The sequence below is a fragment of the Papaver somniferum genome, chromosome 2 (assembly GCF_003573695.1).
Source record: "Papaver somniferum cultivar HN1 chromosome 2, ASM357369v1, whole genome shotgun sequence".
Taxonomy (NCBI): Eukaryota; Viridiplantae; Streptophyta; class Magnoliopsida; order Ranunculales; family Papaveraceae; genus Papaver; species Papaver somniferum.
Window position 1 is genome coordinate 14,076,318 of NC_039359.1, and position 72,089 is coordinate 14,148,406.

The 72,089-nt window shown below is 35.7% G+C and overlaps 5 protein-coding genes and 1 long non-coding RNA gene across 7 annotated transcripts; 3 read left to right on the plus strand and 3 right to left on the minus strand.

Moving 5' to 3' along the window:
• The first annotated feature begins 26,671 nt into the window (after positions 1–26,671).
• LOC113352979 (gibberellin 2-beta-dioxygenase 2-like) lies at positions 26,672–29,912 on the plus strand. Its single transcript, XM_026596715.1, has 3 exons — positions 26,672–27,202; positions 28,064–28,409; positions 29,260–29,912. Exons 1-3 carry the CDS (start codon positions 26,814–26,816, stop codon positions 29,515–29,517), a joined length of 993 nt encoding a protein of 330 aa, XP_026452500.1. The 5' UTR covers positions 26,672–26,813; the 3' UTR covers positions 29,518–29,912.
• A 2,397-nt stretch (positions 29,913–32,309) lies between these two features.
• On the minus strand, positions 32,310–34,710 carry LOC113346959 (pentatricopeptide repeat-containing protein At1g71460, chloroplastic-like). Its single transcript, XM_026590520.1, has one exon. The coding sequence runs from the start codon at positions 34,691–34,693 to the stop codon at positions 32,564–32,566; it is 2,130 nt and encodes a 709-aa protein (XP_026446305.1). The 5' UTR covers positions 34,694–34,710; the 3' UTR covers positions 32,310–32,563.
• A 6,500-nt stretch (positions 34,711–41,210) lies between these two features.
• LOC113346960 (alkaline/neutral invertase A, mitochondrial-like) lies at positions 41,211–44,598 on the minus strand. The gene is made up of 6 exons (XM_026590521.1): positions 43,834–44,598; positions 43,548–43,713; positions 43,033–43,244; positions 42,059–42,552; positions 41,907–41,955; positions 41,211–41,806 (listed from the first exon to the last, which is right to left on the minus strand). Exons 1-6 carry the CDS (start codon positions 44,596–44,598, stop codon positions 41,480–41,482), a joined length of 2,013 nt encoding a protein of 670 aa, XP_026446306.1. The 3' UTR covers positions 41,211–41,479.
• Positions 44,599–47,990: 3,392 nt separating this feature from the next.
• On the minus strand, positions 47,991–55,262 carry LOC113346961 (probable pectinesterase 53). Of its 2 annotated transcripts, XM_026590523.1 has the most exons (6): positions 54,669–55,262; positions 54,363–54,552; positions 53,870–54,073; positions 53,544–53,779; positions 51,967–52,024; positions 48,006–48,323 (listed from the first exon to the last, which is right to left on the minus strand). In XM_026590523.1, exons 1-6 carry the CDS (start codon positions 55,064–55,066, stop codon positions 48,234–48,236), a joined length of 1,176 nt encoding a protein of 391 aa, XP_026446308.1. In that variant the 5' UTR covers positions 55,067–55,262; the 3' UTR covers positions 48,006–48,233. The 2 variants fall into 2 exon arrangements, with proteins under 2 accessions (XP_026446307.1, XP_026446308.1); XM_026590522.1 differs by lacking the exon at positions 51,967–52,024 and having other exon boundaries at positions 47,991–48,323; positions 54,669–55,252.
• Positions 55,263–61,365: 6,103 nt separating this feature from the next.
• On the plus strand, positions 61,366–63,005 carry LOC113350668 (zinc finger BED domain-containing protein RICESLEEPER 2-like). The gene is made up of 2 exons (XM_026594801.1): positions 61,366–61,735; positions 62,254–63,005. The coding sequence occupies exons 1-2, from the start codon at positions 61,366–61,368 to the stop codon at positions 63,003–63,005; spliced, it is 1,122 nt and encodes a 373-aa protein (XP_026450586.1).
• Positions 63,006–63,291: 286 nt separating this feature from the next.
• On the plus strand, positions 63,292–63,736 carry LOC113352980. Its single transcript, XR_003361010.1, has 3 exons — positions 63,292–63,385; positions 63,485–63,573; positions 63,698–63,736. It is a non-coding gene; the product is annotated as an uncharacterized LOC113352980 (long non-coding RNA).
• The last annotated feature ends 8,353 nt before the right edge of the window (positions 63,737–72,089 follow it).

Sequence of the window (72,089 nt, forward strand, 5' to 3'; positions counted from 1 at the left end):
ACTTCTATAAACAATTGGGTCTGTAATACGATAGAGGAAGCAGGTTTAATGGATTTGGGGTACATAGGAGGTAACTGAAAAGACGAGGGTACTCAAATACACCACAATATTTTATTTTGATCACAACCTATATAAGACCCACTGTGTATAAACCTCTTGGAGCAACAATCACTCAAGGAAAATTTCAACACAATGTCCACTTGAAATAGGGTTAGTCCGAACTGGTCTAACACATGAATAATTATATCAGACAAGTGGAGAAATACAATGCACTTTGTGTGATCGTCTATGGATATGAAATCGAGACAATACAACGACAAAGTGTTCACTTGATACCGAAACCTTATAAGATAAATATCAAGTGCCTAGTTAACGTACAAGTGTAATTACTTTAATTATAATATAAAAACAATTATAATGCGGAAATAAAGTAAAGCACACACCATAATTTTGTTAATGAGGAAAACTACAATCTTGTAGAAAAACCCCAGGACCTAATCCAGATTTGAATACCCAATGAATTAAGATGCTACAAAAAGTAAACCTGCAACTTCGTGTAGACACTAATAAGTAAACTTAAATCCTAGTTACTCAGCTTCAACAGTATTCTTGTTTTGACAATATCTAGCAGGATCGAAGTTCTCTATATATATTTGTTTTGATAATATCTAGCACAATCGAAGTTCTCAATAGATATTTGATACTAGATATCCTAGCAGAACAAGCGTTCTCTTTAGGACTTAAATCTAATCTATCTTCTTAATGGTTCAATCTTTCAAGACAGGATTCCTTTGGATCGTATTCCAAACAGTGAAGGATAAACTGTTTGGTAATAAAACTCACTTTATAATCACAATACCGAAATATATGATATAAGCACAGTTAAGGATCTTCAATTTTTAAGACCTGTTTCCAGATCCGAAGTTCCTCGGTTACAAGATCAAACAAGACAATGATTACCGAAATAATCAGTCTTGATTACAAGGTTTATGATAGAATCACAAACTACTTGTTGATCTTAAAAAGGATTATGTTTATTGAAAATACATAACCTCTTTAATGTGGCAAATCAATGAATCTATCTTACGGATCTAGAAAGACTTATATCCGTAGAAACGTTGATCTTTGATCTAGTTTGAGTGAGGCTTATATCAGAAGAGAAGGTTCTCAAGAATAAACAAACTAGGTGCAATCAAAGATTCAAAAACCGTTAGTCAAACAAATCAATAATCGAAAACTAAAATGACAATGCAATCTTCTAGTTTCCCACCAACGGTACTAATAGAGCTTCTCAATCCCAAAGAAGACTATAAATTGAGCGGTCATAAGAGATTTCGCCTAATTAGGTTACTCTCCTCTCAGAATAGGCGGCTTCACCAGTAGCAGCACAATAGAGGTAGTTTGTTGTTACGAAGGATTAGTTTGCTAGATATGCAAACTTAGGTATTTATAGATCAAAGAAGTTTGGACACCAAGGAATTTCCAAAACCGAAAATATTCTCAAGATACGCAATAAATAGCAAGATTCGGTTTTCATAATTTCTGTAAATAAGATGCTCAAATCTTAATGTTGACATTATTCACGTGTGCACATTAACCAAATATATTTTCGGTATCTCTAATATTTCTAGAATAATAGAAAACTCGAAAATCTATTTTTGGATAAATTTTTGTGTTAAAAACACAAAACGTGCTTAGATTGGGTTGAGATTTCTTGAGGCCGATTGCACATGTTCATAGGATCGGTTCCCCCTTGTTGCACACGTTCATAGGATTGATTCCCCCTTAATTATGGTATAAACTTGTATTCGGTTGCACATGTTCATAGGATCGGTTCCCCCAATACTAAAAACTTGTTGTACATGTTCATACCATCTCAGGTGATTACTTAAGATCGTTTTCACTAATAAAAGTCATACCAATACAAAAGTTAGGCATTAAGATTAGTTTTACCAAGATACATAAACACGTTTATGAACGGTTATACTTAATCATACATATTGGTAATCCAAAAGATTTGCTATTAATAATAATAATCAAGCAACTCTTTAAAACAATACCAATAAGCCTAGCGATTTCCTTTTCAATTCATAAAACAAGTTTATGAACATACTTCCTTTAAACAAATATAAACACTGTTTCTTAGGATGAAATCTTCACCTTTACCCATATACATAGTCATAATAGCATCCAAAAGATTATGTCGATGTCATATCTACGAAGTTCTAAAGATAAACATTATACTTCGTGATTCAATAAATTCCTTAGCACTTTGATCATAATAGTATAACTTTGCATGTTATATTTTCAATCTAAAAGATTTGTAAGACACAAGATAGATATGGAACAATTCAAGTCATAGTTACTAAACTCAAGTTGAAGGATGATGTCTTTGTTGTCTTTAATCCATCTTCAGATCTTTGTGAGTAATTGGAGCACAATACTTCTATCATTTCTAGTCTAACCTATCGAAGTTGACTGTAGTTTACATAATAGGGACTCGAGTTTTGGAACTAAATAAGACAACCAATCTTGACATACCAACGCTTGGTGGGTTCAACCGAGCAGTGCTCTAACAATCTCCCCCTTTGTCAGTTTAGTGACAAAACTCTATTACATATGGAGATAAACGAATTACAAAAATAACTCATACTAATTTGCATGTATTCAAAAATAAATGTCACTGTTGACATTATGATAACAAAGCTATACTACTCCCTCTAAAGGTAAGATAGGTAGATTTTCAATCCGCACGTCTTTGTTACCCACTTGGTAATGATATGTTACTCCCCCTTAGTCTATGCTTACTCTTTTGTTAGATAAGCGTTTAAGAACAATTGTCCTTTTCCTTAGTGATACAAATCAATATAAATCAATGCCTATATCACTTGTTTACTCCATATATTTCTCCCCCTTTTTGTCACAAAATGACAAAGAAACGAAAAAAATAAAGGACAAACCGAAAAGAATCTTACAATTCTCAAAAGACTTGCAACCTATAGAGTTAAGCACGATGGTTCCACACACCATTTTTGATAACCAATATCAAAACCGAAACTAAAAGTAGTTTTATCTTGATATGTTATCAAGGAGATAATTGTCCGAAACAATTTTCCCTACTAGTTTAGCAAACCAAAAATCAACTAAGCACCTTAGTTCCTTTGCTAAATCGATTGTACAAATACAGTCGCTTAATTTGATAAGACCAAAGTAAATATAACTCTATTTTTCTCATCAGGTTCTAATTACTCGAAACAATAACTTAGACCTTTCACTTTAAACAAGATAAGTACTAGGTTAGTTAACTAGTATTTTTTGTTAAGGAATTCGATTAGACTTGAATAACCGAATCCTACACTTTGATAAGTCTAACTAAGATCATAATTAACTTAGTTTCTCTTATCCGGAATCGAATTGGACTAAACAATTTATCCCGTAAATATGTTGTTAAGCCATAAACAATTCATACAAACCAAATAAATCAACTTGCATAATCATTTATCTTAACCGGAAGCAATTGAAACAAACATAGACAATAAAGCACCTCAATTGCACTCAAGTTTCGTAAGCCTAAAAAATTGATATCAAACCATAAAGAAAGATAACCATAGTTTTTCTTAACCGGAAACAATTGAATCACACACAAATAATGGAATAAACATCAATTGTACCGAAAATTTGTTAAGCAAAAGCAAAATATATGCAACAAAATCATGCTTTTCTTAAACAGGAAAGTGATTGACTAACAAATTTTTTACCTCAAATTTCGCATCCTCTTTTCCTCATTGTTTTTCTCATCCTTTCGCAAAGACATAAGAACATCAAAAGCAACTTTTACCAGAGAAAGGTTGAAATGGTTTTAACTATTACGTGCCAATAGTAATAAGCTAATACCAAAGACTCATATGTATACTATATACACAACTTATGAGAAATAAATTGATAATAGTATAATTGTGACTCACATATGGGAATAATTGTCACCATCTCTAGATACCGTCGAAATCGGTTAGGATCTCTAAATATCCAAAATGAGAATCACGTGGAAATTATTATTATTGAGGGAATTATTATTATCGAAGCCACCACCCAACTTAGGGAGTTGGGACCTAAAAGGTAACACTGGTCCAATTTTCAGAAATTCAGTCCGGAAATCAAGATACGTGCTAGGAAGGTGTGAGGCACCTAGCCCGTCCAACCCGAAACTTGTCCTTATATTTGGGATTCAAGGTTCTAACTTTTAATGAACTAAGCAATAAACAAACAAAATACATAAAATTACAAATATTTTCACTAATTAAATGGACACGAACTAACACCTTTTTTCTCTACTCAAAGATTTTGATGTTGCTTAGATATGGATGATTCAACATAGGGTATACTCTTCCCCGAACTTGATCGTCCTCCAGCACAACTTAAAGCAATCGCCGACCAAATGCCCACTAATCTCTCATATTCTCCTTCTTACTAGATATGGTTTAGCTCTGTTTCTTTCTCTCCGTTCCTCCCTAAAAAAATTCCGCCCCTTAACAACAAGAAATTGCTCCCTATTTATGGTCTCTCCCTCTCGACTAGAACCTTAGGATTAAATGAGCTAAATCCAATGGCACCAATTAAAAACCTAAATTTCATTTCCATATTTTCACAAAATATTATCCTCCTTTCTCAAATTATTTCGATATTATTTCCGAAACCAAAATATATTTCACTTAATTCTAAGATTTTAGTTGGATAGAAAGTCTTGGGAGCAAAGCAAACGATGTCGACATTTTCACTCATATCAAATGGGTGGACGTCTAAACTAATGGACAGTCTTGACGGTATCTGGGTGAGTACTTAATAAACCATCTTGAACATTTTGAGCTATTGGACGTTAACCAGCAGGCTAAAAATGAGTCCTAATTTGGACTGTTTGAGCTTTAAAAATTCGGACTTAATGGACACTTTCTAGTAACTGGTCGTGGTGTTATCCGGACCTCACTCTGGCCATTCAATCGGCTCACTGCCTATACCATCTTAAATACGATCAGTGCGGTCAAAATTTACGTACGAAATTAGGGTGTCTACAGTTGCCCCTCTTTGACAGAGGTTGTATACAACTGAATGGCTAAGCCGAACACCCAAATTTCGTATATAAAAGGCTCCCCCAAAATCTGTTGAATTCACCTCGAGCCACCCGAGATAACACTATGGAGCCATCCAGATCGTCTCTAAGCATTTTAATTTCACGTACATATACATCGTCATGGCTAGTCGAGTGAAGACGTTCGTATTGCTGCGTTGCGAAAACAAATAAGTACTTACCAACCGATTACAATGATTCTTTCTTGAATATACTTTCTTCATTATGTCTTTGAAACTCTCTTTTTGGTGCAGTTATCGACCTTCCTTATTTTCGCCACCTTCCAAAATTCAAATTGCTTTGATTTCATTTGCCAACGACGTCACTCATTTACTCAATCCTTTACTTCCTTCGAGCGAGAGACTATTCCTCTTTTGGGAAGACGCAAAATTTTCCGCCAAGACTTACATATTGAAATTGTAGACCTACAAATTGAGTAACTATGCTTCACACAAGAGAGAGTGATTAGTAGTACATGCTTTTAATGAAAGTAAAATCTATAAAATATAATCCTAGAAAAGAAGAAGAAAAAAATACAACTAATTGTGTGGAATTATTACCTCAGTCAAACTAGACGAAGTAATTTATTATTATCTGAATTTTATTTTTACCTAGATTTTTCATCATTGGCTTCCATCCAACTAGAGTTTTTTTTTCTTTTTTGGAAAACACAATAATACCTAAAAAAAATTATCTTTTATTTTGATTTTTTTTATTTTTTAAAAAAACATTATAAAATTGAAAACAATAATACCTGATTATGGTACAAAGGAGCCCAACTTCCTGATTTACCGTGTAGGGAGGGAGAACACTGGTATTACGCTAGATCCGCCGAATTTTCAAGAGTCAATCTGACCACTTCCAACCATCCCCAACTGCTTGATGTTTTGCCCAAAAATTCCCGAGTGTACTTATGCAGGCTTTCTTCTATTTCTATCCTTGTTCATCACGCGACTTACCACTTTTTTCTAACTCCTTCAATTATTGACCATTTCTCTTCGATGCTTCTTATTCTTCATTGATTTCTTCAAACACCAACCAATTTTCTCAAGTGGATGTTTATTAACTACATTTTTTTTTGCTACTCAAACCTATCTGTTTGGACGTCCGTTGCTCATATAACTTTAGGAGATTACATACAAGACTAATGATGACATACAAATGGACTGACATATCTCTCTCTAAGACGAAAAGACTTTCAACACACAAAACAAAGTAATAAAAAACTGAAATGCTCTAATGACGTGGGCCCAGTATGATGGCGGTGCCCCTTTTAACTGAAAAATAAATTTTTTTTTTGACTGACTGATTGACTCTGTAAGACTGAATATAATAACTTTTGATTTGTTTTTTTTTGTTTTTTTTTACTGACTCTATAAGACTGAGAATAATAATTCTTGATTTTTTTTTCGACTGACTGATTGACTGAAAGGGACAAATATAATGACGACTCTGCCCCTACTTATTTTCTACCTGACACAATGAGAGAGAGATATTGGACTCCTAAAAAAAATCTCCTTAAATTGTATGAACGTTCGCCGCCCTTAGATAGGTTTGAGCACTTAGGTGTAGTATTTCTTCAGTTGGTCGACATTTGTGAGCTTCGGCTCTTCTTCAAAAATTTTCCGAAGATCCGAAGGTAATGGAAACATATAAAGATTGGAGCGACAAGAAGAGCCGAAGCTCACAAATGTCGACCAATCTTTATATGTTTCCGTTAAGGTAACGGAAACATATAAAGATTGAAAGCTGCTTCTGTGCCATAAGGTAACTTATCGCTCCAATCTTTATATGTTTCCGTTATCTTCTTCAAAATTTTGCCTAATGTCTTATTCGCAGCTTCCACGACACCATTGTTTTGCGGCCTATAAACGGTTGAATTCCTTAGCTGGATTTTTTACTTTGCACACTTCTTTTTTACCTCGTTGTTAATAAAATTGGACCCATTATCCGATATAATCTCATTTGGCAATGTGTAACGACATATAATGTTGTTTGTAAGGAATTTAACAGTCTGGTTCCCCCTAGGATTCTTAAAGGATATTGCCTCTGCCCACTTTGTAAAATAATCAATTGCCACTATGATGTACTCATGCCCATTTGATGCGGAAGGATTTAACTTCCCAATCACGTTAATGCCCCAAACAGAAAAATGCCATGGGGATGTAAGAGGGTGCAACTCGGTCGGTGGAAAATGCAGTAAATTGGCATGTATTTGGCATTTATGGCATCTTTTCACGTACTTGAAACAATAAGACTCCATTGTTGTACACTAATATCCCATTCGAAGAATTTTCCTTGATAACATGTGTCCATTCATATGTGGACCGCAAATTCCTTCATGTATCTCACTAAGAAGGCGTCGAGCTTCATCTCCATCCACACACCTCAATAAAATCCCATGGTAAGATTTCTTATAAAGTACTCCTCCTAGGATCATGTACTGAAAGAATATGTGTTGTATGTAACGACGCTCTTTTTTGCTAAATCCGTCTGTAATAGTTCGGTCCTCTAAATATTTTTTGATATCTAGATACCATGGTTCTCCGTCTGGAAATTCTGCTTCAATCTCAACCGCATAACGGTAAGCTGGGTGCTCTCTTAATGCCACCTCGATGGGTTTGACCGTGGAATCTCATGGGGTCGGGATTAGTGATGCTAAAGCAGCTAATGCATTTGCAAACTGATTCTTGTCTCTATAAAGATGATGAAAAGTAATGCAATCAAACTTATACACCAGCTTCATGAGGCATTCATGTTATGGAACTAGCTTTTCTTCCTTGATCTTCCAGAGTTTCTGTGTTTGGTTGACAATCAGCAAAGAATCTCCATATACCTCCAACTTCTTGAATGATAACTCTAAGGCAGCTCTCAAGCCAGCAATGCACGCTTCATATTCAGCCATGTTGTTAGTATGGTTGAAATTCAATCGAATAGAAATCGGAATGTGTACCTCATCAGGAGTTATCAAAATCCCCCCTGCTCCTTTACCAACTGGGTTCATTGCTCCATCAAAATACATCCTTCATAATTCACCTTCATCATCTTGTTCAGCAACAAGAATATGTTCGTCAAGAAATTCTGTTATGAGTGTCTCACAATTTGGAATAGGTTGTGCTGCTAAGTGATCCGCTATTGCTCTTCCTTTTATTGACTTTTGTGTCACAAAAGTGATGTCAAATTCTTCTAGCAACAACTGTCACCTGGACGTTATCCCTGAGATCATTGGCTTTTCAAAAAGCTATTTAAGTGGGTCCATCCTTGATAAAAACTGCACTAAATGAGATAACATATAATGTCTAAGCCTTGAGTATCCCAGACAAGGGCAAGGCATGTTTTCTCTAATGTTGAGTATTTGATTCATATCCAGATAATGTCTTGCTGATATAGTAAATTGCCCGATCTTTCTTACCATCTTCATCATATTGTCCTAAAACTGCCCCCATTGATGAGTAAGTTACTGATAAATACAACAACAAAGGTTTCTCAGGGACCGGAGGGACCAACACAGGTGGATTGGACAAGTACTTATTTATCTGATCAAACGCCTCTTGGAACTCTTCATTCCACTCCTTTGGCGAGTTCTTTCTTAAAAATTTAAATATTGGTGCGCAAAGTTGCGCGATGAATCGACTGATATATTGAATTCTTCCTTGGAAAACCTCGCACTTCCTTCTCGTTCTTGGGGGGAGGCATATTGATGATTGCATTCTCTTTCTTTGGATCAACTTCTACTCCTCTGTTGCTGATAATGAACCCTAGTAGCTTTCCTGATTTACCCCAAATGTACATTTATTGGGATTAAGCCTCAACTTGTACTTCCTGAGCCGGTCAAACAGCTTCTGTCGGTCTGATGGATGATCTTCTCTTCTTTCGGACTTGGAAATAATATCGTCTACATACACCTCCAACTCCTTGTGCATCACGTCATGAAAAAGAGTAGTCATCGCGCGTTGATAAGTAGCTCCAGCATTTTTGAGACCGAAAGGCATTACCACATTGCAAAATGTCCCCTAAGGTGTAATAAAAGATGTCTTCTCCCTATATTCTTCTGCCATTTTTATCTGATTATATCCTGAGAACCCGTCCATTAATGATAGTAATCCATGCCCTGCAGCATTGTTAACAAGGATGTCAATATGGGGAAGGGTAAAGTCGTATTTTTGGCTTGCCTTGTTAAGATTTTTGTAGTCGATGCACATTTGGACTTTTCCATCATTCTTAGGGACCGGTACTATGTTAGCCAACCATTCTGGATAATTTGTAACCATCAAAAACCCAGCTTCATATTGTTTGATTACTTCGTCATGTACCTTCAAAGACCACTCTGGTCGAAGCTTACGCAATTTCTGTTTGATTGGCTTCATTCCAGGGATGATAGGTAAGTGATGTACTACCATGTCTGTGTCTAACCCTGGAATATCTTCATACAACCATGCAAATATATCTTTGTACTAAGTTAGTAACTCGATCATCATCTTCCTTTCTTCTGAAGACAAAGTACTACCGATCTTGACCATTTGGAGTTGATCTTCCGTGTTCAGATTGACCGACTCTACTTCTTCGACTGGTTCCAGCTTTTCTTCCAAGTGATCTAATGACTTGAGGATCTCACGAGGTACGTCCTCTTCGATCATTTCCTCGTCATTGAGAGTCGGTTGATCAGTATCATCGTGCTCCTTGTCCAAGTCAAATATTTTGTTTCCAAAATTATTTTGATTTCCTGAAATATTTTTAGAAAGAACACAATTCTCTGATTTACCAACTAGGTAAGTTTTTTCAACATGAATAGTCGAAGGGAATTTTGACCCTCCATTATTCGAATTGAATTGACTGGATTAAAACAGGGTATTTCAGTGAAAGTCTTACCTGAGTCCGCTTTTATAGTGCTTACCTCATGTTCTTCTACAAAGAGATCAGCTAACCCGTCTATTGTATCCCCAATATCAACTTCAAGTTTTCTTAGAGACCTAGTAATGGCCGCGAGAGTCAACTTCTTTGTCTCGGCTTTCATCGTGGCTTCATATTCTAAGAACTTGGTATCCAACATCTGTTGGAATTGTTCGGCAACCAAGACAATGCCCCAGTATCGATATTCATTTCAGATTATATGCTCGTGTTCCTGTTTTTAAGGAAACAAAAGAATATGTGGTAACACAAGGGTGCTTATGCCTCGGATTTTGTGTAAAATGAATGCAGATTACAATCAATGCACGTGCATGCAGGTTTTACTAACTCTTGGGTAGGCTTGGGCTACCTTAGCAGAATATACCTCAGAAGTAGCCGAAACTAGTTTTCTTTGGTACCAGGCTAAGGCTTGTGGTGTTCGACTGATAACGCCCAAAGGGTTCAGCTTTACTAACCACGGATTTTCCTAAGATTCAGACTCGGACGATGCAAAATGAAAATGCAAGGTGAATGGGTGCGTGCAGTGTGTGTGTGTGCAACACCGAGAAGTGTCAAATTAAAACCCTAATTCCCAAATATGTTTCAAGTTAGATTCCAATCGGTTAGGATCTCTAAATATCCAAAATGTGAATCACGTGGAAATTATTATTATTGAGGGAATTATTATTATCGAAGCCTCCACCCAACTTAGGGAGTTGGGACCCAAAAGATAACACTGATCCAATTTTCAGAGATTCGGTCCGGAAATCAAGATACGTACTAAGAAGGTGTGATGCACCTAGCCCGTCCAAGCCGAAACTTAGCCTCTACTTTATATTTGGGATTCAAGGGTTCTAACTTTTAATGAACTAAGCAATAAACAAACGAATACATAAAATTACAAATATTTTCACTAATTAAATGGACACGAACACCTGTTTTCTCTACTCAAAGATTATGGTGTTGCTTAGATATGGATGATTCAAAAGAGGGTATACTCTTCCCCGAACTTGATTGTCCTCCAGCACAACATAAAACAATCGCCGACCAAATGCCCACTAATCTCTCCTATTCTCCATCTTACTAGATATGGTTTAGCTCTGTTTCTTTCTCTCCGTTCCTTCCTAAAAAAAATTCCGCCCCTTAACAACAAGAAATTGCTCCCTATTTATGGTCTTTCCCTCTCGACTAAAACCTTAGCATTAAACGACCTAAATCCAATGGCACCAATTAAAAACCTAAATTTCATTTCCATATTTTCACAAAATATTATCCTTCTTTCTCAAAAATTTTCGATATTATTTTCAAAACCAAAATATATTTCACTTAATTCTAAGATTTTAGTTGGATAGAAAGTTTTGGGAGCAAAGCAAATGATGTCGACATTTTCCCTCATATCAAATGGGTGGACGTCTAAACTAATGGACAGTCTTGACGGTATCTGGGTGAGTACTTAATAAACCATCTTGAATATTTTGAGCTATTGGACGTTAACCAGCAGGATAAAAATGGGACCTAATTTGGATTGTTTGAGCTTTAAAAAATCGGACTCAATGGACACATTTCTTGTAACTGGTCGTGGTATATTATCCGGACCTCACTCTGGGCATTCAATCGGCTCACTGCCTATATCATCTTAAATACGATCAGTGCGGTTAAAATTTACGTACGAAATTAGAGTGTCCACATCATTCTTTTATGATTATTTGATTAAGCAATCCAAGAAGTTAGATATGAATCCATTACATCAAAAGTCACAAAATCATAAAAAGGTAATCGATTATGAGACTTAATTATCTCATATAACGATGACAAGACGGAGATACATTCATTTGATCAAGAATATTTAGCACAATATTCTGAATGTCATGGGTATTGAAATTTATCATTCGAGTGTCATTATTGTGACTATCTTTTGATACCTTCTTGGTTGTCTTTAGAGAAGACTTTGGACTCCATTTAGAAATGGGTTTTACAGAAGCAGCTTTGTTCTTCCAATTATTTCCTCCTGAAATCCAAGATGAATCTCTTGAGGAAACATTAGGGTAACTGAAATTTTGAAAACTCTGAGAGTTAGCCTTTCTCCAACTTGGAACGTCAGATCTGGTCTTTACAAAGTTATCTCTCATTTTATTGTTTGAGCGGTTCTGAGAAAACTTTGTAGAAGCCTGATAATTATACTTTGAACTATTATTATAATAATTCTTTTGCTCATTTCTACGACAATGATGACCTAATTTAGCACGAGAAGCATTATTAAATTCAGCCAATTTTTTGGAAACGCGTGCATATGTGGCTTTCTCATTCCTTTTACGGAATATCCACCCCCTTTCCAAGTGTCCTTTATTTCCACAATAAGAGCAATGCTTAGTAACATACGAAACATGGGGTTTATTGTTACCTTGTTGTGGATTCTCTTTCATTGGAGTTTGACTGATTTTACTTTTTTCGTCTTTTGCTGAAGATGAAGGTGCTACCGATTTTTCTTTTATGGAAGAGAAATATTTTGTGGCAACTTCTGAAGCAATTTCTTCAGCAAAGTCTTTAGGAATTACAAACTTTTTTTCCTATTTAGTATTCAAAGTTTGTTTACCTTTGTAGACCAATCCTCGCGTGTCACGAGGAACTCTAGTTGACTTCAACATAGAGTCAAGTTGTTTTGTGCTACTATCGAACTTTTTCAAGTCCGTTTTTAGACTCATATTCTCTTTCTCCAACATTTTTATTTTTTCGAGAGCATTATCAAGATCAACCTTAAATTTATCAATTTGAACTTTATAATCTAAAGAAATTTCAGATTCGGTAGAATCACTTACCTTACTGCTCTTTAGGCTATCAAACTCTGTATATAGTTTACTTTCTCGATCATGCCTTTCTTCGATTTGCTCTCTGTAACTTCTCATGGCTCCAAGATAATCTTGCTCATTGCTGATAATTTCTATATCCTCATACAGATTATCAAGTTCCTTTTTCAAATTTTCATTCTCTTCACGAAGATCACAGTTGAGTGTCTTTGGCTCTGGAGCTGCTCGATCATCACCTTTTTCAATTTGTTTTCTGTATTCTTCCAAGACTTCAAGATAAGTTTGACCATTGCTTACACGTTCTATATCCTTATATAGAATATCAAATTCCTTTTTAAGACTTTCATTCTCTTTACAAAGTCTATCATATTCAAGTGCCTTTGACTCTAATGTTACTTCAGTATCCTTTTCAGGTGTGCATTCAACAGTTGCATGAAAAGCTTTGTTTTCTTGATCCTTAGAAAAATTAGAGCCATGAAAATTATTTTGTTCTCTATTCTCTACACATTCTGTGATTTTTGAGAAGGAGAAGAACTCCTTTTCTTTTGTCTTAATAACTTTCTAAATTGTCGTGCAGTCGTATCAACATTACTATTCTCAGTTTTTGTATCCGAAGAACAAGTCTTAGTTACATATTTAAAGGTAATACCCTCTTGGAAAAGATTTACATTTGGTTCTATGATGGCATGCTTTTTAGATTCGTATCTTGGTGGTAAAGACCTTAGAGTTTTACACACAATATCTTTATCTGGAATAGTTTTTCCTAAAGCGTGAGAGGCATTCACTATTTCATAAAGTTTTTGATCAAACTCATCAAAGGTATCGTCTTCATCCATACGAAGGTTTTCCCAATTAGAAAATAGGGTTTGAAGCCTAGCTTCTTTTTCAGAAGCATTCCCTTCAAATACGATATTAAGAATATCCCAAGCCTCCTTTGATGTTTTACACTTGGTTACATGATGATGGAGGTCTCGAGTTAAAGCATGAATAATGGCATTCAATACATCGGAATTTTGTTTCGCAAGCAATTTTTCTTCTTTACTGAACTCCTTTAATTCCTTTAGTCTAAACTCAGTGGTTGAGTCGTTGACCAGTACATTTGGGCGTTCATATCCATCAATAACTAAAACCCAAGTGTTAAAGTCACGAGATTGAAGAAAAGATTCCATTGCCATTTTCCACCATAGATAGTTTGAGCCATCAAACCCTGACGGTACGTTAACTGAATCAACCATTTGATTCAAAACTTATAGGTTGGATCACGCCAAACACAGATTGTTAGATATTTTCGTGTTTCCGGCTCTGATACCAATTGAAAAGATGAGGGTACCCAAATACACCACAATCTTTTATTTTGATCACAACCTATACAAGACCCACTGTGTATAAACCTCTTGGAGCAACAATCACTCAAGGAATATTTCAACACAGTGTCCACTTGAAATAGGGTTAGTCCGAACTGGTCTAACACGTAAATAATTATATCAGACAAGTGGAGAAATCCAATACACTTTGTGTGATCGTCTATGGATATGAAATCGAGAAAATACAACGAAAAAGTATTCACTTGATAACTGAAACCTTATAAGATAAATATCAAGTGCCTAGTTAATGTACAAGTGTAATACTCAATGAAAAACTCCGGGACTTAGTCCAGATTTGAATACTCAATGAATTAAGACGCTACAAAAAGTAAACTTGCAACTTCGTGTATACACTAATAAGTAAACTTAAATCCTAGTTACTCAGCTTCAGCAGTATTCTTGTTTTGACAGTATCTAGCAGAACCGAAGTTCTCTATAGGATAAACTGTTTGGTAACAAAACTCACTTTATAATCACAATACCGAAATATATGATATAAGCACATTTAAGGATCTTCAATTTTTAAGACTTATTACCACATCCGAAGTTCCTCGATTATAAGATCAAACAAGACAATGATTATCGAAATAATCAGTCTTGATTACAAGGTTTATGATAGAATCACAAACTACTTGTTGATCTTAAAAAGGGTTATGTTTATTGAAAATAAACAACCTCTTTAATCCCCGAAAATCAAGTCACAGAAAGTTACACCAAGATCAAAACACAAGAACAAAAGTCTTCAAATCTTCAAAGTCTTCAATCTTCGATTTAATCTTCAAAGTAACAACCTGCATCAACAAACTTGATTCCTTATTGATTTGTCGCACAGAACGGAGTCTGTTAACAATGACAAATCAATGAATCTATCTTACGGATCTAGAAAGACTTACATCCGTAGAAACGTTGATCTTTGATCTAGTTTGAGTGAGCCTTACATCAGAAAAGAAGGTTCTCAAGAATAAACAAACTAGGTGCAATCAAGATTCAACAATTGTTAGTCAAAAAATTCAATAATCGAAAACGAAAATAACAATGCACCCTTCTAGTTTCCCACCAATGGTACTAATATATCTTCTCAATCCCAAATAAGACTTTAAACTGAGCGGCCGTAAGAGATTTCTCCTAATTAGGTTACTCTCCTCTCTGAATTCACCAGTATCAGCACAACAGAGGTAGTTTGCTATTACGAAGGATTAGTTTGCTAGGGATGCAAACTTAGGTATTTATAGATCAAGGAATTTTGGACACCAAGGAATTTCCAAAACCCATTATATTCTCAAGATGTGCAATAAATAGCAAGATTCGGTTTTCATAATTTCTGTAAATAGGATGCTCAAATCTTAATGTTGACATTATTCACGTATCCACATTAACCAAATATATTTTCGGTATCTCTAATATTTCTAGAATAATAGAAAATTCGAAAATATATTTTTGGATAAATTTTTGTGTTAAAAACACAAAACGTGCTTAGATTGGGTTGAGATTTCTTGAGGCCGATTCCACATGTTCATAGGATCGGTTCCCCCTTGTTAAACATGTTCATAGGATCGGTTCCCCCTTATTTATGGTATAAACTTGTATTCGGTTGCACATGTTCATAGGATCGGTTCCACAATACTAAAAACTTGTTGTACATGTTCATACCATCTCAGGTGATTACTTAAGATCGATTTCACTAATAAAAGTCATACTAATACAAAAGTTAGCCATTATGATTAGTTTTTCCAAGATACATAAACACGTTTATGAACGGTTATACTCAATCATACATATTGGTAATTCAAAAGATTTTATTTAAATAATAATAATCAGGAAACTCTTTAAAACAATACCAATAAGCCTAGCGATTTCCTTTTCAATTCATAAAACAAGTTTATGACCATACTTCCTTTAAACAAATGTAAACATTGTTTCTTAGGATGAAATCTTCACCTTTACCCATATACATAGTCATAATAGCATCCAAAAGATTATGTCGATGTCATATCTACGAAGTCTTAAAGATAAACATTATATTTCGTGATTCAATAAATTCCTTAGTACATTGATCATAATAGTATAAATTTGCATGTTATGTTTTCAATCTAAAAGATTTGAAAGACACAAGATAGATATGGAACAAGTCAAGTCATAATTACTAACCTCAAGTTGAAGGATGGTGTCTTTGTTGTCTTCAATCCATCTTCAGATCTTTATGAGTAACTTGAGCACAATACTTCTATCATTTCTAGTCTAACCTATCGAATTTGACTGTAGTTTACATAATAGCGACTCGAGTTTTGGAACTAAATATGACAACCAATCTTGACATACCAACGCTTGGTGGGTTCAACCGAGCAGTGCTATAACAGTAACCATACTTGGAAAAACAGTTCAAATGGAAAGGGATATAAAAGAGTAAGGATTGACATGGAACTGCACAATGCTAAGTGGCTAACTCAATTTCCTGAATCAAAAATATACAATCTTCCTTTTCTTGGTTCAGATCATTGTCCAATTTTACTTCAAACAGAAGCTAAAATGTCTACTGTTTGGAATGCTTGGAAGTTTTACAGATGTTGGCTTTCTGATCCTTCATGTTCTAAAACCATTTCTCATTCCTGGAGACACTCATATTCAAATATCTGCAACAACATCTCTTTAACAAGAAGAAATATAGCTAAACGGAAGAGGCAAAACTTTGGACACATAACTAGCAAAGTAAAAATTCTTAAAAATCAGTTAGAACACCTTCAGTCCCTGCCAGTTACTGATTATAACATCTCTCAAATTCAAACTACTATAAAACTTCTGCATCATTGGAAGAAGACAGAAGCAAAATATTGGCAGCAGAAATCAGGAGATAAATGGGTAAAAGAAGCTGATAACAACACAACTGATTTTCATACTATGGCAAACAGAAGAAGGGCTAAGAATAATATAGTTTCCTTGAGAGATCCAAATGGAATCTGGTTTCATAATAGGGAGGACTTGGCCAAATTTCTCACCAATCATTTTTCTTGTATTGCTACGACTACTTCTCCACAAATAGAAGATCACTCATTTACTCATATTCATAGCAGTGTTACAAATAATGATACTGTTGGACTTATGAATATGCCAAATGAAGAGGAAATATATAATGTGGTTAACATTATAGCTAACTGGAATTCTCCGGGTCCTGATGGATTCCCAGCAGGATTATACCAAACAAATTGGGAAATAGTTGGACAAGACATCATAAATCTTGTTCAAGATTTTTTTATTCATGATAAACTGCCAGTTCAAATTAATGAAATTGTTATCTGCCTGATACCCAAAACCAAGAATCCTTGTACTCCAAGTAATTTTAGGCCCATTTGTCTATGTAATAACAACTACAAAATAACTTTTGGTAAAAAGAATGCAACCCCTGGTGGAGAAAATCATATCTCCAACTTAAGCTGCATATGTCCCCAAAAGATATATAAATGACAATATCATTATAGCACATGAATTGATTCACACAATGAAAAGATCTAGCAGTAAGATAGGTATGATAGCTCTTAAGCTTGATATGTCGAAAGCCTTCGACAGAATAGAGTGGTCATTTTTAGACAAAATGCTTGATTCAATGGGTTTCTGTCCAGATTGGAGATTGCTCATTCATCAGTGTATTTCAACCAGTTCAGTATTCATCAGGCTTAATGGTAATTCCTGTGATAGTTATTCTCCTTCCAGAGGCTTGCGATAGGGAGATCCACTATCTCCCTATCTCTTCATCTGTGCAATGGAATACTTGATTAGATCTTTAAATCAAGATTAACAAGGATATATCAGCATCACATATCCTACTAGAAACATACTGTTTAAATGTAGTGAATTCTATTAATGATGTTGTCCATCATGTATATTGGTTAAACCAGGGAATTGTAAATGAAATAATGCATCTATTAGCTACTACTAGGAAAACTTCGGTTAGTTATGTCAGTAAAACAACTAATAATGTTGCTCATAAAATAGTCAATATGGCAAGAAAAATAAGAGCTTCATTTGATATTTTGTTTGACATTCCAGCAGATATCTAAGCAGCCTTCAGGGATGCTGCTGTTAAATACTTAGTTCTTTAATAAAGTTCTGCTTTTAAAAAAAAGTTTTATTTAAATCTTTTTTTAAAGAAAAATTTGAAAACTAAATGTAGTAGTTAATTTTAATTTTAATGTAATAGATTATCTTTAATTTATACCTCCTCGGTTCCGATTTACTTGACATTGTAAAATTTTTCACGGATATTAAGAAATATCAGAGAGAGTAAAATCTTTTCAATAAAACTCATATTAATTCCTACTTGAAGATTTGAATAACCTAGTTTTGTGTTTCTAGAATATAGAGAAAGTTATCAATCCCATAATAATGTACCTGGGATGTACAAGATTGAGTATATATCCTTCATGGGGTGTATTTAAAAATTATAGAGTAAATATTTTTGTGTTGATTACCATGAGAATTAATTCTCTAGTGTGATTCCAAAGCAGAGGTAGATTAGTGAAAATTGGGAAAAAAACTAAAACTATCATCTAATTTGGAACACAAAAAAACCCTAAAAAAGAAAGTAAAATGGAACGGAAGGAGTATATAACAGATGGTTTTAATATAATAGTTATGCAGAATTAAATGCATTAACTTACCACTTAATTCAAATTGTCTTGTTACATTAAATCCCTTTTTTCAAAGCACACAAACTATTGAAAACATAATTAAAAGAAAATAATATTTAATTAATAAAAGTTCAATTGGCTCGGTTTTGACCAGCTTACATAACTCCTCTTCTAGCACAAAGGTGCGTAGTCAGATTTTCCCTTAATTGTGCTTAAAGTCCCTAGTTTTGAATTATGTCAGTGGAAAGTCTATTTTCTCTTGCAGGACGATCATGGTGTACTATAAGATTACGGTTCAAATCTTTGTATTCGTAACTAGTCCACGGAGGATCACGTCGGTTTCTTCAATGACCATGTTATGGAGAATTATGTAAGTTAGGATAATTTTGTTTATTTCTTGAAGATCAAAAAAATGATATGGACCGCAAAGGATGGTGAACTTCCTTTTCAAAATTCCAAACACGCGTTCGACATCGTTTCTCGGAGACATTTGTTGGGTGTTAAAATAATTCATCTCCTCCGAAGTCGTTGCTCCAAAGCCTGTTTGACTATAAGATTGAACTAGAGTTGACCATTGTGGATAGATCGCGTATCCCGGATAATATCCCTGAGTGTAGTCATGACCGTCAATGGTGAATTACAGTATGGCGCGATCCCATGCTTAAAATCTTTAAATAATGGTGACTTATGCAAAACATTGATATCATTTTGTGAACGCGAGAGTCGAAAAACATGCCAAATCTAACAATCGTGACTAGTCGAACCTTCTAATACTACAGTTGGTTTTGGATAATGACACTTATATTAACCTGCCCGTTCAAACTGGACATGCTTGCCACCTCTGTGCATGCAATCAAGACTACCTAGCATTCCTTGAAGACCCCTAGTTGTGTTTTCGGCAGTGATTCGATCAATGTCTATCCGAGCAGGTTTTCATATGAAAGTTGGACTAAATGCTCGATTACTGTTCGCAAAACATTTTGAGATACCTAAATGTAATTGTTTTTCCCATATAGATGTACTCATCTATGGAATTTGTTTGTACCCCATAGTATAATATTCGTAAGGATGTAGTTATCTTTTGTTAAAGACTAAATCCCCGTACATGACGTGCATCATTCTGATAATTAAGTAAAGATTTTACTTGACAAGTAATCCTTTGAGTTAAGTTGCGGTCATGCGTAATCGGCGCTGAAAATCTGCATCGGAATACACAATCCAAGTTTTAAATAATCATGTATCATTTTGTCGTGGTAAAAATGTCGATCTCGCCATGTTCATCTTCTAGTGAAAGTTGTTTGTGGATCTAATGACTTTGGTATCATCCCTGAATGTAATTGCAACATAAAGTTTCCCCGCCTTCTAGCCTCAGTTGCCTCTTCATCCAATTGACGCAATATCTCTACATACATTTCTTGTTCTTCTTCATACAAGGTTTCTTCCATTTCCATATCTTCCTTAGAAGAACCAAAATTCATAGTTAAAGAATTAAATACTGAGAGAGAATTGATAATAAATTGAGAGAAAATTGAAAGAATAGAAGATTGTGTGATTTCAGATGATGAAATTGAGTAATATATACTGAGGGGAAACACAACCGTTGGGGTTACCGTTATAAAACTAACCGCTCGTGGCTGGGAGAAAAACACCAGCGCTAACTTTCAACCGCCAGCGTCATTCCGACAACTGCATGTATCAACCTTTGCCGCACAAATCATCATCCATCCCCAAGTGTATATTGTTGTAGTGGAAAATCCATTTTACCCATCCATATGGTTTAACAAAGTTTTACGTTTGATTATTTCGATAGAAATTGCATTTATAAAGCAAACCCTAGTTTTATGTTTCTGCGACAAGAATACTTCTAGGTATAACTATCCATTATTACTGAGAATTGGCTATTCATATTTATCGTTGGTTTGACTCTGCCATTTTTTTATTTTTCGGAATACCTCAATATAAAATACCCAACTATGTGTTCTTTTTTTTTAGGGACCGGATCACAAATATATTTTACCAATCCATATTAGAGTAGTATACCTCTCAAAACCTTAAAAAGCACCTCTTCATCTTTTTCCTTCTTTGCTTAGATCTGGTCCTTTAGGGACCGGATCTGAGCAAAGATCTTTTGCTTTTGTAGTTATTGGCGATTTAGAAGTTGATTATAATAAATTTCTTCGTTATTAGAACGATTTTCTCTTCGCTATTAGAACGATTTTATTTTCGCCATTTGGGCGATTTTATCTGCACTTTCATAGTGTTTCTTTCTTTATATTTGTCTGTGATTCGTTATCGAGATACAATTACATCGGCGATTCAACGCGGTCAAGATCAAGTTCTTTATCAGAAAAATAGATCTAGGTTTTTCGGGGTATTCTCTACACATGAAGAATTTTTGAGCAAATTACTCCTCTCTCATAGGAGCACCTCTTTACAAAGAAGAAAACAAATCAAAATGGTCGAATTGTAATTTCGAATACCATTCCTTCTCTAATCTCTATGTACAAGATTCGGGTGTTGTCGTTATTGTAGATCGCTCTTTCTCTTCGCGATTTATTTGTAAGTTACATCTTACTTGTATTTGTTTCATTGTTTTTGATGTACTTGTTTTTCTTGAAAACTATCATGTAAACGTTTCTTTTATGGAATGAAATAGTTATGGTTTGATGATCAAGAAAAAAAAAAACCTATGCGTTTTTTGATGTTGTTTTGAACTAGTGTGATTTGCTAAAGAATCGAATACATCCCTGTATTCCACAAGTGGTACTTACGTGAGGTCGAGGGCAACACACACACCTATCGTGTTAAAACATCTCTCAACAACATAAATAGATGTATAGATGGATGGATCCATCGAATGACAATCTATAACCACCACACTTGTTATTGGCAATGTAAGCTCGAGGGTCACGCATCTGTTTTCCATTTTAAAGAAATTTTATAAACAAAATGACTTAATAATTGGACTAGCTAGTTGGATTAATTTAGTAATCTATGGTTATTTCATCTCAATCCTGATCTTATCCACACAAAAGTGAATCCCATTTTTCAAAATCTCTTCCGGAAGGAGAAGAAATCCGAGACTCACCATCCCCACAGGTTTTAGATTTTTTTATTTTGGAAGAAATCCAATTTTTATTATTTTTCTTTCTTATTTTTTCCAGGAAAATAATTCTATTCTCCGAGAAAAATAATGATACGCCCCGCAATAATTTTTCGTATGTTTAAAAAGAACCCACAATTGAGGAATACCACCACAAATTGGGACATACTAAAAAAAATAAAAATAAAACATTATAAAGTAATTTGGGAAACCCCATATCCATTATTTTGGTAATGTCTAAAATAACCTTGAGTATCCCCTTGGGTATTGGTGCAAAATGAATCGGCAATGGTTCTCATGCAGTCGGTATTGCTTTTAATTGAGTCGACTACGCCGACCCTATGCATACAAAATTTCAATAAAAACCAAATCTCCATCGGTATTGCTTTCAACCCATAAACAATAGCGATTGTTCCAGTCGGTACCACATTCAAACGGAAACCTAAACCGAAAGTCGCCGTCCGTATTGCCTTCAAACTTATACCAATACCGGCAATGATGCTGTAATTGCTGCAATATTTGAATGCAAAATGAAGACACAATTTTTTGTGATGCTTCAAAATCATCGTCGGTATTGTCACTGCCGAAAGTCGAGATCAAGTCCAAAATAACACGATTTATAATGAGGGATACCAGTCCTACTAAGTGCTGATACCATTTCATCGATCCAACGGCCAGGAACGGTGGAATCTTTTTATCCTATATGAAACGGTATCAAAACTTAATAGAACTGGTATCCCTTTTATAAATTATGCAAAATGAGTACAAATCTGAAATAAAATCCATTAATAAGATAAAGAAACTGGTAATAACGAACATATAAAGACAAAATCGAGAAAAATGAAACGATCAAAGAACAAAGATTAGATGGAGATTTTCGATTCGAATCCATCCGGAATTCAGAGGCAAATAATCAAGTGGTATTGAAATGTGAAGATTAAAAGAAAAAGGAATGAGGGATACCTAGTTAAATGGATTTATGTTTTTCTAAGGCAACGGGTAGTATTGATATTTCATCACCCAAAAAAATACCCCTTAGCAATAATTCAGCCACACATAATCGAAAGTATACCCCAATTTGTGTGACTATTCCCAATCGTGGGTCTTTTAAAAGGAAAGAAAAAAAATTACTTTTTGTGACGAGGAAAAGGAAAAGAAGAAAAAGTTATTTTTTGTAATTAGGAACAAGGATTATATTGTATTTTCCTATTGAATGATTCTGATAAAGGATAGTGGGAATTTTTCAATCTGTTCCATATGTATAATATAGCAATGCAGGCTAGGACTATATCTTTCTATTAAAAATTAAATTTGAGTGGGTTCAACAACTGAATCTCACGCATAGAAATAATTCTGAAAAATAAAGTAGTTACAACAAACAAAGTTTTGAGTCTCACCCCATAAAAATGGTTGGTTTCATCTTTGCAATGAACGCATTTTATCTTATGGCATTGTCTAACTTACAATATTTCATTAGATCGCCCAACAACAGAAGATTGAAAACCAAGTTACCACGATCAACTATAGACTCGAGATGGTTTGTCATGAGGCATATTTTACTTCTTTACTTAGAGTTGACATTGTTGTTTCACTTGGTACTTCCATCTTTTAAAAGTAAGCAAGTAAACTAGTCCCAACCTATCAGGGGCTAGTTCTTTCGTTCTTCTTCGTCTTACATTTGCAGTTTGCAGAGTCGTGTGCAGTCCGGCAAACAAATGGCTTTCATGACTATCTATAATTGAGATGGTGAGATTTCCTTCACAAAATAAGAAAAGAGTAGAGGTTCAAGTAGAAACCATTTTGGTCAATGCGGAATAAAGATTCAATGTATACACTATTACCTTCTGGGCGGTTTTTAATTCTTGGAGTCGTATATTTAAGACTTTGATGTAGATATGTTTGTTGAGATAGTTGGTAAGACACGTAGAATCGATGAAATCTACCATCGTTCGAAGCAAATAAAATAGCATCACACTTGCATACTTTTTCAACCTAGGCTGCCTTTTTCCCTAGGAACCTCAACTAGTCCATGAGACCAAATCAAAGCAAATATTTTTAAAATGTAGCTTCTTAAAACATAAGGTTCGTATCGAAAAGTAAATTAGTCTGCAGCTTCATGGAAAGGAGGTATTGGGTATGAAACTCTCCTGTAATTCAAAGCTTTATGATGTGAAAACTGTCGTCAATACCAAATTCTAGAGACCAGAATCTCCTAGCCGTATGGAGATAATTATTGGTTTTACACATTTAGTAATACAAGTGGGTGCATCAAAAATAGCGCCATGTGAAGAAATATGTACACTATGTGAAAAGGTGGTCAAGACGTAGAAAGCAAAGAAGTAACTAGTAGTCTTATACTTAATGCGGTATATTATTTGAGGTCGGCTCTGTCTTTTGTACATGGCATCTTTACATTTTGGTAACCCAAATCAAATTCCATTAGGGGTCCTATCATCGGTTTTCATCAATTATTAAAAATTCACGTGTATAAATATATAAATGTGGAGGCGACGTAATTTCTACATGACTAGATCAAGAGTTATACATGTTTCTTTACAAGCCTTTTGATGCTTAAGTGATGGGACCAAATTCTTTGGTGGTTGCCACAGTATTACAGAGTAATCCACCGGTACAGTAAAAATACAGATTCAGTAGTTGTTTTATGTGATCCCTCTGGCTATTGGCAATTCAAAAAGGTGGATCAGAGGTATATGCCATTGTGTATATGCTGGACCAGCCCATTAGTTCTTGCAATCTAAAGAAAATGAGGCACTAAAATTTGGTAAGATAGATGCACTGAAAAATTTCAGAATAAGAATCCCAACAGGGATATTTCAATTGCAGGGATTAATAATCTCACTGTTTTGAATACTCATAGTTCAAACAGTCACAGTATTCACTCACAGGTTCAAAGATGGAGGCCCACTGATCCTGGGTTTTTTAAAATCAATTTAGATGCTTCATTTATGCATTTTAATTCTCAAGGAGGCATTGGACTAATTGTTAGGAATTTTGCAGGTACCTCCATTGGAGCCCAAAGGAAGTACTTTGATGGAGGAATGAAGAAAGGAATAGAAGTTGAGGAACTAGAGTGCAGAGCATGCTACCAGTTGTTATTTTTGCAAGCAATGGAAACTATAATAAAGCAGTTTTTGAGAGTGATAGTGAGGTAGTAGTTAAGTCAATCAATGAGCAAACATCTTACGTTCATTGGATGAATAATCATTTTATCTTAGACATTAAATACTCTTTCCGTTCTTTTTTAATAGGCCAGTTTCTATTAGTAAAAGTTTCAAAAAAATAGGCAAGTTTCCTAATTGGGAAAGTCAAATGTTACTTTAATTTTTTGGGACCACTTTTCTCTTAACTTCTTTTGATGACAAGTGTCATGTGAACCACTTCACTTTACTTCTTTTCCTAACAAGTGTCGGAGGGAGTATCTGTTAGGAAAATTAGGAGTGGAAATGTATCTCTGTTAAAAAAGATGCAAGTGGTGTTGCTGATAAGCTAGCTAAGAAAGCTAGAACATCTAAATCTTCTTTTACATATCAATCTGTTCTTCCTCATGATGTAAAAGAGTGGATTGATATGGCCTACAATGTAAACTCTTAACTCTATTAATAAACTACTTTTTACATAAAAAAAAAATCTAAAGAAAGTGAGGCATACTCACGGCGTCTTACACGTTTGGATTGCTTTAGGCAATTTTTAAATTTGGAATAGCGAAATTAGAGGAGAATTAGAATTATAAACGATAGACTGCTTGAGAAACAAAAATTTGACATAAAGTGAGGAGTAAAATATTTCCAGCCTCTTTGATTAGATATATTCTAAATTGATAATTTTGTTTCCGAAAATTAAAAAGTTAGTGACGCTCGACTGCTTCAGAAACAAACCAATTGGACAAAAAAATTAGTACTGACGAATTTTGAATTCAGATCATTAATATCATCACTTAATAATTTTACTACAATGACACCGGCTATTAACATTTATAAAACATCACGAATCAACTATTATTAGAAAAATATAATAAAATTAGACCCTCGATAATTTTGGGCTCTAGACGCCCGCCTAGACGTCATTGTCTATAAGACGGCCGAGAATGTGGTAATGGAAATAAGGTTACATGCATATGCACATACTTAAATTACGCCATAGTACTATGGAACATATGGAATGGGCGAGACAATAGAGTGTTTGGGCATAGATGGAGGTCAGCGGAGGAGATTGTTATTTTGGTAAAACAAATTCTAATACTTTGGAACTGCGATTCAAATGTATTTAAATTTGTGGATGCAAAGTTGCAAACTTAGTGCTTCATCACTGGTTTTGCACTTCTAGTCTAGCCTCCATGGCTTTGAATCTGTAATTCTTGACCCAACAGGCTTCGCCTGTCTTTTCTTAACATAACCTTTTCATTTGTAAAAAATAAAAATGCCCGTGAAATGTCAAAAAAATGCAGAAACAAAGCCTATAACGTGTCGGATACGTGTTAGAACGGTGCCCGTGTCGGACACAATTAGAACACCTCTTTCGGCGCATGCGTGCAACAGAAAGATTGAAAACTATCGGTGAAGGAAGAAAAGAAGGGATACCTAAAAGAAGAAGCAAGAGTAGAAAATAGTCAAAAAAAAAAGAAAAAGAAAGGTGAAGTCAACCATATACATTTTCTCTCCAAAACATAAGCTTAGTTGTACTTTGGATGATCAAACACAAAGTCTAATATTCCTCAAATCCTCAACATTTTCATAGTTTTTATAATTTCTCCTCCCCTCTCTCTCTCTCTCTTCCTTTCCTTGTTCTTTAAATATCCACCCCACCACTCCCTCTCCCTCCATCTCAAAACCACCTTTCTCTCAAACTCTTCTCCAAAAACCTGTCTTGTTTTCTACTACAACTACAAGAACAATGGTAGTGCCATCACCAAATCATCCAATTCACAACCAAAAGGAGAGGATCAAAAGTATTGGTGTACCTGTCATTGATTTATCAAACAAAAGATCAATTGTGTCTGATTCAATAGTAAAAGCCTGTGAAGAATATGGCTTTTTCAAAGTTATAAACCATGGTGTATCAAAAGATATAATCTCAAAGATGGAGAATGAAGGTCATGATTTCTTTGCTAAACCATCTCTAGAAAAACTAAAGGCCGGTCCTGCTACTCCACTTGGTTATGGTATCAAAAACATTGGTTTTAATGGTGATTTTGGTGAGGTTGAATATTTACTCCTCCATACAAATCCTCTTTCTATTTCTCAAAGATCTAAATCTATTTCTAATGATCCAATCAAATTCAGGTAAACCCCTACTCCTTCATTTCCTCTTCTTCCACCGATGGTTTTTTTCTTTACAGTTATACACAATTCTTTCATTTTCAGAATAATGTTAGAAAAACAGTGTTATGCATTGTGTCAAAATTAAGATCACCGGAATGCATATATAACATTATAGTATGTATACCGAGTCACATCATTATATTTTATTTTTGAAGCATATCACATCATTAATTAAGTATTATATTTTTTATGACCCTTAACTACAAAACATATGGTCAGGATTCTTAAAGTCATCCTTAAATTAATAAATTTCCAATCAACCACTACTTAGGTAAAGGAGAGCTTGATTTTTCAGTTGGAATTCAAGCTAACCTATGAGAAAATCTTAAAACCAGATACCCACTTTGAATATTATTTTCCGATTTACCTTAACCTGAGAAGCTCATCTTTGAATATTTTTCTTCATCATAAGCTAGCTAGCCAATCATATTTTTTACTCATTGCATTGGTTTATTTATTGGGTAAACTGGCTTAATAATCATAATTGTTTTTTTTTTTTTTTTTTGAAAAGGTAGCTGTTTTGAGAATAATAATAATAGTCTGGTATAAAAGCTGTGTAAGGTACGGATTTATGAATGACAAATGAGAAGAATTAGATCAGAGACATCAATCCAATCAAAAATAAAAAAATTAATTATAAAAAGTAAACAAAATCTAAGTAAAAATAATGATGGATTTTTTTTATTACTAAATAAGGCAAAATATAAATAAACATTTGTAAGAGTCCTTATTTCTAATTTAAGTAAATTCTCTGATAATGAGTTAAGGTCTTGTTTGGTAAACCATTACTTTTCTAACTTCTCTGATAATGTGTCAATGCAGTAATGTGGTAAATGATTACATAGAAGCAGTTAGAGATTTAACATGTGAGATACTTGAATTAATAGCTGAAGGATTGTGGGTCCCAGATAAATCAATATTCAGTAAGTTAATCAGAGACGTTGATAGTGATTCAATCATCAGGATCAATCACTATCCATCATCACTACAACACATGAGCGACAACAACAACCGGATTGGTTTTGGTGCACACACTGACCCTCAGATTCTAAACCTGTTAAGATCTAACGACGTAGATGGTTTTCAAATCTCTGTTGAAGATGGTGTGTGGGTCCCTGTCCCTTCTGATCCGGCCGCTTTCTACGTTAACGTAGGGGATGCTTTACAGGTTAACATTTTTACTCTCTGCTCCTCCGATATTATTTGGGTCCCAATTTATGTTACTTTCGTACTTGGGCCCGCTTTAGATGTTGTGGACGTTTTGTGGGTCCTGATTGGTCATGAAACTGACACAAATTTTGTGGGCCCCTCTTGGTAAAATTGGATCCACAATAGGCAACTCATCTGAGATTCCATGGTGAAAGTGATCTTTTTGAGCTTTAAGAATTTTGTACACACTTCAGAGCATCCACATTGGGCGAGTATAACCAAAAATTTGGGATGAGATCGTAACATAGTGGGACGGAGTAAAGATCAAATCCCAACCAAAGATCAAATTCCAGACCAAATATGGTCGCGACCAAATCCCAAATTCTAATATAGTCGGGCGTAAATTTAAAGTACGCTTGTTGCTGGGCGTAAATTTAAAGTACGCTTGTTAACGGGCGGAGATTTAAATTACGCCCGATGAAAATTCAAATTAAATAAAAAAGAAAAAGAATGAAAGTTACAAAAAATGGGGCGGACTTTTAAAGTCCGCCTGATGAAATTTTACGAAAAAAAAATGGGGCGGACTTTTAAAGTCCCCCTGATGAAAGTTACAAAAAATGAGGCGGACTTTTAAAGTCCGCCTGATGAAATTTTACGAAAAAAAAATGGGGCGGACTTTTAAAGTCCGCCTGACGAAATTTTAATCATGTACCGTTGCGTCACAACACGGACTAAACCCAAAATTTGGTCTTTTTTTGATCTTTGATCTTTGGTTTTGATCGCACCACTGCAGTTGCTCTCGGTCTACTTTCTTGATCCACATCTTAATCAGCATTATTGACGTTGCAAATGTTGTTTGTGGTTTGCAGGCCTTAACAAATGGAAGGTTTTCAAGTGTGAAACACAGGGTACTAACAAATTCAAACAAGAGTGCTAGGATGTCAATGATATATTTTGGTACACCACCGTTGCATGCATGTATATCTCCTATACCAGAGCTAGTTACACCCCAAAAACCATCTCAATATAGACCTTTCACTTGGGATGAATACAAGAAGGCTACTTATGCTCTACGTCTAAGCGATCACCGGCTTAATCTTTTCAGTGTGCAACAACAGAGCGAATAATGTGCGATAGAGAAGGCAAGTATCTTAATCAATGGACCCAAAACAACAACTAGCTAGGTATTGAAATGCTGTAAATAAGTACTGAAAGAAGAAGATGTTTACTATATGATTAGGTATTTGTTAGGTTGGTAACTAGCAAGAGATCCTTAGTAGGATGGGGTATGATTCATCATTTGATCATTTTATTAGTACACTACCCAATTTTTTCTTCTAAGGATGTTCGAACATTTAATGATATTTAGTATCAAGAAAATTATTTCCTAAAGAAGTTTAGCCAAAGTTTATCAAGGTACATATGAAATCTTGTATTACCAGAATCAATGTATGTTAAATGTTCAAAGGGCTGTATTTGGTTTTAAAAGTACCACAATGTAAGCTTAATATCACGTTTTCAATTCCTTGATATCTCTTCAAAGTTAGACAATACATATTCATCAGTGCAGTTTCGTATTTATAGTTTATGTTTACATCTATAACGAAAATATTAAAAGAAACACCCTCTGGATCGTGGGTATTACGATCCCAGTAATCCAGAACTGTAGATTGGTGCCGTGCTATGATTAACATCAGCAAATGAGCAAGTTGCGTAGAAATGACATAGTGCTAACCACAGTTGTACGTATAAACACGAGCATATCTGCATATGCTAGTCTAATAGTCATTGGCGCTGATTGCGAACGGTCATCTCATATACACCTCACACCGACATAGAAAGAAAAAGAAGGTATAAACCATGCGGGACGTACCAATATGATGATGTGAAGTTATGAACGGATTTTGGTCTCAGATGAAGCAAAGGTCCTACCCACATTTATATATAATGATAATTATTTTTGTGTTTGGAAAGAAAGCAACATTTTTAAGTTTCTTAGGCAATATACAGGCAGAATCCAATGGAACACATGCACAGATGATCGATAATAATTGTGATTAGAAATGATAGGTTAATTAGTGTTCTATCTATACCCTATCTATCTAGGCGCGTAAAAATTTAGAATTATTATTATGATTGCTAATAATGTAACAGGATCAAGGACAGAAAAAAACGTTCACATTGATTAGGTAAAAGGTGCATGCTCAAGAAATCAAGCATGATGACTTCGCTGCTAGCTCATTTCATTTGCTGTAAAGTTGGGGAAGATTCGGTTCTGGTACAATGTCTTAATCAGCCAGGCAAATTAGCCAAGTTTTGAAACCATATATGCTACCAACATTGAGAAAGATATTATTGATAAGCTTAGCTAATTCCCTCACAGCAATTTTTTTTACTAGTAGTACCGAAAATAATACAAGAATGATGATAATAATAACAAAAAAAGTCATATGAAAATATATTTGGCTGGCAGTTTGGCCTTCCCCTAATCCAAAAAGTACACCAACCAACAAAGCATGCAAATATAAGGTAAACATGAATATGACGTTAAGTGACACAATACAGATATGGTTTTTTCTTGTTTTAGATGAATAATGTGTCGAGTATGTGTGGTTGTTGTGAACCCTAAATTATTAAGAATCATCATCACTTGTAGAAGTAGTAGTAGTAGTAAATTTCTTTGATTAGGATCTTTAAAGTTTTAAGACTTCAAGTCCCTACTCCCCTTGCAGAAATATCTAAAACCTGCCCATATAAAGAAACTGATGATAAGATGATCTAGACAGAAAAGGGAATCAAGATTAAACATGTTAGCAGCAGGGCTTGTTGATGTGTGGGGATAATGGGGTTAATTAAGGGTAAAGTGGATACATGCTTTTGGATGTAGAACCGAAAGTAATGTGAAAGAAATGAGTTGAAAGAAGAAAAAAAAAAACAGTTGTACTTTGAGACAGTCTATATAGATAGAAATTAGTCAGAAAATCAGTCATAGTCATATCAGTGATTCATCAAAACCATGACAATTCAATGTACTACGCTGCTACTACTACTACTCTCTCTCAAAATCATATCAAATCTGTGAAGAAAGGGTAAGGTTACAACCTAAGAACCGGAAGATAATACGGTGTGGTAGACCAAAAACAGATCCGTTTACCATTTCCATTCATTCCATTTATCTGTCACTCTACCCATAAGTCAGGAATGCTGTGATTCAGCTGGCAGAGTATAGGAGCTAGCTAGTACTGTAAGTCGAGTCCAATCCCCATCCTTCTACAGCTACAACTACTACTACTTTACACCCCGGCCACTCACAGTTCTAGACTTACTATTCCAATCAGTCTTCATATAAAAAGCTGCCAATTTCAATCAACAATTTGAGCCGATCTTGTTGTTTAACTGTCAACAGGATAAGAACCACCTAAACCCGATTGGTACTATGACTACTATCAGAAAAGTGCTTCAAATTTATTTAGCATGTGGAGGGGATTGTGCTGAGAATGCTACAGTAAGGAAACCAAAAAGGGCCAATCGAAAAATGTCCAACATGCAATTTCAAATCACATTTTACTACAATGATGATCCATAATACTGTAGAGGAACATAGAAACCCAATCCACTGTGCACTCCACAGAGAATAGCATAGTAACTAACATCCAAAATATGCAGACCTTTGGGCCCAAGAATATGGATGAGATCTTTGCCATATCAACTGAAACTCTGTTTTGTTGCAGCGTTCTTTTTTGACTTGGATGCCCAGACACTTCCATATGAATGAGGTGGAGTTGGCTCAATATTCATCCATGGTATTTATCTAAGGATTAACATAAATAAATAATGCTAAACTAAACAAATATCATGCAGACGAACCTAATTTATAATCATCTTGGTTAACAGTTCACAACTGTGTCATTTCTGTTTCTTCAATAAAAGATTCTGGAACATTTCATTCAAGTCCAATTCTAGTGACAGAATCCTTCATGCCGATTAATATTATGCTTTTACAAGACAAAATGTACAGATTCCTTCACGATAGGTTTGGAAGTCAGAAGACACAAAACAACTTGGGCCTACTTGATTCTGACATTTATTCCGGGATGTTATTGTAAGAAAATTGTGTGCCTTGGCAGTGCTAACAAAACAAGGTTCCATTTCTCGGAACACCACGCATTTCTCTTATCGCGAAGTAGCTAATGAACTCAGATGTGTAAATCTTTCAGCATCTTCGGAATGCCCTAGACGATTTAAAAGTCCTATAAGGATAGAATAATGTTCTTCTGATGCATCAATTTTGTATCTTCTAGTCATGGAGTTGAATATCTTCTTAGCCTCATCAGCAAACCCAGCTCGATTGCAAATAGATAGAAGTACCGTTAAAGTAAAATGGTTTGGATTAAATCCACTACTTCCAACATTGTCATCATAAGTACGGAGAGCTTCTCGGTACATTTCGTTATCTCCATAAGCCTCTAAAAGTGCAGTCCATATCATAGGTCCCTTGTAAGGGTTCATATCGAAGACCCACTTTGCTTTCTCAATGTCTCCACATTTCCCATACATTTTCACAATGTTTGTGGCAACGAAAGGATTCGACTCAAATTCCCTCCTCAAGACATGTGCATGTATTTCCCTTCCAAGCTTTGCCGCACCCAACTCTCCACAAACACTTAAAACCCTCGAAACTGCAATAGGATCTGGTCTGTGCTTGGATAGCTGCATCGCTCTAAACACTGCAACTGCCTCATCTGGACACCTGTTTTTCAAGTAAGAATCTATCATAGCCGTCCAAGAAATTACGTTCTTCCTCTCCATTCCATCGAATAACTTGCAAGAGTACCCTATATGGCCACATCTTGAGTACATAACCATTAAAGAGGTAACAATGGAAACATTTGGCACCAATCTATTTTTCACAGCATATCCATGAATCTCTTTTCCCTGTTTTAAGGCTTTCAATTCTGCACAAACTGGAAGAACAGTTGCAATTGTTACAACATCAGGCTTCACACCTTCTTGTTGCATCCAAATTATCGATCTTAGTGCTTGATCAAGCCTCCCATTCGATACATAACCAGACATAAGAGCAGTCCAAGAAACAGCATTTCTCTCTGCTGAACCATAAAACACTTTCCTTCCATAACCCATATCTTTACACTTACAATACATATCTATTAAACCGGATTGTATAAAGATTTGCTTCGAGTAACTCTTGGTTTTTATCACATAGCCATGCATCTCCTTACCCAATTTCAATCCCCCCAACTCCCCAATAACAGGAAGGATTGTCGTCAGTATAATCGAATTTGGCAAAACCCCTTCACTTATCATCCATCTTAAATACTCCACTGCTTCTCTCTTCAACCTATTATGCGAAAAACCAGCAATCATAGTACCCCAAACAACATCATCAACTTCTTGTTCAGGAATTTCTTCGAACACTTGGCGAGCAAGCTTGATCTTATTACACTTAAAATACATATCAATCAAACTAGACTGCAGCAAAACGGAACCACTAACAAATCCATTCTTTATCATAAGTGCATGACATTTCATTCCTTGAGTGAGTGCAGAAGACCCAGCAAAACTCTTGATTAAACAAGAAAATGTATACACGTTTAATTCGATACCCGATTCGCGCATTTGCGCATACGTATCAAGCACACCTCGATATCGTTTCCCGCCGTAAACAACATTTCCTCTGAGTAAAGCATTCCAGGGATAAACACTGTTTGATTGAGAAGGAATATTTGACAAAATTCTCTCAGCATCTTCAATTGCTCCACATGAAGTGTACATATAAACAAGCTTAGTACACAAAAACTCATTGTCTTCAAATCCATTAATGTTCATGAAAGTATGAATTTGACGACCATGATGGAGTGATTTTAATCTAATACAAGCTTCAATGAGTGATGAAAAAGTAGTAGTATTAACAGGAATACCCTTTTTATCACAATAATCTAAAACTGTCAATGCTTCTTTAATTTTACCGTTTCTTGCAAGATTTTGAATGTCTTCGTAAATTGATGATGGGTTTTTGCTATGGAGTGGTATGGAAAGTGGGTTTGATGATTTGTGCGTTCTGGTGGTGTAGATGTATGATTTTTTCTTGATATTTTTGTTCTTCTGTTCTGTTTTCTTAATAGGAAGTATCGGAGGTTTTGATTTTTGTCTGTGGGTCTTTTGGATTCGAGGAGTTTGTAGATTCTTAGTGCTATTAATGATTTGAGATCGATACTCTAGTGGAGATTTTGTTGGGGTTGTGAGAAGGAGAGATGAAGGAGAACTTCTACATTCAACAATCATGGTGGAAACACAAATGAAAGTTTATTCACTAGCAAAGTTCTGTTTCCTGGGGTAGATTTTATACACAAAGTGATTTTGGCGGGCTTTATCAAGGCCCCTTAAAACTTCATCATTGAGCCGTAACGGCAATTCCTATGGGAACGAAGAAACCCATTTTATTTTTGAGCCAGGTGATAGCCAAAGAGGTTTCTCCATTATGGAACAACAATGAGTGGTTGGACATCAAGTGCCCGGGCTAGGGACACATGCCATCGTGTGAATGTCAAATGACGACGATGAAAGCACAAGCGCCAAACATAAACGCCGCATTCAATCTTCGAGCGCTGGCGTTTGTAGCAAAAACGCCAATAGGTAGTTTTTTTGAAATTTAAAATTCACTTTTTATCTCTATATATTAGCATCATCTTCAAACAATTCACTCACACCAAAATTCACTTCTCTTGAATTTTCTCTTCTAAAATTTGTTTCAATTTTTTAGTTTATTGTTGTTGTAATGGCTGAAAAGGTGATCACACTTTTTTGCGATGCAAAACTTGAAGCTGTTGAGTTTAAAAGAATTGTTTGTAATATCAATGAATGAAAACATTTAGATTTTAAAATGGATTTCCACTTCAGATTAAGCGAAATTTATTACAAATTAAACTTGCAAATAACATCAAACTACATTTTAATAAACCACAACAAAAACATCAAACTACATCAAATCCAGTGACATTCTCTCTGTAGAGTTCATAGCATGCAAAATGCTTAAACTCTCTTCCGTTTTCTTCAGTAAACTTGGTCTGAGCGATGGTTTTCTGTAAAACAGATAAAAAACAAGTTCAGATATTTATGATGCAGTTGAGTCCATGAGGAAAAAGTAAGATACTCACCAGTTTTTCGTTGGATAATCCAGAATTGCTACGGTGAACCATCCACAAAAATTTTGTATAATGTTTGACTTCCTTAGTGATGAATGCAATTCTTAGTTATAGGCTCTTACTGTTTCTTATGGTTTCGTTCCGTGATGCTACAAAATGTCTGAATACTCTTTCCCAGAAATAGTCAATGTTCAACCAACATCGAACAAGAGTAACATCTTCTTACATTGTAAAGACCGGGAGCGACATTCTAGTGCAGTACAGATGTGCTTGAGATGGACCATCTTTTAGAATTCTTAAACACGCTTCGTACGAAAAAGTTACCGTGAGCTTCCTCCCAATTACCAAGAGCTGTTTGGGTAACTTCATCTTCAGTTACACCGATGAACTTTTCTCGATCAATTTCCATCACCAGAGCAAGGAATGGCTGGACTGCAAGCCTAATAGATTGAAAACGAGCACGCAATCGACGAGCATCTCGGTTTCCTGGAATTCCCGTCAGTGAGACGAGCATTGAAAATACGTTCTCCCAAAAAGAACCATCTTGAAAGCCCATACCAATGATTACCCTATGAAAAAATATGCTTTGCGTATAGTTATATTCTCTTCTTCAGTAAACTTGGGACCACGATTTCTAACAGACATCTCTGCAGAGTGAGAGAGATTAAGAGTTTTAGAAAGAAAAAAGAAAAGAAAAAAAGATGCGATTTTGGAGATGGGAAGAATGGAATTTATAGGTCGAGAAAGAAAATCGAGTTGTTGACGTTTGTATTAAAGCCGTGCGGCTTTACTACAAAGGCCCGTTTGAATTACCATAGGAGTTGGCTTTTGTTGTAAAACCTCCCGTTTGAATTACCAACGCCTTTTTTTTTGTTATAAATACAACACTAGGTTTTATTCTCAACCAAACTAACAGATTTCTTTCTTAAGCCAACAACATCCACCATGTTTTCTAAAGGCAAAGAGAAGCAAATATTATGTGTCGAAGCAAAAGAGGTTTGTCCATTATGTTTCATGGATAACCACAGTCTTATGCAATGCCCTTGGATGTATTCAAAGTGTCCGCGGGAGGGTTGTTCACGCATCAGAATGGTGATTGAATCACAACCGGAAAAGCTCAGGTATTTGTAATGTCAAGATCCCAACTTTCCAGAGGAACCACATATGCTAGATGATGCTATGAAGATTAAAAAAGAAGAAGAAGAAGAAGAAAAGATTGCAACACTCTGCAAAAACTTCAAACTTAAAGCCAAATTGAAGAAGGAGTTATTACACTGCAAGCATTGTGGATATCGAGATCACGAATACAAACATTGTCCACAGAGAATCAGTGGATGCTCAAAGCCCGGTTGCAAGACTTTTATGCATTTGCGGACTTCTTCTGAAGAAGACACATATGGAAGGCATTTCAGGGAATGTCCTAGGTGCTTTTTGGTGGAGTGGGCTGATTGAAGTTGAAAGACAAATAGATTCACTATGGTATTATGTTATTTAGTTTGTTGTTTATTTTGTGTTATTACGATTATCTAAAACCAAACATGTCGATATCTTCACATTTGCACCATCAATATCATAAGGAATTTAAAAATTTCTTAGATTAAACATTGCACCATCAAAAGAAACACATTAGATTAAGGCTTGGTTTGGTAATGCTTTTTTTTTTACCAAAAACACTTTCAAAAACTATATATGTCAATAATTTTTCAAATTAGTGTTTGGTAAAAAATAAATAAAGTGCTTTTTATCCAAAACACTTCCCAAATTCCTCAATTTTTAAAAGCTGGGGAGGAGGAGCTTTTAAAAGCTACAAAAGCATAAACTTTGGTCCCACCTAAATTTAATGCTTCATTTATCTTTTTTATCCCTACTTTAATGGCAAAAGTTAACCTTAAATTTAAATACAATCAATTTTTTATTCTTATATTTTATTCTTTAAATTTTTTATTTTTTTTTATTTCCAAACTATGTTATGTACCATTTTATTTAATTTGTAAATAATAACAAAAAATGTTAAATAATTACTTAATTTTTTTTGGCAATCATAATAATAGTGATAATTAATAAATTTAATATTATATGAATTTATATTTAATAGAATTATTAGTAAACCATTATACAAAGCTTTTGGTTGGTAACCTAGCAACAAGTTGGGCTCCAACACCTTTTTGAATAGCAACGCCTAATCTATGAAAAATAAAGCTACCAAAACCACTACTAGCGTCGTTACTAGATAAACAATTCTTCAGACGCTTGAAAAAACACAAAGTATCCTCACCCAACTCTCCTAGAGTAGAGAAAGCCAAAACACTCAATCCATGGCCATGTGAAATACAGTTGTCCAAATATTTAGAGTGTTTACGTGAAACCGCATTAGATATAGCTTTCCCTGGGACGAAAGAGCGAATTCCATCACCTGCGAAGGGCGAAACACCAGTGACATCCATACAAACATCCTTTTCGTCTTCCCAGTTAAGCACAAGAATATCAGCAGGTTTCAGCTCTTTGTCATCATTCGTCAAAAATCCCAAAGAAACTTCCTTACGAGCAGGCACACTAGCTTTGAAGCAAACGTCGACGACTACATCACGAACAATATCATGTCGAAAATTAGGGCCTATATCCTTAGCACAATGAAGTGCATGATCACCAAAGATGTCCATGGTTTTATTACAACTTGGGCACAAGCCATTCTCAACAAACAATGGGATACCAAGACGATAGCAAAGTACAGCTCTAAAATGTCTAGGTCCAATACTGATTAAGCCCAATGATGGGTACAGCCATTAAATAATCTTGTGCATGCTTGATACGGTTGCACTGCCACAGGATGGAATCTCTTGCGGACATAGAAAATTGGTCTGGGATTTGCTTCTTAACTGCATCAAAATAAGTAACTGCCAGGGAGTGCATGGATGGGGGGGCAGTATCATCGACACAGTATGTAGAAGGCAAGCCACATACCTGAGCAAAATTCTGTAGTGCAAAATGATAAGAGAGCCTTTTTCAGTTGAGAATGAATTACCAAGGATCACCTTTTGTACCGAAGTAATCTGACACTGAGAAACAAGGTAACAATAGGCGCTAGTGTCAGCCATGGTGTAAATGCCAAGTCCACCATCTTTGATGGGCAATATAGATAGTCGCTGTTGTAGAGGACCAAACCCCGCACCATCACCAGTGATGAGAAGTATCAAGTACTTAAGTAAGTGATCATCAAAAAGGGCAGTGGCAGATTGTAAGGCTGCAGGATTGGTAGTACGCATTGCAAAATACAATCTAGAAACTCCAGTGCAATTGCGAAGTAATAGCATCTCACTTTGAGGGTCTTTGAGTTTCTTGATAGCAGACATCAATTGAACAGTCTTATTCACCCTGCTCAACATCATATCACTGATAAAGTTCAAATCCAGACTCACCGGTCCACCCAATAGTTTAACACCATTAGAAGGTCTACCAATATCAGCGGGTAAAACTCCGTCAGCTGTGCTTCTGGGGTCAGTAGAAGGCCAAAAGACTTCGGTTTTCTTTACATTAAGATGTAAACCCCTGCGTGGTCCTTCCGTTTCTATTATGCTCAGAGCCTTAGCTACCTCTAATGTATCACCAATAATTGTACCGTCATCCAAGTACCAAGCGTGCAAGTCAAGTTTGCATTGAGAAGCAATAGTCTTCACTAGGGGGTGAAGTGTCAATGCAAAGAGTAGAGGACCGAGGGGGTCACCTTGCTGAACTCCAAGTGCAGATGACAAAATATAATGGTCATAGTAGAGTTTGGCAGGCCTCGAGTAACAAAATTCTACCCAACGAGAAATACCTGGACAATGAAGGCGAACCTCTTTGATGAGCTGCGATCTGCTCACCATGTTGAAGGAATTAGAAAAGTCAATGAGCATCATTGACATTTCCTCTGAGTGACCATTCATCTCCAGTAGGCGATTTACAACATGTAAAATACTTTCCCCACCAGCAGGAATACCAACCCCGAATTGGTAATCGCCCAAATAAGTAGATATATCCTTACCAACCGAGACAGCAGCTACTTTCGAGACCAATCTGCGCCAAACTGTACCAACTGCAATGGGCCTAATACCACCTCCAGGTTTAAGTAAAGGGGTTAAAGGTGCAGTAGCAATAAACTCTCCCAAAACCGCAGGACACCTACCAGCCAACCAAAGATTGACAACCCCAGTAATCGAAACAAGTAAATCATCTGCAATAGCAGTTGCCGCCCCACTGATTGCGTCGACCAGATGCTGAGCACGCAAACCATCACGACCGCATGAAGTGCCTTTGGGGAAGCTCCTGATAGCCCGTAAAACAACCCGAGAATCTACTATAATTGGGTCAACCATGGCTTCATCACAGGAAACAGTGGGCAGAGGCGCAGGTGGATGCTTGTCTAGCAGTTCCAAGTACGTGTACTCGTTACGAGGAGCTAAACCAGACGAAGAGAGCACTCGAATGGCTGCTGCGAAATGGAAAAGGTTCAGTTGCGTCTGCCGGGATAAAAAAATTAATTATCTTTAAACCCAATAAAATTAAATAAAACTATCTTCAGAGATATGTTCGTTTTTGTCATTTGCTATAACAACAATAATTGAATATGATATTTTACCAAACACATTTTAATTAATTTTTTCACCAACTTTAGCTTTAGTTTATTTTTTTTGCCAAACGTCTAACTGCTTTTTTCTCACAGCACAGCACAACAACGCACAGCAGAAAAGTGCTTTTGTAAAAGCTGCAGCATTACCAAACTAAGCCTAAAACAACTGCTACATAGGCGTCAATTCTCGGCTTGTGGTGGAATTCCTAGGACGATGTATGGATTGTATTTGTTGAGCACCCTAAGAATGTTGAAACAAGCATGGAAGTCGAAAGGACGACCGCCGTGAGATACTGCCCACATCGCTAGAGGGCTGGGTTCCACTTCATGTCCGGCTTCACCGTTGAGCTCATTCTGTGATTCTCTATTAGTAAAGCGATGAATCCGATACGTGACTACTAATTAAACTAAAACGATGCGACAATAAGTGAGGATCACGCCCACTAAAGCGATGAATCCGATACATGACTACTAGAACTCAAAAATTATAGCCGTTAGATCACAATAGTTTTCAGCCGTCCAGATTCAGCCGTTGGCGTTTTTATGGAAAACGCGACGCATTTAGGAAAAACGCTGGCGTGTGAAATACAACGGGCGGTGGAAGCACAAGCACCAGCACATTTGGCTCACGCGTCAGCATTTGTGCCAAGCTCGCCCGATCTTATGAAAAACGCTACATTTCCATCTCACTCAACAAACCAACAAATTGTACATCTTTTTTTTTTTTTTTCATGTTTGTTGAGTCCATAGTGGGATCAAAATCAATAAATCCTTGTTTTGTTGTGTCCATGGGAACTGGGTCAACAATGAAGCATGTCACAGGCCGTACCATGGAGGAGAGTTTGCCAGTGTCAAATAACTAACATACTCCTGAAATCGTTTGGCCAAGTCTAGTTTCTATCTTTTTCTATCTTCAAGTAAAGATTGAGTGAAGCAAATCGCTCGGCAGGGAGCTGGGAATGCTGTTCTACGGCTTCTTTTATGTGTAAGATGTTCCATAGGGCAAGTACTTTCAAAAAACCCAAAAACCATTAACCTTCAGAGTTCAGAGTGAAAAAAAAACCTGGAACTCATTCCATATAAATTCCCAAAGAAAAGTATTATCCAACACATTGATTTTTAGCTTACAAACTATATTAACTAAATTTTGAATGGAACACCAAAAGCAAAATATCTAACAGAAGAAAATAAACTACGAGGCCCTGTAAAAATTGGGGCATCAGTAATCTATCAGTGTACAATTTTCTGCTTTTCCTGTGATTTCGTTTTATTTCGGACACTTCAGAGATATATACAGTGGAAAATAAAGGTGAATTATACTTAGATTAAGATTTGCGACTTAGCAGCGCGACGAGAACACTTCTTCCTGGATGTGTTGGTCAATGCGCAGATGCATGTTTCAAGGAGCTCTAAATCCTCGTTCCAAGTCAATAACGAAGCCATTTCTGGGTTCTCCAAGAGCATCTTCGATGTTAAGTAGCCAGCAATTGTCCATGTCTGGTATAATCGGGACTGCTTACCAATGAATTTTCCAGTTCGAGTGTCATAGTATTCTGGCCATTTGTCCTCCGAGATTCTCTTTTCAGCTAGAGCTACTGCCTTCTCTGCTAAACCTGGCCTCCCCATTTTAATGCAGGCCAATGTGAACTGAAAGACAGAGCAAAATGTGAAAACCTAAGATGCGAAATCATATAAAATATGCTAAAAGCACCTCAGACTTCAATTTTGACAATAAGATCCATCATACCTGCCACATGAGTGTTGGCCAAGATCCTCCATTATGGTATGACCAAGGTCTACAACAATCAATATCAGAGAAATTAGGTTGTGTTCCCACTCAGGAGAAAAAAATTGAAAATACTTAAATGAAACTACAGATACAGTGAAGAAAACACTTACGTATTCTTTGGGTCACTACCAGTGATTATCCGCCATTCATCATACTCCAAAGCAGGGTAGCATATCTTAAGAGGCATATGACCGATAAGGTCTTCCCACTTGTCCTCCATCAGGTTTAGAATACCTTGGTTCTGTCTTGGAGTACCCAAAGATGAGATGATAGACCAAAGGTTACCTAGTGTGAAGAACCTGAAATCCATATGAGCAGGCTGAAGATTACCAATAAGATAACCACCTCTATCAGGGATCCAATCAACCAGCCAACATGGAATTTGGTCAGGATATATGTTGAACTTGTTGATGGCGTCTGTAGAGTATTCTTCAGTCTTATAGCGGTATATCTCATTGATCTTCTTCATATCCACCCAATAATACTCTCTGATATGAAAAGACAATGCACTTAGTCTGTTATTGACTGCACGGACAAGATTCTTGGATCCGTCATCAACTGTCAACATCTCTCGGGAGCTCCTTAGAGCTGAGTAGAATAAGGCCTGTGAAATGAAGCATTGTCAATTTATATGATATGCACAACGATGATTAAGGCCTGTGAAATGAAGCATTGTCAATTTATATGATATGCACAACGATGATTAAGGCCTGTGAAATGAAGCATTGTCAATTTATAAATGCAGACTAGGTACGATTATAGCTAAAAATGTTACCCAGCCTCAGACCAGAGCTATTATAATGTAAATTCTTTCTCAAATCTTGTCCAAAATATATGGTTTCTCATGGACTGAAAACATATATCTTGAGTAATCGATTATACAATTAAAATAGAACAGAATTACTATCTCATGTTTTTTCATAGTTACTACTCTCAGTTGGTATTGTGTTGTCAGCTAACAGAAAAGATGTGCAAGTAAAAGGATACAGCGAAAAACACATTCCTCCAGCTTCTTCCAACAAAAGCAGAATAAAAGGAACACCAGTGCAGCAAATAAAGCAAAATAAACTAAACTAGTAATCACCTGGATCTCAAGGGGGTGGCCATGGATACCCATTCTTCGATCTATCATGCAGGAGCCATCAGTGACTAACAGGGTAGGGAACATATCAAAACCATCGGTTAGACATAAATTCAAAATCAGTTTTATTCCTGTCTGGATATCCACTCTTTCTTGCAACGAGTAGTCACCAGTGATCTTTCCATAAGCTCGCAGCAAAATAATCCACCATAACCCTGTTATGGGAATCAAAAAGTGAATAACAACATTTAGCATTTTACCCATTTCAACTAATATCTAATACTTACACAGCCAAAACCAACATGGTTGGACTTAGGCAATATAGTCATTCCTTATAGTTTACACATTTCAACAAATATCCAATACTTACACAGTCAAAACAAACTGGGATGACTTGAGCAATATAAACATTCCTAATAGTTTGTCAAATAACATGCAATATGTGATCATAAATAAACAAGAACGAAGTGTGATTTATTGACAATTACATGTTAGTATAGGTATGTTACTTTACTAACCAGAATCAACAGGCGCAACACGACCAATAGCAGATTCACCAAAATCAGGATCCAAGACCTCCTCAGTTGTTCCGGCATTTCCATCAAGTGGCACCGTTCTAACTTTAAAGCTTGCTGGCATCAACCCTTGCCCAGGGCTATAGCAATCCACCGTTTTTTCCCAACTCTGAACAACACATTACAAAAACATTCAAAGTTACTACACTTCAGAGCTTCACCAATCACTTACAATTAAGAACCATAACATGCAAGAGAGGAATATGAAAAACATTAGGATTAAAATTACCTGCAATTGCAAAGTGTGAAGAAGGAAATTCCTAACAATTTCTCCATCTCCTTTAAGTAAAAAGGCAAGCGCAGATGGAACGAAATCGCGTATAAAGACTTGATCATAATTCAATGGTACTTTATCATTAGGATTATTAGCTGCAACAGTACCAACTGGACTATTACAATATTCTACTACTGATTCCCTTAATAAATCCCATGCTTCCTTTTCAATTTCCGACAAGTCTCTTTTCCTAAAATTCTTTACATTCTCTGTATTTTGTACACTACTATTATCTAAACTAGGGTTCTGCTTTTCTTCTGCTTCTTCTATAATGACCTGTTTATCCTTCACTTCTACATCTTCTGCTAATGGCTTGTTCAGATTGATCCCACCATGAATGTAAATTCTCTCAAAACCTTTCTCATTAACATGCCCCTCAACTGAAGAAGAAGTTGAATTGTGTCTAATATCAGAAGCAACATTTGTAATTACAGAAAACCCCCTAAACCTATTAACATTGCAACAATTTGAAAAAACCCTAGATTGTCCTCCCCAACTTGAATTGGAGATTGGTTTTTGAAAAATTAAACGCTTGATACCAACAATCTGTTGATGATGATTATGATCAGAACAACTATGTAATTTCCGATAAGATCTTAAAACTGAAGATGGATTCTGAGATTTGGGTATTGAGAATCCAAAAAAGGATGATGTTTTTGAACAACAACTGATTAGGATTTTACAGCATGGTTTCATGGTTGAAATTCCCATTGGATTCATGATTAATTCAATGAAATTCTGAATCAAAAAAACAAAAAAAAATCTGTTTTGATTAAAAACTGAAAACAGATTTATGAAAGTGGAAAGATTGTTTCTATAAATAAAAAAGAGAAATAATCAATTAAAATATGCAACGTTTCTATAATTGGAGAACAAGGAACAAATAATTTCTCAAAGTGGGAAAGAAGAAAAGATTTATGAAGCCTGCCTGTTAAGACGGTGTCTGATACTAAGATGTTGGAAATGGAAATTAATCGCTGAATAGTTGGGAGGGGTTTTTAGAGGTGGATCGATGTCTTTATAAAGGCTGAAAAGGCCGTTGTTGGGTAAGGAAATGGAGTGCGGATAATATAGAACATCCAAAATTACAAAATTAACCTTTTGGTGGATGTCGTGGTGGTGGTGTAGGACAAGTTAGGATTTGACGTGGACTTATGGGGTAGAGAGCCGTAGAGGTGTTTGATTTTTTCAAATTTGATGTCAAGTTCGTGTCCATTTGTTTTGAAAAATGATTTCAAGCAAGCTCGCCAGGATTGGTCATGTTTTATTTGGGATTGCAATTGTAAATTTCAAAGCGCAAGCTTACTGGTGAATGGGGAAGGATTGCAGTTTGTAAAATTACAAAACGCAGCTCACCGGCCAGACTGTTGAAGGCACATTGAAACCATGTAAGGGAACACGCACGAGGTGTAACAGAAGGGTATTACAGTAACTAAAAATAGCTACCCCTCAATAGTCTACACGTTTTAAGTATTAAGAGGTGCATGATCTAACAAGTCAAGAAAGTCGGTTGGTGGTCAGTTAAAGACGTTGGTACTGCGAAAATCGAGGATATGATATCTTTACTTTTCTTCCTGAGTCCTGACAAAAATAAAATCAAGGACACCTCCAAAAATATAGGTGTCCTCTAGTACAAAATACATTCCAAGATATGTGCTGTACTGTGTATAACACCTTGCGTCTTGAATTCACAAATTCAACATGGTAAAGTGATTCGGTTGTTGAATTGAGAATGAATGGATAATGTCATAACGATACGAAGCTTCTGCAGAAGTTATCTCAAGCCAGACATAATGTTCATTGCAAGTGTTTCCATAGAGAATAGACGGACTCACAAATCTGAGAAACTAACGGTCAATTTCCTGCATTTGGATTGTTGTTCCCGGATGACCAAAAAAAAAAACTAGATGTAATTTTACCCTTTGGGCCGTTGTTCCTCGAAATTCCGAAGGTAGACGATTCATATTTCCCCAAAGTAGAGTATTTGAAAACTTCTTTAGTCGTGGAGGGATCCATTTTGAAGTCTTCCTCTTATCTCAAAATATCTTATGATTCTTATCCACTAACGTTTTAGTACTGATTTAGAGTGTAACCGGTTATAGGGGCGGCATGGTTTATTAGAGGGGCGGCAGTGTGATACTAATGTCCCTCTAGTTGGTTAGGAGATATTCTATAAGGGGTGTAAATTAACTAGATTACCCTTTCTATTTTTTAACCTAAATCAAAGCAAAAATTGAAAATTTGTTTTCTTTCTTCTTCTCTACTCCTCCTCCCATCAACCGTAACCTCCATTAAAACTCAAAATTTCATCGTCTTCGATTAACCGACGATTCGAAAATTAATCAAGTGTAGTGTAATGACTTATATGAGGTATGTTTTGAAAACCCAGTTACGATTTGGTTTATTTTGTTCGATTTAAGTTTAATTTCTATCAAAAATTAGGGTTTGAGATGAAAATTGAAATTTCTGGGTTTATGTGAGTTACGGTTGATTTTAACTCAATTACGAACCGTAACTGGATATTTTGATGTTGTTACGGTTGGTAATAGTTCAATTACCAACCGTATGTTCTTATATCTGAGAATTTTCTTCAGTTACAGTTGGTAACCATTTTAGTTTACGAAACGTAACTGAGTTACGGTTGGTATCGAGCATTTAGTTACCAACCGTAACTGGTTTTACAATTGGGTTTTCTTCAAATTTAACAAGTTACGGTTGGTAGTTCATCTTTTACGAACCCTAACTTCGATTTACGGTTGGTTATGAGCAAAATTCCAACCGTAATTAGCTTTGAAAATGTAAAAAAAATTGAATTTTTTACGTACTTTAGATAACTTTGAGCAACAAAAAGCTAGTTGGGACTAATTTAAAAGTATACCCGGTCATTTTCAGGTCATGGTTCTTCATTTTGTTGGTTAATTTCTTCAATTGATTGAGATTGACCTTCTTCTCTAAACTTTTTTTCTTTTCTTTTTAACTCTAAAAATCTGATTTTGGTTTTGATTTTGAGTTAATATAAGTGAAATTAATCATTAACATTAAACTTGATTATCATCACTAAACTAGGTTATCAATTATGAGGATTAATTTGTCATTTCCAGTATTTTTTTTTTTATAAGAGACACTTGAATGATTATGTAATGACCTTTTTTGTCCTATTAAAATGCCGCTCCTCTAATAAACTATGTCACCCCTATAAGAGTTACTTTAGAATCAAAGAGGAAGTGTCCTTTTTTGAGATGGGTAGGCAAGGAATTCAGGAAATGTCTATCTTTTGTTAATGAGAATGTATATAGCTTGTCTCAACATTTCAGGACCATAAACCTAACTTTCACATGAGTTGGTATTTAATAAATCTATAACATGATTAAACCTAAGAACTCGATGATAATAGCAAGCATGTGAGGAGGAGCTATTAGATAGAAAAATGGATAAGAATTAGATATTTGGTAAGAGTCAATGACATGGCATGGCTTTTGTTGATCCACCAAACTATTTAAATGGATGCTATTTTACATCCACCCATGATTAGCCACTTGTTTTTGAACTGAATTTAGATTTTGCGCTTCGTCACCACGTTCTTGCACTTTTTCTAATCACACTACTGTCGCCCTCTTCTACGTCTTAGTCCTAGGAGCCACATAACGGAATAACATTTGCCTCATTTTCTATTGGTGTCAGATGCCGGCTATTCAGAGTTAATAGGCATGGTGAATCGCATTACCCTCAACTTTTTTATGTGTGCTATTGATTTGTTTGAATGAATCTAATCGAACAAACTTATCCAATTTGATGCAGTTACGAGTTGCGACCCCATGGCTTCAGGCAAAGTACTTATGAAGTGCCATAATGCATGCAACAACTGGCCATCCTCTTTCTTGTTTCAAGTTGAAACGTTGGCGTTGGCAGCAACTTATTGCTTGCACTACTCGTTGTTGCTCAGGACTATGGCACCCTAGACAAGTCATTCAATTTCTTCCGCAAGGCGAGCTACCTTTTTTACTTTTCCTCATGTGATTCCATAGAACGTTTTACACATTACGCTTAAGACGACATTGACATGAGATACGACAATGGCGTTCTAGATAACAAATTTTAAAGGTCCACGTTTGAGCAAAGAACAGAAATATCAAAGATACGTCACACATTCTTTTTTGTCTTAACATTAACCAAATCAATTAGTACTTTTTTTATTTTGAAGGCATCAAAGATTTTCAGAAACAAACTAAAGCCATCAAGAGCACCTTCCTTGCTCTTGGCGATTAATTGAAGGAAATACATATGGAATTTATAGAGTCTGGCTCGTGAGCCAAGCGTCTCCATCGATATAGTATGGTCCGATGAACGGCTTTGCCTCATGGTCGCTCAACAATCTTGCCCACTGCACTCTCCCCGTGGCATTTGCACCTGGGCCACTGCATTTGTATTCTCCATAGTACACACTCCTGATTAAAATGCCAAAATTAGTAAGTACAATAGTAATCAGTTAGAATGTCAGTCGGCTCAATCATAAGAACATTACATCACCCTTTTAGAGAGAACCCCATTTCTGTAGACATTGTAGGAGCATATCAATAATTATAAGATTCTCATATAGGGAAAATGAAATTCTATAAATATCTTAAAATAAAGATATTAAAAGGCCTAAAAAAGAAAAAAAATCAACTCAAACTCTTTAAATTGGTGTGGACTTCAACAATTATAGGATTCGAATCTGCGGTCGAAGGGAGCATTCCAACCACCAGAACACTTGGTGATTGGCAACCCATTGATAGATTGGAATTAATGATTTAACACATAACAATGTACTAGTACACAAAGGGTGCAAATAGGGTTGCACAACCAGTGCGTATAGTTTGTTGGCCTATAATGAGTTAGGAAAAAAAAAACTCGAAAAATATACTTTTGATGGGTTTGGTATGAAGGCAGTAAATGGTTGAAAATAATGCACAATCTCTATCTAAGTCCGGAAAACAACATACTAGATGACCGCTGCCACGGTGGGGAGGCCGGCCGACAAAAAAGAAAAGTACTGTTGCAATTGGATTGTCAAAGAAAATTTGTGCCTAAAATGAAAATATCACTTTTCTTGAAACAGAGAGAGCACATCGTTTTATTAGTTGCAAAAGAAAATTACTTGATGCATAAACCAAAATATGGTTACATAAAGTTTATGTATTCTTTGTGGTAGTTTGCATAATGGATATACACTTATTTTCGAATATGCCTAAATACTCGTATGAAAAAATTTGTTTTGGTCTATTCAAGTTAGACCTCCATATAAGAATACTTTTTTGTGATCCCTGGGATATTCTTATACATGGGTTTTAGTGTATTTGATTTTTATGAAATCTTTTTGCTTTGAGGTTTCTTTGAAAACTTATTTTCAGTACAGTGATATTTGATTTTTACGGCGGATTTCCTCTCAAAAGAAGCCTCAAAGAGCAATATGGCGGGAGTCTAAATCAATTCTCCACCTCAAACAACTAATAAGTTTGTTATCAAATGATTGTCAGGTGTGTCTTACCCTCGGCTACTTAGTTTTGAGTAGTTGTTGCTAGCCTTAAGGCATAATATAAAAAAAAAAAAAAGTATTTGCTTTTTATGAAGTCTTTCTGCTTTAAGGTTTCTTTTTTGGAGCATTGAAACATTGAATTAATTCAATTTTTGGTTGGAGAAAAAATTGGTAGGTGATGGGAGATTTGATCCCAGGACATCTGGGAGTGGTAACAGCAATCAGACCATCGAGCTATACTCCATTTGTTTTTATGATGGTACGTATTATCCGTAGAATTCATAGTCAAACTATGTCAAAGAAAGATATTTATGTGCCGAATTTTATGTCGCGCATTTTTCCCGAATCACGCATAGTTGACCGAATTTTCGCCGCACGACGAATTGCTAACTAAGCTTAGGTGCTCCCCTCCTCATGGATAGGTTCAAAATAAAAACCGTTGCTCCAATTTTAAAAAGAATGGAAGCAAAATCGAAAGGCTCGAAAGGCATAGTTCTTTCACAACCCAGTAGATCAGTTCTAAATAGAGCAGTTCTTTGGAGTACACCAATATTCCAAATGGGATGTTTTATCCTACCCAAAAAAAAACCAATAAAATAAATAAAAATTCAAAGAGATTTCTGATGGGCTAACGATTTGGAGGTTAAAACTTTTTATCCAAAAACTGGGCCAAGTATTTGTAAACCAATTCGAAAAGGAGGTTTAGGATTTCGATATGCTCATAAATTTAATCTTGCAATGTTAAGGCATAGAGGAGTGGAGATTGAACGTGATTTGTGTGTTTTCTATAGTTCTGAAAGAGAAACAACGGATCATATGTTCTTGCATTGTCCTTACTCGTTTGAAATTTGGAACTATTTCATCAAAGCTTTCCAGATCTAGTGGCCAATGCCGAGGTCACTCTAGAGTTGTTTGAAGCTTGGAATATAAATTTTTGGAGAGGTAGAGGTAAATTAGTATGGGAGATCATCCACTATACAATTTGTTGGAGATTATGGAAGGAAAGAAACGAGAGAGTTTTTGGAGCTAGAAAGAAGGAGGCGAATGAGATTATTGATCTTATCAAACAACTTGTAGTTGTGTGGTCTTGTGATTTCGATACTTTTAAGTTTGTCTCTCCTAGTATTATTTGGAGCAATTGGAAGATTCTTATGGTTGTGTAATTCCCTTTGCTTTGTGTAAAGGTTTCTTCTTTTTAATATAACCCTTTTCTTCGAAAATAAATAAATTGATCTTGCAATGTTAGCTAAAATAGCTTGGAGACTAATTAAGGAAACAAATGCTCTATGGGTTACAAAACCAAATCTAAATATTTTAGGAATAAGTTCCCTCCTAGAATTAAAACACCAAAAAATTGCTCTTGGATCGATCTGGAAGTATATCTCCCAAGGAACAAATAGATGTGGATACCTTCGTGTTCCATTTCGTATATAATATTCACGCTTTCGATAAAAAATTGAGTATACGAATTTGATTTATATTCTCGGATATTTGATATTTCAAATGTGATTATGAACAGTCCTATTAACATCTTTACATTTATTTTCCAGTGAATGCATAGACCGTTAGACGTCACATGTCCATCGTCCGCCTTATTTTATGTTTTTTTTTTTAAAATTACAAACACCTACTTTTGTGGCAAGAGCATAAATTATACTCCCTTCGAATCTAAATAATAAATGTTGCCCCATAATAATTAGCACTTTTTCTTTCTATGTGGCATATTTTTAAATCGTACTCCAAATTCCAATTAAAGTAGATGATTTAGTAATTATGTTTATACTCGTCATGTAGTTTTAAAAAAAAAAGCTTTGTAATGATATAAAGCTTATAAACAATCGTTTTTTAATTAGTTCGAAAGATGTGTCATTTCTAAGTTTCGTTACACTGTTAAACATGACTGGAAAAATCGAAGAAATAACTTAAAAAATCATCGTTATCTTTAGCTTCCTTGAAAGTTATGTAAATAAGAAAGAAAAAAAATGACTGGCTTGAGATGGAAAAAGTACAAGTCTAAACCATCTAAATTGAGAAACATCAAGTGGTGTGATGGATCTCATGTTCCTTTTCATAGGGGAGGTTGACCTTCGAGCCTTATAATTTCCAAAAGAATTCCCAAATGAAGAATTTATGAAGTGATCTAGAGGCCACCATTTTATTCTATCACGAAAAAAAAATAGCCGCAGTAATTGAAAATAGTTGAATGCCAATACTCAAAGAAGACCTTCATATGGGATATAAATTATAAAGACTCCAAACCATCGAATATAAAATAATAGCAAAAGGTTTAGATGTTTAGTCCTTCTAAAAATCCAAACCAAAAGATAACAAGTTCATAATATTGCATGATCCGCGCTATCGCTTATATTTCAAATTCGTGTTGATGCTTCAAACCTAACACCGTGTGATTGGAGTTAAACTTTCATACCAGGATCCAAGGTATTTTCATAGAAAAGAAAAAAAATCGGTTTTTGAGGTGTTTTTTTATCATTCTGCGTACTTTTAAACAATGATTATCTCTTATAAATATATTTCTTAAGTCATTCTTTTCTAAGTTAAAAGTAAAACTTAACTTTATTTGAAAGGATACCACCATCAAATAAGAGGGTAACCGCGAATTCATAACAATTCCTGAAAGGATCAAAACACACATTCACTTGCAAATCGAATGAGAGATTAAGTGAAAGAGTATTTTTAAGAAAGTGAGAAAGTGAGAAATGCAGACTAAAAAGCTTAACATCGGCTGCTTGAGAAGAGAATTTCACTTGGACCGCCTATCATTAGTCTCCCAAGTATATATTTTTGTTATTTTAATAATAAAATCATTACATAACCCGCGTCAAAGAGTTTTAAAATAATTAAAAAAAACTCCATAAATACTTGAGAGGCCGATCCAAGCAGACGAAAATCAACCTCTTAATCTTCACTGTGACACACTCTTTCGCATTAACAATTGTATGGATGAGTTTAGGTAATTGGATGAGTTTTCTTATTCTGTAGTAGCACCTAATTTGAACTTTTTTGATCAAACTCCTTCGTTTTGAATAAACGTTCTCATTCGATAGCCCTTTCTCTGAGCCACTAATATGGGGTTACAACACCAAGCGTGTGTTGTGCAACAAATATTGAGGTGTCTTACGTGTCGGTGGTGAAAAAAATTAAAAATACTTGCCTTAAGGTATTCCTCATGTACTTTCCTAGAATACAAGAACATTTTCCAGCTGGATTCTTTTTTCCACGGACCTTAACAACAAAACATTTATGAAAATCTAAGTCCACTTATGAAAACCCAATGTTTAGGAATATAACTGTCACTTTTTTTTTTTTTTTTACTTTTATTAAAACCTTTTGGGATACAACGATGGTCTTAAACATACAATATTATATGAACCCGTTGGAAAATATGTTAAACTAGAGGATGAAAACACACAAAGATTCTGTGTAACTCATATCTCAAGGATTTTTCGATTCTTTTAACAATAATTCGATGCTTCGCAAATAATTTGCAAGTATAATAGGTTAATGAATTAGGCCTTCAGGATTCAGTGAAACCCAAACACCGTAATTGAATTCAAGGATTGTTATTCCTTGACCCGACCAAAAACACATTTTTTAGAGTTTCTCATGATGCTATTAATAAAAGGAAAGCAATAAGTTTTATCTCTTTTCAAGAGAAACAAATATCACTATTTAAAAAGGATTTTATGTTCAGTGGAGATGTCTCTTCATTTCTAATGGACACTTTCAGGAGGCATTAATAAAGGTTATTGACAGAGACGCGTCTATTCGAATTTCAACCGGATTTAAATTAGGTTTCCAAATGGAACGATAATCCATATGTTTTGAAGATATCCAACATGACCAAAATTGACAACAATACCATTTAAGTGATCCGACTGTCATGATCGGTTAGATCTATTTGTCCTATTTAGAATGGTACCCAAGCTAGGAATGGCTCTCAAACTGTTTTCTTTTTGAAATCAATGATTTTCTTGTGTTCTTTGGGCTTTGTCGGCACAACTTTAGTTTAGGTTTACCAAGCAGCTATAACTTAGGTGGGCTTGAGAATTTCGCATTTGCAAAAATTCGCTAGATACTAACCAAGCACTCGAGCAGTGCCTCAATAAATTGTCCTAAAATGTTTACATACCTTTCACGATTTTGATCTCCCCAATCATTCCAGCCTTGAGAAAGCACAACTTTGTCCATGAAAGTGTAAGAAAATATAACGCGCGAACGATCACCCCACGCTCTCCCCAAGTATAGAAGGCCACTACCAGTTACTACACTGTCTTTAAAGGAGAACCCACTTGACAATGATGAATTTGTTCTCTTTTGGGCCGTCATTGATGCTACCTTTGTTGCTACTGAGTTCAAATAGCAAGTCTACAACAGTGTACCCAAAACAAAATTCTTATCAACTTTAAATCAGGCCATTCCCCGGAGGTTGTCATGAACAAAAAAAAAAATCGTTACCTCATATAAGGATCTACCGTAACCGAAAATGAAGTCTACAGATCCTTGAATGAAGCAATTCTTGAAATAGTGAAGTCCTTTATGATCATAAAGAGTGTCTTGATACCCATAGAAGGTACAATTGTAGAATGCAGCTTTGTTTCCGGATATGCGAAGAGCTACTGCTTGCTCTGCTAGTGTTCCAGTCACATGTGGAACTGTGTTCTACATAACAAAATTACACCCATATGTGAACGAATGGTCCTACCAAATTTCACTGGCAGAACCAACTGGTAAGCAGTTTGTATATTTGACAGGCTACTTTTCTCTTCCAAAGAGTGCGACTGAATAGAATCCGAGTAAGACAACACTAGGACTAAGCTGTTTGAGCTTTTCATTTGTTTTTTTTATAGTCACGGAACATCTACATCATGTTGCATTGTTAGATAGGAAAGATTTTCAACTTCAATTAAAAACTGGAAAATAAATAAACACAGAAAATATGAATTATTACCTCAAATATTACGTTGATGGCCACAAAATAGTCAGAGTTAACCGCGACCGTAGCACTATGAAATGTTGTCAATGGCCTTCCGTCATCTCCTATCGTTGATGCAGTGTCGTTTCCGGTTATGGTAGGTGGGTTCTGAGAATCCCCCATGAAAGTTATGAAAGGCTTTGCTAGAGGGACAACAATTTTCTCCCTAAGCAGTATGATGCAACAACATGAAACAGTCGGAGTTTTCAATGCTTCATTTCTGGAACCAAAATCATTAATTTGCAAGAAACATAAACTTAATATGTGCATATATAGATATACCTGTAAAGACCTGGTTTGATATCCAAAATGGTTCTTCTTGTATTGTTTACAGGAATAGAATCAATAGCCTCTCTGATAGATGCGAAATCACAACTTCCATCCTGACTAACACACATCCTCACTGTGCGCAAGTCAGCCCTCCTTAGCTTTGAGTCGACAACACTTCTACCGCTTCTTTTCCGGTGACCAGCGGTAACCATTCCCTGTTTTGTTTCCCAAGTAGTACTAGTCTTTTTCTTATGGTTTTCGACATTCCACGATACCCATTTCTCGTAATCATCGTTTTGTCTCTCTAGATTACTGCGGCTGCTACTCCATGACAATGAGCTTAAAGAGAGAATGCAGAGAGAAAGTAGAAAGATGGAGATGTGGATTGGAGTACTGGAGAAACCAGCCATGGAATTAGAGTGTTTTCAGAGATGAGTGGAAATGTGAGAGAAAGAGGGTTTGATAATGAGAAAATAATGGAAGGGGAATGGGTGATTTTATATTAGATAATGTAAATTAATTACAAACTCTTTATAAGAACAAATCTTCATTAAATAAATCTATTTCCGTCAAGTTAGTGCATTGTTACTTCATATATTGCGATTTGATAAAAGTTGTGGTTTAGTGATACATGGTATCTAATAGGGTACTGTAGTAGCCGATGTCACTAACTCCGTGATAAAAATCACTGGGGTGATGATAGCAGTGATTCGAATTTGAAACTTGTCAATATCAAATTCTTTATCGATCAAAAACAATAAGTATAACGCACTGTAGTATGTATCTATGTATCGTGGGATCTCAAATCTTAAATGTGACTTATATTTGTGCATAGAAAGGACTCTAAACTAACAGCCATCTTTTCATTCTTATTTTATTTTATTTTATTTATTTATTTTTTTTTTTTTTGTGATAATCTTAAAGGTGGGCATGCTTACGGGTATGGTCCGACCTCTAAGCAGACTCACTCCACCGGACCTGTTCCATCGGTGAGCATGTCCGCGTGACATCTTTTGTAGCCGCATAAATTGATGATAAATTTTTGTCAGCCAATGCAGTTGTCTTGATGCAATATGTACGTTTGTGTTAAAAGTTTGGTTCCTTCTCCTCTGTCGCGTACTTGTTTGTAAGTAGACATAAAGCTTTAGCAGAGCAAACTCCTTTGACTTATTATATAGGCAAACAAACAAGGATCGGGTTTAATTGGTTTCTAGCCGTAGGGCTTTAAAGCCAAAAACAATGGACCTAACTAGATCCAAGAAGAATTATGGACCAAATTCCTAAGTGAACGGGTCCTTGTACAATTAGTGGCCATCTAAAGTCTAAACTCTACTAATCAGATTCAGAGGTATGGTTAATGTAGGACATTGTCACATGGTAAGTACCCTTAAGTTGACTTTACAGCCGTGTAGGTCCAAAAATACACCCCGAGTGGTTTGAAACTTCGAATAAATGGAGTCGCAGGATTGGTGTGTGATACTGTTATCAAATCAATTGGGACACAGTGGTGACGATAAGAATAGGGTTCTGGAGTATTTATAAGAAAATGAGAAGTGTATATACATGCAGCTGTCTTCCATTTTTGTGAAATGCCTGATAGTTGTTGTTGTCGTCTATGTGGTGTGATCGTCTTAATGTATGTATATGGTGTTATGTTTGGAGGGTGAGAGAAGCAAAACATCAGCATGATGTAACGACATCTAATACGAGCTGTGCAAAGGAATACATATTAATAGGGCTGTTCATGGTCGGTTTTGGTTCGGTTTCTAGCCAAACCGAAACCGAAACCAATAGTATTGGTTTCTAAAAATCTAAACCAAACCAATCTATTAATCATTGGTTCGGTTTCCAAATGGTTCCAGTTGGTTTCGGTTTGTCCCAATGGTTTTTGGTTAACCAATAATTATGTAAAATCAAAAAAAAAAACACAAATTTACAGATATAAAAATCATAGTTGCCGATAGTACTGGTTTACACAAATTTACAGACAAAAAAAAATAAAAATATCCAGAATAGTTAAAGCTTACTCCAATTCTAGAGATCAAAAGAAGATATATAATATATCTTAATTTAGTTATTGACAAATAAAAAAGAAGGAAGACGGGAAGAAAAAAGTCGAGTAGCAGCGGCTGTAGTTGGCGGTGGAGAAGGGAGGCGACTTAGAGAAGGAGAAAGAGGGAGAGTATCATAATGAAATATTAGATTTAGGGTTTCTATTTATCCTCTAAATCAATGGGTAGAATCTAATACTTGTAAATCAACGGTAGAAATTAAGTTTAAAAATTAATCGGTTTTCCAATGGTTTTTGGTTCGGTTTTAGAGGTCAAACCAAACCAAAACCAACACTATCGGTTTTCCACTTTCTACACCGTAACCAATCCATTAGGAAATGGTTCGGTTTGGGTCCGATTCCAGCGGAAAACCGAAACCATGTTCAGCCCTACATATTAAGGCACATAAACTAAGTTTCTCGGAAGTGTTTAGGCAAAGGAAAAACACTAGTCGGACCTGGATTCATGAATCCATAAGTGAGATCTTTAAGTTGTAATCTAATTATGTTTCTCAGAAAAACCCGTGTTTTTAGAGGATGACTCTAGCAAGTAACTAGTACACAAAAGTATCAGGGATTGTATATATTACCAATTATTTGAGTCTCTCTAACAAAACTTCTGGTGTCTTCTTTTGTATGCTCGATTCACTAGGTTCGAAAGTGAGTCCGCTATTTCCGAGTTCGTGGATTGCATCGATGAAAGAAGTTCTTCTTTTGCAGTTTCACTAACGAGTTGAGAAATTTTTTTCGTTGAGGTCTTTGTCGCTCTTTAGTTCCATTTTCTCGACAGATGAATGCTCTAAGTTGCGATTTGAAGAGATAGATCGGACATTGGATCCAAAAGTGTCCCGTCTATATTAACTTATGCAATGACGGATCTGGATTTCTATAGATCAGTAGGATTCTCAAACTGAGGAATGGCCCGTTTTCGAGAGAAAATCTATTGCAATGAATCGACTTGATAATGAATCTCTAGCAAAGGTTTGAGCATCGGTCTAAGAGTCTGATATTTGCATCGTGTCTGAAAAACACTGTCTCAACTGGATCTCCAAAGAGCCTATTTTTCTGAGGCTTTTCGCTTTGAATCAAGTTTTCATCATATTGTTTTATCTTTATAGTAGGAATAATACAAGTACTATGAAATTAATCTAGGTGGTTTTAGTCCTTATTAATTGAGATAAAAAACGAGATTCGTTCTTGTTGAATTCGTATCTTGAAAGATAGATCACAAGTTTCACTTTTTAGAATTTTGATCCTCTTGATTTTGGATACGACTAGATTGATGTTGGATATTGATGAGGTCGTCCAAAAACTCTTCTGCACAATCAGGTCAGGGACTTCTTAGTCTAGACGTATTGATTGTGGAAGAGAAAGAGAAAAACTCTCTCTATATACATATAGTTCGAGGATATTTAATTTAGATCTACTTGCAATTGTAATAGGTTTTTTTCCATAAAGGTTGCCGAACGAAAAATTTGGTGGTGTACTTGGTACCCTCTCATTTCCAGTTGATATCAGAGTAGGCAAACACTGTTAGACCTAACAAGTCTGTGTTTATGGTGATCTGAATATATGGACAAAAGTTCAATTTCTGCTGACGCACCACCAACCTTCGATAACACAAATTATTTGTGGTGGAAAATATCTATGTGATCCTTTTTTCAAGTTCATGACTTTCAAACATGGGTTTTTGCCGTAAAGGGGTATGTTCCTCCAATAGTTCGAGAAGGCGATACAACTATTGCTTAGGATATAACTGCATATAACGATGGTTAAATCAGTGCTGCAAAGCATGATTCTGATGGACTGAATGCTATTATCCATGCTATAAGCCAAGATCTTCAGCATCATGTGTCTATGTGCACTACATCGAAGGATGCTTGGAGATATTAGAGACCGTATTTGAATGGAATACCTCATAAAAGAAAGCAAGTCTGAAAAAGCGGAGGTCTAACAACTACACCCAATATCTCGCTTAGAAATCTGTATGGACTAACTCCAATATACTTTCAAGAGAATCAACTAGACAGTCAGACTCAATCTTAAGAAATGTATATCAAAGAATTATATCTCAATTTCTCAATTCAATCTGCAATCAAACAAATAAGAATTTGCGAGCCCGATTGAATATAAGAAATAACTTGGACGATATCAAAAACCAATATCCAAGTGTCAATCAATTTAATCAACAACTGAAGGTTGGATTCACAATTGATTGATCTTACGCATAACCTGTGATATTTCAATTATATAAAAAAATATAATACGCAAAAGAAATAACACAAACACAGAATTTTTATTAAGGAGGAAACCGCAAATGCATAAAACCCTCGGGACCTAGTCTAGATTTGAACACCACACCGTATTAAGCCGCTGCAGACACTAGCCTACTCTAAGTAATTAACTTTGGAATGTAATGTAGTTGAGCCCTAACCAATCTAACACTGATCAAGGTACAATTGCGCTCCTTACGTATCTGAATCCCAGCAGGACTCTACGCACTTGATTCCCTTAGATGATCTCACCCACAACTAAGAGTTGCTACGACCCAAAGTCGAAGATTGATAAACCAATCTTTCTCACACAAAAAAGTCTATTGAATAGATAAATCTGTCTCCGACAGATAAACCTATGAGTATTGTTCCGTATTTTGATAAATCAAGGTGAACAAGAACCAATTGATATACCAGAATTATATTACCGAAGAACATCCTAGAAATATCAATCACCCCACAATAATCTTAATCGTATGGTAGCGAAACAAGATATTGTGAAATCACAAACGATGAGACGAAAATGTTGTGACTACTTTTTATCTTGCCTATCAGCGATTAAATCTCAAGCAAATCTTAGAGAATATTGTACTCAATCACGATAGAAAACAACAATATCAGAACATGCAACTACAGAGAAAATAGTTGGGTCTGGCTTCACAATCCCAATGAAGTCTTTAAGTCGTTAACCTACAGAATTTTGGATAAAACCTAAGGTTAAAGGAGAATCGACTCTAGTCGCAACTAGTATCACACAAGAGGTGTGGGGATTAGGTTTCCCAGTTGCTAGAGTTCTTCCTTATATAGTCTTTAAATCAGGGTTTGCAATCAATGTTACCTTGGTAACAAAGCATTCAATATTCACCGTTAGATGAACAGCTGATTAGACTCAAGCTAATATCTTTCAACCGTTATATCAAACTTAGCTTGTTACACACAAACTTAGCTTCTAAGTGAAATATACATTAAAATCCTTGATTTCGACATATACAGTAACAAAACTGCTTACAAAAAGTCTAAGCGAAAAAACATCAAATGTTTAATAATACAGCGACGCGATTTACATGAAGTCACTAGTACCCACTGTTGTCATCCTTGAAGGATCGATTCTCATTTCACAAGAAGCGTAAAACCATAAATCAAGGTGCATACCCCTACACTCAACTAGGAAGCAAGCAAACAACCACCACATTACTTTTCCTCAGTACATGAAACATACACTTGTTTAGAGATGTCAATTAGTAACCCGGCCCGCGGGTTGACCCTAGCCCGGCTTGGCTGGGCTTGTTTCCTAAACGGGCCGGGCTAGGTCTGCTATATCTGACCCTAATAGAAAACAAGCCGGGCTAGGTCTAACCCGCGGGTTACCAGCCAACCCGTTAAATTAAGATAGTAACCTATAATCGGAGGTATCGGTAGAATTTCACCTGCTACCCAGGTAACCGGTAACTTCTCATTCTTATCTAAGTTTTCTAAAAGAAAGAGAAATCAGAAAACAGAAAACTTCTCTTCAAGACTTCAAGTTTTAGATCTGGACTGGAGGCAGAGGTATTCGTGTTCGTCTCTTTTTCTAATTTAAAACTAAATAGGGTTGTTTTTTTAATTCTGAGTTCTAAATTAGATTTTGATCTTTAGGTTTAACTATAATGATTTTTTTTTTTAATTTTCTAACTATCTGTTATTTTGTTTGATTTTCAGGGGTTAGGGTTAGGGATTTACTCGTAATCAACTAACCAAGTTTTATCCTTTAGGTTGTTTTTTCACTTCTAAGTTATAGATTAGATTTTGATCTTTAAGTTTAACTTTAATGATCTTTTTTTTTTTTAATTTTCTAACTATCTGTTTGATTTTCAGGGGTTAGGGCTTTCTTTAGACTACCGTTAAAGAAGAATAGGAAAAATTGGCCGATGATTTTACTTCTACTTTCCTAATCTAGGTGAGTAGTTCTAAGTTTTTAATGCATAACTTGTTTTAAGTACTGTTAGGTGTTTGTGGAAATGATTCTTAGAACCCCAATCCCTTTTTCACGAATTTGTGTCATTTAGTGTTAACTCATGTCTCTTAATGTCAATCTATCTCTTAATGTCAATCTATAATAAATTAATAATGCATAGATTGCTTACGTTATGCTTGTGAATATTTATTTGAATTACAAAGGTTTACTGATTCTGAAAATGGAAATGAACTCCATATGCAGCATGTCAAAATCAGAAAACACATGTTTTATTTTGGCTTACATGAAAGTGTAAAAAAGCATACTTTTGTTGGCTTTGACTTTGCCAGTTTGGGATGTGTACTTGTTGGGAAATTGACAGCTCTAGTCCCCTGTGATGTAGCTCAAGGCTTACTAATTTTGATTTTTGAATTCTTTATGTAGCTTCCTAAAATGTCAGTTGAAGAAGACCATGACGATGTCATGAGTGAAGAGGATATCACAGTAGTAGAGTCGATGACAAGTCAAGAGCATGCTTCAAAGAAAAGGAAATTTACATCAAAAGTATGGAATGATTTTGATTGGTCACGATACAAAGATGGTAAAGAAAAGGCTACGTGCAAGCATTGTAGGAAGGAATATGCTTATGACAATCAGAAAGGAGGAACATCAACTATGTCAAGGCATTTAAAGAAGTTCCCTAGACTGAAGATGCAAGATGTGGGGCAACTTTTGTTATCTACAAATAATGGAGAACTGGCTACTCGTGCACGCAAAATAGATCAATCAAAGTTTCGGGATTTAGTTGCAAGACTAATTATTGGTAAAAATCTCCCCTTTAATTGTGTATAATGGACCGAATTTAGGGAGTTATGTAGTTATCTGAATGTCGATGTTGAAACCATATCAAGGAATACTACAAGGTCTGATATTCTTAAAATGCATAAGTTCCAAAAAGAAGTTATTCGCAAGAAATTACAATGTGCTCCAGGTAAAATATGTCTAACATCAGACATGTGGACCTCCGTCAACACCACTGGATACATAAGTTTAACAGTACACTTTGTTGATCAAGATTGGGTATTGCAGAAGTTTCTTTTAAATTTTTCTCCACTGCCACCACCCCATACTGGTCAAGCACTTTCAGATAAGTTATTTCTGATGTTAAATGATTGGGGAATTGAAGGAAAAGTAACCAGCATCACTTTGGATAACGCTGCATCAAATACTTCATGTGTTAAGATAATGAAGATTCGATTCATTGCAAGGATATGTCGGATACTGGGAAAAGAAACTTTCATATAAGGTGTTGTGCTCACATAATAAATCTTATTGTAAAAGATGGACTGACAGAGATTGATCCAGCAGTAATCAAGATAAGGTTAGCAGTGAAGTACCTTAAAGGTTCACAAAGAAGAAAACAAAATTTCTTGGATACTGTCAGCTATTTAGGAATGTCAGTAAAGATGGGTGTTCGACAAGATGTTAAGACAAGATGGAATTCTACTTATCTTATGTTGCAAAGTTGTATTTCGTATGAAAAAGTCTTCACTCATTTGAGGTTGGTGGACTCTGACTATGCAGAGTCTCCTAATGGGGAAGAATGGGATCAAATCAAAGTGGTCACGAAGTTTCTCAAGGTCTTTTATGACCTCACGACTCTATTCTCTGGAAACAAGTATCCTACTTCTAATTTTTATTTTGATGGGGTTTGTCAGATTAAAGTATTATTAGATCAAGAGACAACTAATGACATTGAGTTCATCAGAAACATGGCGAAGAAAATGCAAGAAAAATTTGCCAAGTATTGGAAAAAATTGAGTCCAATATTGGCAATGGCAGTCGTTTTAGACCCTCGATTGAAGTTTGAATTTGTAGAGTTTACTTTAGAAAAGGTGTATCCTGTTGAGCGTGAAATGAAGAAGGAAGTTGATATTATTAGAAAAAGGATGGCGGCACTCTATAAAGAGTATCATACGGCGTCAACTTTAAGAGGTTCGACAACAACCAATGAAACTCAGAATTCAGGTATTGTAAATGGTGGGAATTCTGGACGCAATGGAAGTGCTTTTATGCAGGTGATATTTCTTTAAGTTTTAACTGCTTGAACATTTCTATAACTGTCCATATAGAACTGGTAGTTAATTGTTGAAGTGTTTTGATGCAGGAATTTGCCGCGGAAAAAAAAATGGTGGTCAACAATCTGACAAGTCAGAACTAGAACAATATCTAAGTGAGTCATCAGGATCAATGTCAACTGATTTTGACATCTTGAAGTATTGGAGAAGCCAAGAACTACGATACCCTAATCTTACAAGAATGGAAACCGATATTTTATCAATTCCTATTTCAACTGTTGCTTCGGAATCTGCATTTAGCCTTGGGGGAAGGGTACTTGACAGATATCGCAGCTCCTTATCACCTGAAAGTGCCGAGGCATTGATAACAACTCGTGATTGGATATATGGAATCGGTAAGAGGCTAAGTGTCTTGAGTAATATTTAAAATTAGTTGTAAGTCTATTTAACAATATATATGAGATTGATAATTAATTATTTTCAATTATATGTAGGAGCTGCATCAACTGATGTTGAGGAAGTGAAAGATAATGATATTAGTGAGGATGTATTGGCATTTGAGCCAGCAAACAACAATGAGGCAGTAAGTTCTTATGCGTCTAATTAGTATCTGTACTTCAACGATATAAAGCGGGTAATTATGAAAATTCAATTTATTTACATTAACACATCCTTTTGTTTGATATACTTTTTGCTGGAAATTACAGATTCATACTGGAGCATCTTGAAGTGATACACTTCTAGACACAGTTACAAAGATACATGGAAAAAGAACATTTTTTGGGCACTGATTTAGGAAATATTTTGGACTTCCATATGATATCACTGTCTCCTATTTTTTGTATAAATATGAAGGGAGACACTAACGATATATATTGTATATGTGACTGCATATGAGGGTTTAGGACCTTTAGGTTGTGATTCAAGATTTCAAAGTCAGTTCAGTAGACGGTAGCTTCAGTTCAGTACTTCAGTTTGTCCAATTTTGTATATAAAAGGACAAACATAGATAATAGTTACTGTCACTTTGAGGATTCTTATATGAATCACAATCCTGGACCTATATCCTTAATTCCTTATTAATGAATATGATACTTTTTGTGCAGGAATAAGGAATTGGTTGTTATTATGGTCTCCTCTTCACTAGTGATGAAGTGTTTTAGACTTTTAGTAGGTGATACTCTGTGGTAAACTGGTAGGCAGTAAAAGTGGAAGTTTGTATTTTTTGTTTGGTTTTATATATGTATGTAACTATGTCTATATGTATTCCACTCCACAACTTTGGTTTGGTTCATTTCAATCATGTTTTAGTTGTATTGTGGAATCTGTAATCTGTTTTCAGTATGCACTTTTTAGTATTTAGACTTGTGGTTGTTTACAATATTCATATTTTTAGCACAAAAAAATAATAAAGTCAAATATACCAGCCAACCCGCAACCCGTCAGAGCCAACCCGTCTAGGATTAGGGTTGAGGTTTTGGGCTTATACATGAACAGTACTAGGGTTAGGATTGATCCTAACCCGTTCATGGCTTGTCAAGCTAGGACCGGGTTGACCCTAGCTTGCCCGTTTGACAGCTCTACACTTGTTAACGATAAATGGATCTTACATTTATATCACACAATTTGATTTGTGATCGTTAGATCAGTACGAGTATCTTACGTTCATAAACACCAAAACTAAATTCCTATAACAGATCCATTCAATACAAAACTCACAATTTTAGTTCGATCACAATAGAAAAATTATTATCAAACGTTACATCAACCGAATCATCAGAATTAAACTCATACTCCAATATTAGTCATTTTCAACTCCATTAATTAAAGAAATTTTTATCATTTTAAAACCACTAGAGATCAACTGAAACTAAGATAAACATATAATTTACCCTAACCATTTTTATTGTAATTAACGCGGATAGAGTCTAGGTTCTATTCAATATTAAATTAATTGGTTCCTAAATAGGTATTAACGAAGAGTCTAAAAAAAAACTTGCCTTAATCTTCCGGTCAACCAGCCAATATAAACTTCTCAAGTAGAAGTCCCTTCAAGTATCAAGCCCTAAAAATCAAGAGGAGAACCATAAATGAACCTTTGATTTCGGAAAGGATAAAAATAAGAAAACTTGATAATACATCTATAAGATGCCGATCAATACCTATTTCCTAGTTTTCTTCCGCTGCTAACTCGCTGCTGCTAATTCTTTTTCTTTTTTCAGTTTTTCTCATGTTTTCTTTGGATATCACAAAAAGTAATATGCCTAACCCTTTTTCCTATGTTAACTTAAAAACCTAGAAAGACACCATGTAAACACCACTAATGGTTAAGGGACCAACACATAATCTCTAAAGAAAATGGATATATTACACAATATGTGTGTGTTCTCCCTGTCTTCGTCGTCTAAGAAAGCGTGGAATGCATGATCCATAAATATCATGTAAAAAAATGTATATGTTCTGAAAAAGCGGGGGTCTAACAACCACACCCAATATTTCGATTAGAAATCTGTATGGACTAACTCCAATATACTTGTAAGAGAATAAACTAGACAGTCAGACTCAATCTTAATAAAAGTATATCAAAGAGTTATATATCTCTTTCTCGATTCAATACTTATTCAAGCAAATAGAAATCTGCGAGTCTAACTGAATACAAGAGAAATCACTTGAACGGTACCAAAGACCAATGTTCAAGTATCAATCAATTTCAAACAACAACCAAAGGTTGGATTTCCCAATTGATTGATTCAACGTAGAACCTGTGATATTTCAATTATATAAACAAATATAATGTGGAAAAGAAATAACACAGACACCAGAAATTTTGTTAACGAGGAAATCGCAAATGCAGAAAAACCCCGGGACCTAGTCCAGATTGAACACACATTGTATTAAGCCGCTACAGACACTATCCTACTACAAACTAACTTCGGTCTGGACTGTAGTTGAACCCCAATCAATCTCACACTGATCCAAGGTACAGTTGCGCTCCTTACATATCTGATCCCAGCAGGGTACTACACACTTGATTCCCTTAGCTGATCTCACCCACAACTAAGAGTTGCTACAACCCAAAGTCGAAGACTTTAATAAACAAATCTGTATCACACAGAAAAGTCTATAGTAATAGATAAATCTGTCTCCCAAAGAAATACCTACGAGTTTTTGTTCCGTCTTTTGATAAACCAAGGTGAACAAGAACCAATTGATAAACCAGACTTATATTCCCGAAGAACAGCTCAGTATTATCAATCACCTCACAATAATCCTAATTGACTAGCGAAAGAAGATATTGCGGAATCACAAACGATGAGACAAAGATGTTTGTGACTACTTTTATATCTTTCCTATCGGAGAAATCAATCTCAAGCCAATCTTACGATTGTACTTAGTACGATAGAAACAACAAGATCAGATCACACAACTACAAGAAAAGTAGTATCGGTCTAGCTTCACAATCCCAATGAAGTCTTCAAGTCGTTAACCTATAGGGTCTCTGTAGAAACCTAAGGTTAAAGAAGAATCGACTCTAGCTAATATAAATAGTATCATACAGGAGGTGCGGGGATTAGGTTTCCCAGTTGCTAGAGTTCTCCCTATATAGTCTTTCAAATCGGGATTTGCAATCAATGTTAGATTAGTAAAAAAACATTAAATATTCACTGTTAGATGAAAACCCGATTAGATTCAAGATAATATATTTCAACCGTTAGATTAAAATTTAGCTTGTTACACACAAATGAAATGCACGTTTATTTAGGTTTGTGTAACCGTACCCAAACATGTACATCTAGTTGGTTCAACAGTAGATAACCAAATGGTTAGCCATATGAGCACTTTCATATCAACCATATTCTTCTTTACCATATCTATTTCAAATGATTCAAATTAACTAGTTAGAGAGTTGCTCAATTGCTTAGATCTTATATAAGTGTACAAGACACAATTGAAGCAAAAACGGTTTGATCACTCAAATCGATTCATGAACTTTATATCCAAGATTTACAAACTTGCATTCCTTAGTTTATATAAGTTTAAGTTCACGAAAAATCGTTTTTAGAAAATAACCAACTTAAGTACGTGGACTGTTACGCGGACTTAAGTACCCAGAATAAGTTTGTTTTCAGTTCACAAACTCCAGCAGAAATTCTCGGGTGTAGATGGGGAAAAACGATTCGCTGGTTTTTAGGGAAGTGAAGAGATGAGCGTGTTGTCGAGACTCCTCAACCGAGAAAACTGTTTAACTTCACACAGATGCACTGCAAAGGGAGTGCTTAGATTCGAGAGATCAATCTGTAGGATTCTGGCCTAAACCAAGTCAATGGCCGTTCCAGAGCGAATTCGGTCTCCAAGAGGGAGATGGGTTGATCTGTAGGATGGAAGCTGAGAATTGTATGGGATCAATGATGATCAAGGATTATGGATGTGTTGAAAGTTTATGCAAGTTTTCTGTGAACTGATGAGTTCAAATAAGTTTTGGTAGATTGATGAATTCTTGAGAGTAAATGCTCGAGAAATTCTGTGGAGACGACTGTTGTTGTCCTCAATTATGGATTCAGAGACTTATTTATATTGTCAAAATAGTAAACACCTTGATACCTTTAAGTGTGACGGTTTCTTGAGTGAAAGAGTGGGAAAGTGGGAAATCGTGGTGCAGTTCCAGGTCGTGCGGAGACTTGGTTAACCGTCCACCCACTACTTTGCTAACTCCTTCAACCGTTTGCATGACTTACTCACATTTCTCATCGTGGATGAACCCACGCGCCGTAGGCCACCATACCAAAACCCTAATTGATATCCCCCCATGTGACGTGATTGATATCTCACGAATCGTGGAGTCTGCATGACAGACGTGTATTTTATTAGTCAGTTGTTGACTAATTAGACAATATGTCTAAGTTTTGTTGAATCGAGCATGAGTGATCGAATGCTCTATGATTCATGGATTGGACATGTTAGGCGTTCTTAGATATTGCTCGTCTGAGCAAATATTGTGAATTCGAGCAATTGAGAATCTGAATATGGATCAATATTTGAGCAACTGAGAAAATATTGCTCAGTTCGACGAATTACTGACAAATCATTGAATATTGATAGTTGGATCAATATTAGAGTAACTGAGCAAGTATTGCTCAATTCGACGGATTACTGATAAATTACTGAATATTGATATTGATAGTTGGATAAATATTCGAGTAACTGAGCAAGTACTGCTCAATTCGACGAATTATTTTATTCGTGACGTGACCCAATAAAATATTAATTAAAATATTGGTAGACTACCAAATATTATATAATTAATCCATATGTTGATTGTTGGATCAACATAAATTTTATTAGTGTTTGAACTTACTCAGAATGATGATTTCGTGGAGCGTTTGTTCAAAAACCTAATTTTTGATCAATTATTGGTCAATTTATGAATTGTTGAAAATAGGTCATGAGAGAGGGAAGGACGTACCACATGGAATGAGGGAGTCCATGTGGTTCCCAAGTGCTTGAGTGAGTGTGCACCAGTTCCTTAGTTGGCAACTGGAAGAATGATGATTAAATGCCAGTTTCATAATTTATTGAAATAGTGCTCGATTGAGCATTAGGTGATAAAACCTAATTATGGAAAAGTAAGGTACCAACCAAGAGTACATGAGACCGTCCCTTGGTGGTCGTGGGACCAGATGATGGTAGTTTGAGCAAACTCCAGGTTGGTTGGAATGAGTTTGGACTCAGTATGAGAGATTGCGCAAATTAGGTCAAAATTATGAAAACGTGTGGGACCAGCTCGTTGCAAGACTTAGAGCCTCCCTTGGTCGGTCAAGGGAGCACGCCCATGTCACTATAATGTATGTATCTCAGTCCTGAGAGGTTCGGCATTTTCTGATGTGCGTTTGAGCAATATTTTGAATTTTCAGAAGAGTTCGATCTTTGACTGAAATTCTTGATTTTGCTCGAATGAGCAAGTAGAACTTTGCTAGTTTGATAAGAATTTGGAAAATATTAAAATAATAATATTTTAATATTTGATGTGAGTAGCCTAGTCGGTCATGTGACCATTTGACTTTTTGGTTTTTTTCATGGTTTGAGCAGTATTTGAGAAAATATGAAGAAATCATGATTTTTGCTCAAACTGAGGAGTTTCATGAGATGAGGGAACTAGCAATTATGAAAGACTAGGGATTGTAAGGTGTGGGACCGGCCACGGCTAAGGCATGGCCGGCCGGACAGGTAACCCGGTCCCGCAACACCTTTCCCTATTTTGTTATTTTTCATGAAACCGTGAAAATATGGAAAAACCATGAGTTTTGCTCATACAAGAAAAGTTGCTAGAATGAAGTAGTTTTCATGAGTTGATGGAAATAATAAAATAATAAAAAATAAGGGAAGAGGCATGGGACCAGCCACGGCTAGGGCATGGCCGACCGGTCGGTGGGCCCGTCCCCTGGGCGCCTCTTCATTATTTTAATATTATTATTTTCTCTCTCCTATTTTTTGTAGGATTCCTCATTTGTCCATATCTTCGAATGCTCGCTTGTGCATTTGGGTGCTCGTTCGTGCATCATTGTTGAATACACTCTCACCATTTTCTTGGGGCTTACTCAGTGATGGTCCAAATTCCCTGTTGTTGAGTATTTATTACTAATTCATGAGATTTATTAAAGAATGATTCATGAAACCGAGTAATAAAGGTGAGTAGTTATTTATTATCAATCCATAAGATCAGCCGTGGATTCGATTACGGATTCGGAATAATAAAATGAGCATTACCAACCTATAGGATCGTGGATTCGACTACAAGATAGAAGTAATAAAATTGTTTATTACCATTTCATGAGATCGGCCATGAATTCGATCATGAAGTCGGAGTAATGAGATTATCTTTTACCATTCCATGAGATCAGTCGTGGATTCGATCATGAAATCGGAGTAATGAGATAAAATAGTTTATCTTCTAGGAATTCATGGTGAATGTCATGGTAGAATTAATCTATTGCAGAAGGATATTAGCCAGTTAAAGTGTCATACCCATTCTGAAAGGTGTATAGTCAGGGAACAGTGTGTTGTTATTACATAACAGATTGACAAACAGGTGAATAGAAATGAGGGATAATTTGGTGATAAACACCTCTTGGATCTAAGAACCAAGCCAATTATATGGGCAAAATATCCGCATCCAAGGATGAACACTTCATTAACTTTTAGATAAGATTCAACAGAGTTTTCTTACAGCTTAGATGAACAATTATTGGGTCTAACCCTACTCAGTGGATGATAAACACATGTCCCCAATCTAACGGACACCATCCACCAATGAGAGAAACACTAATACACCCACATAACTACTAAGGTCGGACTGGACTGGTAGTCTAAGCTAAACACATAGTGACATTACCTTCCCCTGAAAAACATCCTTATCCTCAAGGATGAACTTTGGATAGTGAGTGCGAATGTTGGAGAGATCTTCCGATGTAGCATTCTCTGGAAATGAATTAGTCCATTGGATCAATCCTTGTTTTACCAGCCGGTTGCCCTGTTGAATTGTCCTTGTCTCTAAGAGCTTTTCAGGTAGCATGATAATTTTGCCTTCATGATCTACTACTGGCAGAGATGGTGAAGAAGTGTGTTGCTTCCCAATGTGCTTCTTAAGTTGAGAGACATGAAACACAGGGTGAATACGAGAGTGTGATGGTAAATCCAGCTTGTAAGCCACCTTGCAAATGCACTGTAGAACTTGAAAAGGACCATAAAACTTAGAAGAAAGTTTAAAATATTTCCTCAAGGAAAGAGAGGACTGTCTGTAAGGTTGCAGTTTGAGGTAGACTAAGTCTCCAACCTCAAAAGTTCTATCTGTTCTGGACCTGTCAGCATATAGCTTCATTCTCTCTTGAGCTTTAAGGAAAGACTCTTTGAATATATCAAGGAGATAAGCTCTATCCTTCAAGTAATCTTCAACTGCAGCAACTGAAGTGGTTGTAGCAGAAGGAAAAGAAAGATGAGGAGGTACATACCCATATAGAGCTTGAAAAGGAGAAATATTCAAGCTGGTGCGATAACTTGTATTGTACCACCATTCTGCAAGTGCTAAGAATTCAGTCCATTTCCCAGGTTTGTGTCCAGTGATGCATCTTAGATAGTTTTCAACACAAGCATTGACCCTTTCAGTCTGGCCATCTGATTGTGGGTGATAAGCTGTACTGAGATTAATATTTGTTCCCAAGGCTTTAAATAAGTCCTGCAAAAAATTGCTTGTGAACACCTTATCTCTGTCAAACACAATGGAGGAAGGTAATCCATGTAATTTCACCACTTGATTGAGGAATGCATGAGCAACAGAAGCAGCAGTGTAAGGATGTTGCAGAGATTTGTCAACCTATCCACTACCACTAAGATGACACTCTTCATGTTGCTTACAAGTAACCTTCTATAAAATCCATGGTAACATGTTTCCAAGCATGTTCAGGGATAGGAAGTGGTTGTAGCAAGCCAACTGAGTTAGTGTGATCAACTTTATTTCTTTGACAAACATCACACTGAGATGTAAGTGAAACTATGTCTCTATGCATACCTGTCCAATAAAAATGACTTCTTGCTCACACAGAAGTAGCTTGAATTCCAGAATTCCCTCCACATGGTAGAAGCATGTAATGACTGTAATAGTTTATCTCTGATTTGAGTACTAGTACCAATGTAAAGTTTAGTTTTGTACCTTAGGACACCATCCTTGAATGTGTAATTAGGTAGAGTAGCAGGACTGAGTAGGATTTGAGAAATAAGTTGGTTGGCCTTTGCATCATTAGCATAACTCTGTTGAACTTCATGTATCCAAGTTGGTGTAGAGATGGCCATGGATTTGAGAAATAAGTTGGTTGGCCTTTGCATCATTAGCATAACTCTGTTGAACTTCTAGAAAGTGCATCTGCAACCACATTGTCACAACCCTTCTTGTACTGAATTTCATAATCAAAACCCAATAATTTGATGAGCCATTTTTGTTGGAATGCAGTGGTTACTTTTTGTTCCAATAAGTACTTCAGACTTTGGTGATCAGTTTTTATGATGAATTTGGTACCTTGGAGATAATGCTTCCATCTTTGAACTGCA

Coding starts and splice junctions, on each gene's coding strand:
- LOC113352979 (XM_026596715.1), top strand. CDS start 26,814: ATGGTAGTGCCATCACCAAATCATCCAATTCACAACCAAAAGGAGAGG. Junction 27,203..28,063: donor AATGATCCAATCAAATTCAG/GTAAACCCCTAC, acceptor GTGTCAATGCAG/TAATGTGGTAAATGATTACA. Junction 28,410..29,259: donor ACGTAGGGGATGCTTTACAG/GTTAACATTTTT, acceptor TGTGGTTTGCAG/GCCTTAACAAATGGAAGGTT.
- LOC113346959 (XM_026590520.1), bottom strand. CDS start 34,693: ATGATTGTTGAATGTAGAAGTTCTCCTTCATCTCTCCTTCTCACAACC.
- LOC113346960 (XM_026590521.1), bottom strand. CDS start 44,598: ATGAATCCAATGGGAATTTCAACCATGAAACCATGCTGTAAAATCCTA. Junction 43,245..43,547: donor TGTTGCGCCTGTTGATTCTG/GTTAGTAAAGTA, acceptor TTCCCATAACAG/GGTTATGGTGGATTATTTTG. Junction 42,553..43,032: donor GCCACCCCCTTGAGATCCAG/GTGATTACTAGT, acceptor TTCATTTCACAG/GCCTTATTCTACTCAGCTCT.
- LOC113346961 (XM_026590522.1), bottom strand. CDS start 55,066: ATGGCTGGTTTCTCCAGTACTCCAATCCACATCTCCATCTTTCTACTT. Junction 54,553..54,668: donor ATCAAACCAGGTCTTTACAG/GTATATCTATAT, acceptor CATACTGCTTAG/GGAGAAAATTGTTGTCCCTC. Junction 53,780..53,869: donor ACGGTAGATCCTTATATGAG/GTAACGATTTTT, acceptor ACACTGTTGTAG/ACTTGCTATTTGAACTCAGT.
- LOC113350668 (XM_026594801.1), top strand. CDS start 61,366: ATGTCAGTTGAAGAAGACCATGACGATGTCATGAGTGAAGAGGATATC. Junction 61,736..62,253: donor AGTTGCAAGACTAATTATTG/GTAAAAATCTCC, acceptor TTATTGTAAAAG/ATGGACTGACAGAGATTGAT.